Genomic DNA, 72089 nt, shown 5'->3' with positions numbered 1-72089 from the left:
AGTTGATAGAATGTCTTTCAAAACTATAAATGTGATTGTGAAGCTTCTTCACTAATTTCTTTTTGAATAATGTATTATTATCTAGAGGTCTAAAATTCAGAGCTCTCAATATTTGTTTTGAACCTTTGTGTGAATTTGTCTCGAGGTAATTCTTACTTTTCTCTACAGCCTTCTCTCTCTCTCTCTCTCTCTCTCTCTCTCTCTCTCTTGCATTTAACTGAAATATTTTATTTTATTTGTTTTATTGACAAGGTGATGTACAGATGGGTTACAGTTTCATATGTAAGGCAGTGAGTACATTTCTTGTCAAACTTGTTACTTCCTCCCTCATTTTTCTCCCATCTTCTCTTCTCCCCAATTCCCTGCACCCCGCCCCCAAGTTGTAAGGTTGTCTTACAGCATATTGTCTTGTAATTATTGCTGTTTCATTGGTTCAACTTTTAGCATTTGTCTCACCATTCTGATGTTCCCTTTCCCTTCCCTGACTGTACTCAGGGTACCAAAATCAGATAGAGTGACAACAGGGGTAAAACCATAGGGAAGAAAAACAAAAGAAAATAGTGTAATTTCACATGGTGCATTGAAAATAACAACAACAATGATAAACCACTTTTTCCATAACTTGGAGTTAATTTTGCTTATCTGCTGCCTTCTCGAGCTATCTTAAAACCCTTCGATACCACCCGGTACTATTTTTTTTGGACAGTTATGGGGCTTGAATTCAGGGCCTAGATGTTGTCCCTGAGCCTCGTTATGCTCAAAGGTAGCACTCTACCACTTTGAGCCACAGTGCCAATTCCAGTTTTTGAGTGGTTAATTGGAGATAAAAGTCTCATGGGGACTTCTCTGCCTAGGCTGACTTCAAACCACAGTCATCAGATCTCAGCCTCCTGAGTTGCTAGGATTACAGTGATGAACCACTCAAGCCTGGCTTAATTTTTTTTTAAGTCATCTACCTGCACGGCTCTTTCTATTTTCTGTGTCACCATACTCTTTTGTCCCATATCAATGATATTCTCCTAGCGTGTGTGTGTGTGTGTGTGTGTGTGTGTGTGTGTGTGTGTGATTTCCTCATCATCACTGTGTCCTCTGATAGGGCTGCACATATCCTTGAAACATAGCTCTCTCCATGTTAACCTGGCATGTCATCGAAGCTCAAAAGTACTTAACTGTTCACTGATTTAAGGTTCATTCCTGCTCCATACTTTAGCCTAAAAACTATTAAAATGGGTGTGATTTGGCAAGTGACGAGAAGCATGATTCACTTCAGCATTTGCATCACTGTCAGTCTTACTCAAAGGAGACATGCTAGGTGAAAAGGGAAAACTCCTCACCACTGGGATATCAAGAAGGGACCCTGGTAATGTGCTACATGGTTAAATGCTGTCAAAACTCTCCATTTCTCCTCTACTGCAATGTGGTAACTAGGCAACTTCAATAACATTTGGAGCCCAACCCACACAAATCTCATTCCAAGACGGAATAAAATGCCAAAATGGGTTGGTTTCTCTTGAGAAACACCCTCCTTAATGCCACAGAGATGAGCCAAATGTCTGTGAAAAGATTTTTTTTTCAAATAAGAACCTATGCTGTAAGTAGCTGCAGCTATAATGTGCTATTGCCTCAATTATGTGATGCAAGAGTATCAGATCTAGCAGGTCAAAGGCTTGAATTTTCCTACTGTGTGATAAAGATGTAAAAAAAAAAATTATCTTGGCAATGTGGCATTTATTTGAAAAGCTGCCTGCGTAGCGCAACACCATAAATTAAGCAAAACAAGCAGGCATTTCAAGAGGACTTTTCAAAGCATGAAATTCTTGGTATAAATAAATCTAAAATGAAGTGATAAGTCAAGTGTCTTCTGCATACATTCCTTGACTGAACAAAAAGGCCTAAGCAAATAACTTTATAGGCAATGGTTTAAAATTGGAAGCAACAATTGCAGTAAGATTATTCAAACTATGTTTTCACAGATTCAGATTAGCTGGAGGTAGAATATAGCTACTGAAGGATTCTCTTAAGCATCACCAAAATTATTCTGATTGAGTTTTCATGGATTTTAGAGATAAATTGTTTCTGAATGTTCTACCTCTTCAAAATTCTCTAGTGTGTAGTGCCTGAGTGGGCACTATTATTTGCTTATACATATGTATATTTAAAACTATACTGATAAAAGTGTTAACTTTAATAATATTCCTTTACAGATACAAACTGTTCTAATACATATTTAATTTCTCAACTGGGGAAGAAAAGTGACATAATGAAATTGACTAGAGAAAATTCTTTCATTCTAGTTATTAAGCCATCTGGCTAATCAACTATTTTCTACTTCCTAACTTTCTCTACTATTTTGCAACAACTCAGAATTTTTGTTCTGTCTTGTTTTTTTATACAGGGCTTTTATACAGGGCTCCTCTACATCTGCCTCCTGAGTCAAAATTTTAATTTCTGACAAGGTTGAACGTATTTTGTCTTTCCCGAGTCTATCAATATGGGAAACAAAATAATCTCATTATGCAATGTGATTACCCTTAGTTCTAGTGGATATTTAGTTGGAATTTGCTCAATAAAGCAAGCATACCAGTATAAAAATAATAACTCTATATTTCTAAGACATATATAACATATACAATATATAAATATAAAAATATATCTATAATACATATAAAATATATATATTCATGATCATGCCCTCTAAAAATATCTTTAAAATTGCCCAAACACTTAAATATATAGTCTAAATCTTTAAAATTTCTGACTTTACCATGCATATTAAAACCCCAAGGTTCTACTATAGCATATACTCCAGATAGCTGCAGAATGACTGTATTTTACTAAAGCAGTTTAACACAGACAAACAGCAGTAGTTCATTTACCAGGTAGGACTTGGAGCATATCTGTCCGTTATCTGCCAGCAGGATCAGATCCAAGAAGGGACTGGTGCCAAGGATTGGATTTTGATTTTGGATTTTGATTTCTGAACAATTTTCAAGAAACTTAATCCTTGGCCAATCATGACCAGTATCATGTTTGGAAACCAAGACACTGCCTTAAGAGGAATATGTTACTGCCTATTTGTAAAATAGCTCTTTGAAGGACATATAAGCTGTTTTTCTATGAAACAACTGTACTGTAGGGGGAAGCAAGTTATTCCCTAAAACAGAATGTAGATCATGGATCCATCAATAAATGATGTTGGGCAAGTCATTTAATGACGCTTTCCCCCTTTCCCAATTTGATCCTCCTTAAAAGACTCTAAGAGCACTTGCTCCAAAGGATTGCAATAAGACTCATGTAAAAAAGTAAAAGAAAAATTCTTGTCTGTTCTAAATTATGACTCTACTTTTCTGAGAGGAAGTGGTTCTTATTCTCCATACAACAGTCCTTGCTACAGCATTAGTGGATTTATGACCTTAGACATTGAATGCTAAAAACCAATGCAAGAAAGCCTACAACTTTATTCTAAATATAAATAAACATAGAGAAAAATATTTTTAAAATGATGAAATTCTCTCTCTATAGCTAGCTAGCTAGCTAGATACACACACACACACACACACACACACACACACACACACACACACACACACACCACAATTTTTTGATTTCTTTTTTTTTTTTTGGCCAGTCCTGGGCCTTGGACTCAGGGCCTGAGCACTGTCCCTGGCTTCTTTTTGCTCAAGGCTAGCACTCTGCCACTTGAGCCACAGCGCCGCTTCTGGCCGTTTTTCTGTATATGTGGTGCTGGGGAATTGAACCTAGGGCCTCGTGTATCTGAGGCAGGCACTCTTGCCACTAGGCTATATCCCCAGCCCAATTTTTTTATTTCTTGATCCATTCATGTACCGAGGGACATTTGGATTGGCTCCCCATTTGTAAGGAGATGGAAAGCATTGGGAAAAATCATGCTAAGAGAAGTGAGCCAGACCCAAAGAAACATAGACTCTATGTTTTCCCTCATTGGTAATAATTAGTATATGTCTTGGATAGTCCTAGCAGATGATCACAATAGCTCAATAGCTATGTATATATGATCACATAAGATGATGCTAAGCTAAATAAACTCCAAATTATGAAATAAGTGTTTTATCATTGTTTTTATTATTTTCAATGTACAATGTGAAATTATGCCTTTTTCTTTTGTTTTTCTTCCCTATGGTTTTACCCTTGTTGTCATAGTATTTTATTGTGGTACTCTGGGTATTGTATATATGTTTGTGTGAACTAAGGAAGAGAAGGGAAACTTCAAAATGGTGAGACAAAGAGTAAAAGGCAAACCAATACAAAAGCAATACTTATAAGACAATATGCTGTAAACCAACTGTACAAGTTGGGGTGGGGGAGGAAATTGGAGAAGAGGGAAGGCAGGAGAAAAATGAGAGAAGAGGTAACAAGTTTGACAAGAAATGTACTCACTGCCTTATGTATTTGACTGTAATCCCTCTCTACATTACCTTGACAATAAACATTTTTAAAAAGAAAATAAAAGGGCTGGGGATATGGTCTAGTGGCAAGAGTGCTTGCCTCGTATACATGAAGCCCTGGGTTCGATTCCCCAGCACCACATATATAGAAAACGGCCAGAAGTGGCGCTGTGGCTCAAGTGGCAGAGTGCTAGCCTTGAGAAAAGAAAAAAAAACAAGCCAGGGACAGTGCTCAGGCCCTGAGTCCAAGGCCCAGGACTGGAAAAAAGAAAAGAAAAGAAAAGAAAAAAGATAAAATAATAAAGTAATACAAAACTAATATAAAGTAATGAGGAATATGATATGGTGAGTTTAGGTACAAGCTGTGAACTTTTATTTATCATTTACAGCAAACTAAACTTTAGGTTAGACTTAGGCAACTTGGTGTTTATCGGTTGCCTTTCTTCATGTAAGAGATCTTTCCAGAACCATTCATACAAACTGACTTGCATTTAACTATAATGTAAGGAGGTTATTAATTGGTTTAAAAGAATGCTGTGGTAAATACATCGCAGAATAAAGGATCCTTCAATATTCTGCACAATCATCTATGAAACTGGAGTTTTGTATACTTAGATTTTTTTTTTTAATGGGGACTTATCATTAGTGAGGTTTTGTTATCGTTGTGGGTGTTTTTAGCACTAAGGTTTGAACCCAGTCTCACATTTGATATTAGGCCAATGCTTTGCCACCTGAATCACAGCTTCATTTATTTTTTTACTTCCATTATTTTTTAGTTAGAACCTTACATATTTGTCTGGGGCTAGTCTTTAACTGTGATCTCTTTTTTAGCTGGAACAGTAGGTGCAGTACCATGCCCAGATTGTTAATAGAGATAGAATTTTCTGCTAACTTGAGCTTCAATTTTTCTAAACTCTATTTGTTGAGACAGTTGAGATTACAGGCATATGCCACCATGCCTCCTTGGCTTTTTCCTTGTTTGTGTAACACACAGAGGCTTATTTAGTATCTACATTGGATCATGAGATGATAGAAATTAGTTATGACAAGTGTTATTCTGTGAGTAAGGGTTTTATGAACTAACTGCCCTGGGTGAGAGAGCATTCTATTCATATCCATGCCACTTATTTAACAGTCTTCCTTTCTTCAAGTGCAGACATGATCATCCGTTCATTGGGGTACTGGCTTCTGAGTATCATCAGTATGTGAAAAACCAACGTTTACGTGAATGATGTTTAAACTACCTTTTCTAGTCTATGTGTTCTCATTAATCATATGCAGTTTGATTATGCAGTTGATGATTCATATTAACCAATTTTGACTCTTTTATTTCTTCTATGATTGACTCATAAGGGTCAACAGCTTCATTTTTTATGTCTTCTTAATGTCCAACTTCTTTGTCCTTGACTCCAACCCTTTCTAATTTAGGTGTGATAATAGCAGACAGGAGTAATGTCCAGCTCCAACTCCAAGATTTCCTATTTAAGCAGTCTCTCTCTCTCTCTCTCTCTCTCTCTCTCTCTCTCTCTCTCTCTCTCTCTCTCTCGATGGTCTATGGAGACTTTACTTTTTAAAATGAGTTCTTATGCCAAGTTGATTTCTAAGTGAAACTGGAAGCAAACAAATAAAAACTAGTCGAGCCAAACCAAACAATAAGAAAGAAGAAGAATGAAATTTTATTGGAAGGGTTATAACCTCAAAAAGAACAAATACAGTCCAAAGTCCAAAGGGGAACAGAAACTACATTGTCCCTAGAATGTACTAACAGATCTTCTCTCCACATTTCTTACCACAGACAGCACTGAATCTCCAGTCACTGAGTTTCATCCCCAGAAAGTGAGTGAGCATTTCTGTCTTCTTCCTTGAATTAAAAAAAAATTCAATGAGATCCAACTTGGACAACCAAGATCTGACTGTTAAATTCTGTCATTTTGGATTTCTTTGCTGAAAAGTAGACCATTAGGTGTAGGACAAAGACCATTTCCTAAAAAGAGGGAAAATGGGGAATCTATTTCCAAAACAAGAAAATTGGAATTGCTAAGTAGACAAAAAACCAATTTCTGTTTATTGGTACAATTATTCTTTTGGTCTTTTCATTTTTTTCCATTTACCCTCATTAGCTCCCTGCCTTTTGTTTATATCAAAGGTGTCTGAAGATCAATGAAGAAGGGGGGGAGTGAAGAACCTGTGAAAAGCTATGTAGAAAAATTAACATTTTCAGAGGGCTTGTAAACAAGCCCAAAGTGAGAAATCTCTGCTTCAGATAAACAAATTAGTACTTAGAGATTAAAAAAAAAACTGCATCAAGATGGTACAGCTAGCAAGGACTGTGATGGAAATGAAAATCAGTACATAGTCACTTGGAATGGGGATATTTCCATGTGGCTGAGATAGGCAAGAATCATAGGAAAAATTATGAGAAAATAGTATGTGTACTAGGGCTCATCATCTCCCTTCAACTGCACAGAAGAAATGTATTACTTTGCAGGGATCAAACCCAAGAATAATTCAGACAATATTACTGAGTTTTTAGTACAAGGCATATAAATAAATAAATGCTCTCCCTTCTTTTCCTTGGGATCAATTTAACTTGTTGTCCCAGTATTAAGAAGGAAAGTTGAGATTAGGGTGTGGAGATGGAGAAATGGAGACAAGGAGACCAGCTGTCCTGCTGAGTGTAAACCCCAAGATAAAGACTTTCTCACAGCATGATATCATATAACAATTCTACTGAGATTTGGTGGGAAGCCTTTTGGAAATAAAGAGAATGGTGTGTTCAAGATGATTCTTTGGCATCATGCCATTTTGAGTCCACAAAGGTGATAATCAGCTATTGGAGGATTTCTGGATCTTAACTCTTTGTCAAATGCAATTGTATTCTAAGTAAGAACTTGCTAAGAGATGGCCACACATATATAACATGAAGATAATATGGTACTTTGTACTTATCAAATATATTTAATACTCACTGACTACCTGTAGTCTTGTGTCTGGCTTTAGGTGAATAAGTAGTACAATGGGTATAAAGTAGTATACTTTGAGGCATTCTTTAGTCCAAAACTTTACATAAATTCTCAAGATTATTTTGTGAAACAAGTATCAGGTGAGGAGAATTGTTGGCAGAGAACCCAGGCCAACTCTGAAAACAAGTCATAACGTAGCTAACATCAATTTCTGGCTTACTTGAAGGCACTCACCTGAAGGATCCATACAATGAATAAATAACCAGGACAGAGTTTAAATCTACCCTCCCAGGCTTTGGAGCCCATGTCCTTGTCCCATTCCTCCATGCTCCCATTCTAAATCTCTCTTACTATGTGCACTGACACCCAGAAGAGAGGTGGTTCAAGTTTTTTAAAGTTCAAAAAGAACCTGATCTAGAAAACGATTATAAAATTAGAAAGTCTTTCCTTAATTTCTTAGTTCAGAATTTCCACCATAGCTAAAGAGTAGAATTACACTTCTGCAATATTTTCAACATTTTGTGATAACTTGGGTACTCACTTATAATTCAGTGATTATTACTCAAAGACCTATTTTATGAAAGTCACTATAGGAGATGGAAATTGGCTGGACCTAAGCTGTAGCCTTGTGGAGTTTAACTTGTAATCTGTGAATAAATTTCTTTCCATTTCAACACATGAGCATTGGAAACTATAACTATACTGTGAATCTGAGAGTTAATAGCATTAGGCTTTCCCCTAGAAGGTCAAAATAAGCTGAAGGATGAAACTACATTGGGCTGATAAAATAATGAAGGACACATGAAAGGAGCTATAGAAATTGTTCAAGGGGGGCTCTATCAGTATTTGAGACTGCAGCAACCTTCTGGGAGAAAAGTTGAGCTCACTGAATTCTCCTACTTGCCACTATTTTGCTCCACAGGCCAGTGTGCAGCCAGAGAGGAAAAGTGTACATTACATTGCACTTACAGAATAGCCTCATAGGTGTAGAGCAGAGTGGAGGAAAGAGGACAGAGGGATTGAAGAAGAATGTATCCAGCCCTGGAAATCAAGTTGGTCTGAGGCTGTACTGTCTTTTTTTCTGAATAATTATTTATTTATTGTCAAAGTGATGTACAGGGGGGTTACAGCTTCATACGTAAGGCAGTGGGTACATTTCTTGTATAATTTGTTACCTTCTCCCTCATTTCCCTCCCTCCCCTCTCCCCCTTCCTCTCTCCCCCCAGGAGTTGTTCAGTTGGTTTACACCAAATGATTTTTTAAGTATTGCTTTTGGAGTGAAACTGTACTGTCTTTACTTGTTGTTTTCATCTCACCAGTGAAGATTCCTAAGCAAAAAAAGCATTCTTGTCTTCATTGAATCCCCCAGTTCTTCACTGGAGCTCTTTGATTACATGACAAAAGACCCACTGAATTAAGCATTTAGAACCTGTGTTTGGAGATAGGCACAGAATAGTTACATAATAAATATTTTCCAAATTCACTCATTCCAATGAATCTATGTGGATTCCTGTAGGCTTTGAATTCAACTCTAACCTCCATTATTAATGTTCACAGGTAATCCATTGAGGAATGGCAATCAATCTGTAGTTTTCATTATTTTTAGTGACCTGCAATGCATCTTGTATATAGCTTCTTTCCAAAAATACCACTTTTGACCAAATTGAATCCAGCATTACAGTTAGCTTATATAGTGTTACACATTTTAGAAATGTAGATCTTTGAGAATTCCTCATCATCTGTCCCATTTCTGGTGTGATTGGAGAGAAGACTGCAAATGGGCATTGCAATGAGAACCCAGACCGCACTGGATCCTTCAATGATAAGGACATTATTCTGGTGAAAACATGCTGTGTGAAATAAGACGAAGCAGACTTACTTACCTTTGCCATTTTTTTGATTTGCCATGTAAACTTGATCTCTTGATATTTAGAAATTTAGCTAAATACACCAGAACAAATGTCAAGTGCTTATGTTGAGTAATGTATAAGCACCATACACATTGTCTTAGAAGACTAGATCAACAAGCTATATTACTACAGAAACCTTCATTTTCTACTCCTGTATTCAAATTGCAAGGAAGGTAGGAACATATCCACAAGCTTTATTGTTCATATTCACACAAAAAGTTGGATTTTACACAATAATATAGTTCCTGAAATTTTCTGTAGCATAGAAATCTTAAAAACTGTTGACAATGACAAAATGATAGTTTCAATATTCTAGCACCATTTCTAAAATATTAATAGTCCAAGGTACTAATATATGAATATGGTTATATTTTTGAGCAGACCAATTTTTTTCATTTCTTCTTACTTCCTATGAGCTTCATAAACTGCTTCTACTTATAAGTCTTCTACAATATCCATGTTCTGACAATACATTTCAGTTCCTATGCCTGTGAAAAATGAATATAAGAAATTTGCAAAAGAAACAAAAATTATCACCAGTATATCCATGTCTTTATCACAAAAATGTGGAGCTCACTATGTTCAGTTGTGTCAGGAAATCTTTTCATGAATGTAAAGATACTGTGTATCATGCCACACCAGCAGATCAAGCAGACACACATGCTTTCTTTAAGTTACATGTGTATTTCAGGGCTCCTACCAAGATTGCTGTTTCTGAAAGGCAATAGAGGGTGAACTTTGAAGCCACACTGAGCTTCAATCTGGGCATTATCACTAGCAAGAAACATGACCCTCGTCAAGCTAATTCTCTCTTGATTTTTTGATCTGTAAAATATGAATCAAAATGGCATCTACTTGTATAGCTGATTAACCTTACCTTATATGAAATCCATACTCTTATGAAATCCATACTCTTTCTCCCTTGCACTTCTTTTATTAATAACTGGCTTTTCTCACCTTCAGGGTGTGGTTATTACACTCAGGGGAGAAGAAGTTATAGGCAAAATAACTTCTGGGAGAAGCAAGACTCCCTTGTATATCTGAACTATCCTGTTTCCCTGATTCAGGAACTACAGGAGGCAGGAACAGGGCTTAGGACCAGCCCTAAATGTTTTAAATTGTCTTCTACTCGGATGTGTGTAATCAACACACCTATTAAGAGCCTGGTAGACTGAATTGTGTGGAATTATCAAGGCTCTAATGTGGTTGGTTCTACACAACTGAGTAAACATCAGGCCATAGGAAAAGTTAAAGATGTATAAATAAATAAGACAAAGTGAATCATGTCCTTAAAAAGCTGATGATCCAGTTGACAAACTACTTAAGTCAGAGCATTCAACAACAAGCTCAAACTGTAACCTCTCTGTACATCAGTTTTATAATAAAAACTTAAAAAACAAATAAATAAAATCAACCATCAAAAAAAAAACAACAACAACAAGCTCATAGTAAGAGGAATGAAGGGTAATCTGGCATAAAATATCATCCACCCATCCCCTGGTGAACCAAAGCTCAAAATGGGGAAAAGTAGGGGAAAAAGCCATGGAAAATCTCTTCTCATGGAAAACCTGGTAAGTGGCCATAAGTGGTTTAGAGAGTGTATCGGTTTCTTGCGGCTTCTGTAACAAGTCACCACAAACTTACTAATTTATAACTGTGCTTACATTAATTGTCCTATTGTTGAAGTAGTTAGCTGTCCAAAATCAATTTCACTGGGAAAAAATCCCAGGTTAGACAGAGTCCAATTCCCTACAGAGTCTCTAAGGGGAATCTGTTTTCTTGTCTTCTCCAGCATCTAAAGGTACAGTCCTTGCTCTCCTAGCCTTGAATGCAGTTTGATTCACCTTCAAAGCTGACATGTTATTTTTACTTCTGTCACCACATTCTTTTCTTCTGCGTACTGAGTCTCCTCATGTCTCCTCCCATCCGTAAAGATGCTTATGATCAGATTTATGACTTATCTAGATAATCCAAAATAATCTCCCTACTTCAAGACCTTTAATGTCATCACAACTTGTCTGTTGACACACAGGGTAACATTTACAGTTTTCAGGGATTGGTACTTGGCCATCTTTGGAGGATCATCAAAACAAAAGAAATCGTAAGTCATCATGCAATCTTTTATGGAAAAAAAGAGCTTAAGATTGGGCTAAAACAGGTTCCAGAGAAGAGGAAAGGGTGGGTCAAAGGAAGGTGCAGTGAAATATTGAAGGAGGTGACATTGATCAAGATGCACTGTTATTCATAAACTGCTTTATTAAATGGCACCTCCTATGTACAATTACTTAAGTATAATTTTTTAAAGCAGCATTTCTTACACCTATGCTTCTCTCCTGCTTCTCACTTTTATCTAGAGCTGTGTGAACCACAGTCCTTCACTTGATTTCCACAGCCCTCCACTTAGTTTCCATCCTTCCCTTCCTTCCTCCTCACCTGAGAGTAAACACGTACAATGGTGCTGAAAAAGGGGGGTAGGGGAACTCCTCTTTCTGGAGCACCTGTTTCAAGGCACGCTAGGCATTTCCTGGTACCTGCCCTACATTCATTTTTAACTCTACAAAGTCAGGTAGATAATCCCTTTTGTCTGTGTCAGGCACTGTCCCAACACTGGGCTAGAAGAGATGCTATAGAAACCTGCCCTGAATCACAGAGTATGGTGGTGGCAGGATCTGAGGTCGGATTCCTCGGCTCATGCCTTTCTAGCTACATCATAAATGGGGCTCGATTCTTGCCATCAAGATCTTTTGTTACTGGGGCTGGTGTTCAAGCAGCTTGCCAAGTTTCTGGTTCCTTGGCTGTCCCCACCTTTCCCTCCCTGGCATTCACAGTTTATGGCTGCCTGCCCAGTCAGGCTTCGGAATCCTCATATTACTTTGCCCTTGGGTGTCTACAGCCTCCCAATGCCTGACCGCTCACCTGGGTACACTTCCTCTTTGGTCTACAGCCAGCTATGAACTGCTCACCTGGCTTCAATATCTGAACTCCATTCTGTCCCCCCCAAACACTATCGGAATTGCCACCCAGGTAGAACCCATGGGTTCCAAGCACATGGAGTACCCTCCCATCTATGGCTTGCCACTCATCACTATATCCTTAAACAATGTGTTAACTTCTATTTCCTTTAGGCAGAATCATGTCTAAGATTTAAAGAGACAAAGGAGAGATAGAAGAGGGAGGATGAAAAAGATGGGAAAAGAAGAAGAGAAGGAGGAAGAAAAGGGAAGAAAGCAGGCAAGAATCCAATGTATATCCTACAAAATTAAGAAGAGTGAAGAGAAGGGGTGGGAAAGGATGAGTGAGAATGTTGAAAGGGGTGACATTGATCAAGATACATTGTCTTCATAAACTGGTTAAGTGGAAATTCCTTTGTACAGCTACTTAAACGGATAAAAAGAAAAGAGTGTGGGAGAGAACACCACCATTTTTCTGAACACTTTAATCTATTTAGGTTATTCATGCTAGAGATTATCTTATCTAAGAAAGAGTGTTCTAACCTTATAGAAAAGAGTTGGAATAATTTTTGTAAAGGAAAGGAAATTGTCTCATAAGAGTTAATCAAATTTCTAATATTCAGTATGCAATGGTCCAAACTACCGATTATGGTCCTGCTTTGCTCCTTTTTTTAATATGAATAACTTTTTAACTAATCATAATGTATTTCCTGGTCCAAGATAAGATATGAATGTTTAAATCTCATATTTCAGGTTACAAAGTAATTACTGCACAGAACAGCATGCTTTTGCATGTGGAGAGAGACAGACAGACAGAATATACAGGCAAGACAGAGACCAAGAGCGAACAAAGGACAGACACAGAGAGAGAAATATAGAAGAGTACCAGTGGGCAAAAGACATGAGAAGAAAGTAAATCCCGAATTGTTAAGGGATTACCTTCTGTCTTGACATCACCACCATTTAAGGGATAAGAGAAGGAAGAAATAAAGAACAGATGTTTTGCTCTGCCCATACACTTAGTTTTGCTTTCCAGAGTGGCTATTCCCCACAAGATAACACCTAGAAAATCCCAGTTCAAAAATCCTCCGAGAGTTACACCCATACTCCTGGCTGCCCAGGGACTGCGATCCAGAGTAGCAGCCTGGAGAACAATCCAGGCAGAAAAGTTTGTGAGAATCTATTTCAGAAATAACCAGGAAAAAAAAACAAACATGGAGAAATGGTTTAAGTGATAGATTGCCAGCCTTAGAAAGTTCAAGGCCCTCGATTCAAGCCCCAGTGTTAAAGAAAAGAAGAAAAATGAAGTTCTCAGAACAACAGTACACTGAAAAGTTTATCTTTGTCAGGTATTCCAACAGGAACCACAAGATGAAATCTCACAAAATTAATTTGAATTCTAAATGGAATGTGGAGAGGGGTCAAGCCTTTCCCATGTTCTTTCCCTTGCCATCAAGAATGGTCTTTTCCACACTCGCTGCATGGACTGAGATTGCAAAGTTGTGATTCATTATGGGAAACATAAAGTCCTAATTCCACCAGATGTTGTAGGGAAACTTACAGGAATGAGAAAGGAAAAGTAATGGCTGAGTTTGTACATGAAACCATGAAGGGCTTATGCAGGAAAGAGCTGATGGAGAAATAGAAAGCCAGCAAAAACCCAGCCTTTTGTACATTCCCCATATCATATCTACTATGCTTACCTTGCCCTGGGGAAGAGGTCAAGGTGCCAGTCCTTCTATGAGGCTATAAGAGGCTCCCCTAATGCAAGTAAACAGGTGCATACCAAAGAACTAGCAGAAAAACTTGTGAGAGATGAATTCTCTGGTGGTTATGGGGTATTTTTTTTTCAAATTTTCGTGTGTGTGTGTGTGTGTGTGTGTGTGTGTGTACACATGAGCACTGTTACAGAGCTTCTTTTCTCAAGGTTAGCACTGTGACACTTGAGCCACAACTCTACTTCTGGAACTTTTGGTAGTTAATCAGAGGTACAAGTCTCAAAGGGCTTTCCTGCCTGAGCTGACTTTGAACTGTGATCCACAGACCTCAGCCTCCTGAGGAGTTAGCATTACAAGCATGAACCATCTGGACCAAGCTTGGTTTTGTCCTTTTTATGTTCCATTCTCCATCTAGTAGTGACTACTGGCCCTGATGCCCAAAACTCATCACAGTCTCTGACTACCAGATTTAGCAAGTAAAAATATGGGTGCACTCAGCTAAATTTGAATTTCAGATAAGCAGTGTTGTTTTTACAGTATCAGTTTCATGAAGTATTTGGAATGCATGCACCAAAAGGATTATATGTTATCTAAAACTCACACTTAAGCAGGAAACCTAGGGTCGAACTATTAATCTACCACCGGCACACATTGAGATGTTTTACTAAGAACTCACAGAGGCAGTACCTACCAAGAGCCAATCACCTTCCAGAGATTTCTACAGCAGCTAGATCTACCCAGCTTCTGGAAATTGCCTACTCATTCACCCATGCCAGGGCTGGTTAACAACTTTTCCAGATCTTTTCCAGAGCTTTCCTTCCCTATATTCCTCCCATAGTTGTATAAATTTGATTGCTTAAAATACATTTTTTATTTCATAACCGTCATGAATTTTCTACTTGCCTCATTAAATGCTTAACTAATACCAACTATGACTTTTAGAGGAAAGTACTATTATGATTCCTATTTTACAGAGAAAGACACTGCTGTGGCAAGCACCTGGCCACACATCTGATAATTAGTCACACTAGGTTTCAAACTCAGTGTAATTTAATAGTTGGCTTAACTACTACAGACTATTGCCATGGCAGCATCTATATAGACAGAGGGAAAGGTGGTAGAAAATTCCATTTATACCTTGCATATATTCTGTATAGCTAATATATATGATATACACTACTTAACCTCTTTCCTAAGTAGAACATTTATGTATGAACTATATAGCTTATTATAGATAACAGATGTAAATGTTGAACCTATAGGTAAAAATTAGCTCCTGGGTCTCATAGAAATTTATTTTTCAACTGTTTTATCAGTGAATATCAAAATAGTAACTTTGAGAATATCAACACATACATATGCTCAACTTGGCATTTTAACATCCACTAGTAATAACAGTTGAAAAGCCAGTTCCTATACAGTTCTAGAGCTAAACTGTCAGATGAATAAAAACTATAGGTGCAGTTGCTTCTCTTGATAGTGTTACTTTGGAGGGAAAGCGACAGCTCATTAATGCTCAAATGAGGATGCGTTTGGAGAGAGAAGGTTAATGAGTACCCAGTGTGGGAAGAGCCCTGAGACAGTTTAAGGCCTGGAAACAAATGCAATGTTGAGGAGAAAATGATAGATAATTCCACTTAATGAGTACATCGCAGACTAATTATTGTCATGAAATATGGTTAATTAAAAACAAGTCTGTTTTCTAATGATTATACGGACTGTAAACCAGTTTGTAAAACCTCAAAGATACTTAAAGACAATGCATACAAAGGCTTCAGGGGACATTTACCGGAGGACAGATGAATTTGTTTATTATTATGGTTTACATTTATCACCCTAGCAATCCCAGGATTGCTTACATTTTAGCATAAGATCCCCTGACTTCTTAAAGGAGCGTTTTATTAAACAGGAGAGACGAAGAGGCAGCGGAGAAACATTCTAATGTACTTTAATTTGAATTTGGAAGAGATAAGCTTCAATACAAATTTGTTAAAACACCAAATGTGGAACTATAGCAAATTTCATTCAGGTAAGCAATGCCAAAATCTTCTCACAAAATGACTGTATCATCCAAGGCTGTGCACCTGCAATTTGTGGTAGGACCTAAGAAGGTAAATAAAGCATGGTTTCACTCTAGTCACCAATGGTGTCCCAATAAACAGGGACAAGACAGCACCACCAAGAACAGAAGAATAGAGAATTGCAGTACAGAGATGCCAAAATGTGCTTCCTTCTGCCTCTGATTCCTGTGTGTAAAATGGTCTGCGTATATATGCATTGTGTGAAGTAGTGTATTGTGTAACAGTACATATGCAGAGTGGCATGTGTGTCTAATAGTGGGTATATATGTGAATTGTAGTATATATTTTCCTTTTTTGTTTCTGACAACTCTCATACATATCTTCAAGTAAAGTTCAATCTGGGAGAAAACCACAGTAATACATTTTATGGACCTTGAATCCTATGCTCCCAACTTGTAAGAATTCACTGTCAAATTTTTAAGTAAGTTTTAGAGTACTTATTATGCAGAACCATTACTAGAATTTAAATTATATAGACATAAAGTAGAAACATTATATTAAAAACAAACAGCAATTGCTAATTACTTCACAGCGATCATTATGTATGCTCTAAGAGGTATCCAGAGCTACCATATCTGTGGAACAGATCATACTATGCACTACAACTTGTAGTGAGTTCACACTGTTAGCTTGAACTTGACCATGATGAAAATATTTGCATCGCAGAAAGCAGCATGTGCTACAAAGGAGAGTTTCCTTCTACTCTAGGTAGTTGTTGACCAGCCACTAGGACATCACTAAATAGAGGTCAGCCTGGGAAACTGAACCATGCTGCAGATCCCATGATTGGAGAATGACACCCAGTCTTTGACTGCTGTTGGATGGAATGAGAAGAGGTGAGCTACATAACAAACCCATCAGAGGCAATCTCCATGAGTTGTCCCACTGAGAAAGTGAAACAGAGAGATACCAAGATTCTGGCTAGGCATTTGAGAGGAGAGTGTTAAAAGCCATCAAAAGCAGGAAAACATGGAGTAGTAGACATGTAGTGAAACAGAAAAGTATTCATCTAAGTACTTAACAGATATAATAGGGTAGATAGCAGGTATGAAGAAGGAAGGAACACAAAAATGGAGAAGCACTGGTTTCTACACAACAAAACATCAAGATTTATGGTTGGAATGGACTCTATGGTCTCCCTCATAGGGAATAATTAGCACAGGTTTAGGCTAGTCACAGCAGAGGATCACAAGAACACAATAGCTATGCCCTTATGAATGCATAAGATGATGCTAAATAAAATGAACTCCATGTTATGGAAACAATTGTTATATCACTGTTGCAATTACTTTCAACATGCCACATGAAACCATAGCTTCTATTGTTGATGATCCTTTTGTATCCCCTTCCTGTAGTTGTACCTGCACTATCAGTGTATCTTATCTGAGTACATTGGAAACTGTATATATGGCATTAGAACTAGGGAAGTGAAAGGGAATACCAAAATCAAGAGACAAAGGATAAAAAGACAAACGACTCCAAAAGCAATACTTGCAAAACCATTTGGTGTAAACCAACTGAACAACTCATGGGGGAAAGGGAAAGGGAAGGGGGGAGGGGGGAATGAGGGAGGAGGTAACAAACAGTACAAGAAATGTACCCAAGGCCTAATACATGAAACTGTAACCTCTCTGTACATCACTTTGACAATAAATAGAAGAAATAAAAAACAACACAACAACAACAACAAGATTTATGGTTGGAGACACACCAGTTCTTCCTTCGGTGCAATCGTGGGCTGGCGCCCAAGGCTTGCATTTGACTGGGATGGATTTGGCCTAAGAAATGGAGACACAGCCAAGCAGCTACTGTGGAGTGTGCATAGGGCAGCTTCATGAGGTCAGTCTTAGACAAGTTTATCTTCATTTCTCATTGGTACACAACCAAGATTCTCTAAGAATCTCTTGGAGATTCCCAGTCAGGAGATGGCTTAATCAACCCAGATTAATTAGTCTCCATGAAATGCAATACTTCGAAGATTTCTTTCTTAATCAAGTAGGCCTTCTGTTGCTTTTCCCTCTGCCTTGTAGAATATCTCATTCCTCTGTCAGAACTTCAGCTCTTCATCCTGTAAACCCCCTGTATGAACACCCGAGACCCAAGTGCCATCTGTTCCAAGGAAGAGTGCTGTGATTAATTCCTGATGTCTGCTATAGGCATGAGAGTAAAGGTATAACATATGCCATCTGCCATCTCATATAACTTTCCAGTAAATTATTCTCTGTACTTCAAAAACTGTATTTTAGTCATCTGTTCTACTCTTGAAAAATCTCAAGTTCAACTATGACATACACAAGTTTTCTATGAAAGAAGAAGGATTAAATTTATGTCATTGACTGCATCTAAATGGTCAGTTTTGATCAAAAGTCTTAAGAGTTGCTATAAGTGGCTATAATTAATGTGCCAGGTAATCCAGGGATTCATGTAGGTGAGACAAATTCTTAAACTATGGCTGCTCATTTAATTCCACCTACCCTGTAAGGAGGTAGGTTATTCTCTATTGATCAAATATCAGAGGCTTTGCTAGTCAGTAACCTATCAGACAACCTATCAGACCTATCAGAATTTTTAGATCTATGCAAACCTTTGGCAGCTGCCAAAGGTGACGAAACCTAAGCAAAGTCAGAGTCCCTGTCCCAGACTGGTGACTGAAGGAAGCTGAATGACTAAATGTGATATGATAATGTGGATGGGGTTCCTGGAAGAGAAAGAAGACAGCAACAGAAAAGCCAGTGGAACGCAAGTGGAGCCTGGAGTTTTACACCACAGTAAATGCTATGACATAATTGTAAAAGTAGGACTGAGGATTGGGGAAAACTTTAGAAAGGGGGAAGAGAGTAGGGTAACATCACCATCCTCATCATGATCATTATCCTCCTCATCATCATAAGAGTCTAGATCCACATATGAGTAAAAGTAGGAGATATTTTATTTTTCTGAGCTGGACTTACCTTGTTTACATGATAATCCCATTTCATCCATTTTACTGCAAGCAATATAATCCCATTCAATTTTAGAATTGAATAATACTGCGCATAGGTAATACTATTGTGAACATGATCATCTGAATAACAAAATATACATTTACCACATTTTTCTCTATCCAATCATTGGTTGTTGGGTAGCTGGGCTGATTCTGTAGCTTAGCAGGCATGTATACAACTATAAATATGTGTGTGGGTATCTCTTTTAGATATTGTTTCAACATTGCTTCAGATACATGCTCAAGAACGACACATCAGGCTCATACTGAAGATCCATTTGTAGTTTCTTGAGGACTTTTCCAACGTATTTCCATATTGGCTGGACTAATGTATATTACCAATCATGTGAATTCCCATCTCCCACACCTCACATTCTTGCCCACTTCTACTGCTGTTTTCTTGATCATTACCATTCTGATTTGAGTGAGATGGGATCTCAGTATTTCTCTAGGATAAAGGATGGTCGACATTTCTTCATGTGTTTGTTAGGGGTTTGTACATCTTCTCTTGAAAACTATTCAGTTGCCCATTTATTAATTGTATTGTCTGTACTTTTGGTTTTCCTGTTTTGAACTATTTATATATTGTGGCTATTAATCCTTTGCCTAATGAATAGCCAGTGAGGATTTTTTTCTCCCATGTTGTGTATTGTCTCTTGATTTTGATAGTTGATTCCTACAATATGAGGGTTTTTAATTGGCTGCAATTCCATTTGCCAATCCTTGCTCTCATTTCCTGGGCAACTGGAGTCTTATTCTGAAAGTAATTACTTATGCCAATGACCATGTTCTCCTGTAGGAGTTTCAATATTTCAGGCTTACATTAAGATATTTGATACAATTGCAATTGACTTTTGCACAGGTTGATCAATAGGGTCTAGTTTCAGAACTCTTCTGTGGGTGGAAATTCAGTTTTATCAAAAGCATTTGTTGCAGACTTTCCTTTTTACACTACATATATTTCCCTATTTCTTTTGTTCAGTAGCTTACTGATATTATTCTACTTTATTCTTAAATTTCTTCTGTTCAGAAATTCATTACTATTTTCTTTTATCTTTGATGTTCTGTGGGCAACGTGGCCTTTTGCTTGATTGGATATGTTATTAGTTCTGTTTTGATTTCTCTTGAGATAGGGTCTTGCTATGTATCTTTGTCTGTCCTTGAATTTAGGATTCTGCCTCACCCTATAAATGCTGCTATTACAGTCAGGCATCATTACATCTGGCTTTTTAACGTATTTTTTCTAATTCCTTTAAGGATTTTCTATTTCTTACAGCTTTTAAGTAATTTATGACATGCCTTAGTTTAGTTTTCTTCATGTTCCCACTTTTAGGTTGCATTAAGTTTATTCTATATATGAATATAACTGACAAAAAATAACACGCTTCAGCCATTGCTTTTCCAAATATTTTTTCATCCATGCTCCTCACTTGTCGCCCTCTGACAGTCTAATCGAAAGCATATTAAAACACTTGAAGTTATCTTACCTTTCAGCGATGTTTGGCTCACTCTGTAGAGTCCCCTCCCCGGTGAATTTCATATTATTTTCTGTTTTATCTGACTTCAAGTTAACTAATAGTATATTGTATAGCATCTAAAAGCTGTTGTTAATCTTCTACAGAGTACTATTCATCTTTCAGTATGGATAGCTATTAGTTTAATTTGGGTCTGCTTTATTCCTTATATCTTCTGTGTAATGTGTCCAGTCTTTATTCTGAACATGTAATATACATAATTGTCTTAATGGTCTTCTTACTGAAAGACCATTTGGCTTATTCCTGCATCTGTTTATAGTGGCTGCCCACATTGTCATTGTTCCCCACTTTTTATTTTGTATGACTGGATTCAAGACACTGTGAAATTCACCTCAAATGCTGGACATTTTTGTATTCCTATAATATTTGTGGGTGTAGCTCTGCACTCTATTTGAGTCATTTGAGCCCTGTTGCTGATTATTGTAGTGCTTTGCAGAACAGACTTACAGCAGCCTCGGTCTAACATTGACTTTGCCCCAGAAAGCAAAACGTTTCTGAATACTCTATTCAGTACTCCATTAATAAGGAAATTTTTGACTTGATGATGGAGAGATGAACTATTCTTGGCCCCGTGTGAACTAGGTTGTAGCTCTGCTCAGTTGGTTGTTCTTCCCAAGCCTTGGGTGAGCTAGTTACCATTGTGTACTGGTCAGTATCCACCTGAAGATTTATGGGGCCCTTACTCACTGCCCACATTGTATCTGGGTGCAGCTCTTACCTGTCTCATACTCTGTGAATTTCAGTTCCTTTGACCCACTTGAATTTATATCTTCCCTACTTCAACTTATTGTGCCTGCTGGCTTCTACTAAAAACTCCTTTGAAACTGGGAAAAGTCTTTGCTACTTTCCCATCTCTAACGGATCATAATTCTTGTATTTCTTGAGATGGCATACTGGAAAACTATTATTTCACCAATAGTTGTTTCAGAATTTGTTAGTTGTTTTGTGCAAGAACGGTAAATACAGAATAACAAATTTTGGTTATTATATTTGGAACAGAATTTAGGTGTTCCTGGTTTTGTGATAAAGAAAATGTGTACCTGTCCATAAAGGGACGAAGATTGAATTTAAAGTGGAAATGGAAAATTGAAGAGCGAGATAAATAAGAAAATCTGTAAATTTGTTTACTAAAGGAGTTGATGAGGAGCTCAAGACTGTAATTCTAGATACTTGGGAGATCAAGGAACTTCAGTTCAAGGTCAGCCCAGTATGAAAAAAAAGTTCAAGAGACTCTTTTAACCAGTGGCCAGGTATGCTGCCAGATGTCTGTTATCCTGGTGACTGGGTAAGCATAATGCCTGGGCAAAATGGCAAGCAACTGTCAACTCTAGCCACATCAGGAAGCATATGAAAGAGAATTATAGCCCAGGCATAAAGTGAATTCCTACCTCAAAAACAATGTTAAATGGGGTATAGCACTTGCCTAAGAGGCCCTTAGTTTAATCCCCAGTACCTCCCAAGAAAATTCAAAATGAGAAATAATGAAAAAAAATGAAATAGTGCTGAACTTTGCATGTGGAAAGAGACATTTAATGAAGGGGAAGGAAGGAAGGAAGGAAGGAAGGAAGGAAGGAAGGAAGGAAGGAAGGAAGGAAGGAAGGAAGGAAGGAAGGGAGGGAGGGAGGGAGGGAGGGAGGGAGGGAGGGAGGGAGGGAGGGAGGGAGGGAGGGGGGGGGGAGAAGAGAGAGTATAGAAGCAGAGAAATCAGAGTTCACTTATTACTTGGATTTGGTATTATGTAATATGAATAAAGTTCAGCTACATCATGCAATGAGAGGGAGTGGTGAAGGGGAAAGTGAAGTGTGAGTCCTTCGCCACTCCCTCCAATTCCCTTTTCCAATCCTCTCATTCCCAAGATTTTTATATTTTGACAGAACTTTAGGAGTTGTAGACTGCCTAACAATTTTTTAATCATCCCACTTTAAAACTTCACATTCATATTCAATGTCTGCCCTCTCTTACTACCTCTACCGATCTTTGGGATGTAATGCCCTGCTACACAACACTAAGAGACAAGAGATAAGTAAAAATACTACTTCCATTTGGTAAGATATGAATCTGTGTGAACAAGGCACATTATGGAAACACACAGGATGGAAGGAGACCTATGCAGTCTTGAATGGACAGAAATAGGCTGTCAAAAGCAGCACTGTCCCTTTGCCCTTAAGGAACTGGGCAGGAAATAGGTTATGGGGTATGGAAGTCATAAAAAGAATGAATCACTCACTAAAGGGAGGAGAAAGTGTAAAGGTTAGAAGCTGAATAGGGTTGTTGAAACTATAAGTGGATCAATGAGTCTGGGTGTGGAAAATCTGACCAGAAGTCACACCCCAGAAATACCTTGAATGCTTCCCATGTTTTTTGGAGTTGAACCCAAGAAAGGTAAGGAAGGGCTAGGAATGTGGCTGAGTGGTAGAGTGCTTGCCTAGCAGGCATGAAGCCTTGGATTCAATTCTTTAATACCACATAAACAGAAAAGGCCAGTGGTGCTATGGCTCAAGTGGCAGAGTGCCCAGGCCAGGCCCTGAGTTCAAGCCCAAGATTGGGAAGAAAGAAAGAAAGGAAGAAAGAAAGAAAGAAAGAAAGGAAGGAAGGAAGAAAGAAAGAAAGAAAGAAAGAAAGAAAGAAAGAAAGAAAGAAAGAAAGAAAGAAAGAAAGAGGAAGGGAGGGAGGGAGGGAGGGAGAAAGGAAGGAAGGAAGGAAGGAAGGAAGGAAGGAAGGAAGGAAGGAAGGAAGGAAGGAAGGAAGGAAGGAAGGGAGGGAGGGAGGAAGAAAAGGAAGGAAGGAAGGAAGGAAGGAAGGAAGGAAGGAAGGAAGGAAGGAAGGAAGGAAGGAAAAGAAAAGGATCGTAGATGGGTTCTGAGCAGAAGAATAACCACAGTTGATTTAGGTCTAGAAACCATTTTCATGTCAAAAAAACAGAACTCAAGGAAAGGAAATGGGTATATCTGTTGTAAGCATTGAAAGTCTCTTGTGAGGCTGAGTGGAGACATGGGTGTATTCCAGAACGGAAATGGGAGAACTGTAAGACCTGATTAAGTATGTGACATAAGAAGGTGGTACCAAGGGAAACACCAAGGTGTTTGTCTTGGAAAAGTAGTGGCAACATTACAAGTATGACTGGTGAGATGTCTGAATGCCCTTTGTAAAAGAAGAGGAAGGAGAGAAGGCGGGAATGGTCCGGCTTTGTTTTCATTCATTCAAGATATTGTCTACTGTGTTAGGTGCAAAGACTAGGCAATGAAAGACAATATGAAAATAAGGGAAAGAAATAAGGGAGGGGAAATTGAGGAAAATGACACCTAGGAATCCCTAAGGCCCAACCAATGCTAACATGATTAGTAGTGGAGTTAAGTGTTGATTCTCACATATTTACAGCAACTCTGGACAATGACAAGTAGGATCAGTTAGAAGTGATGTCCATGGTGGGTTGAACTCAAGCTGAAGATTATAGAGCCACAAAGGCGAGATTACAGTTATATACATGATGGAAAGCAGCCTTTGGGACTAATTCAAGCATCATCAAAGTGTTCTCTTCAAAGAATCAGCTAAATAGGGCAGCCAGAAAAAATCTAGAATGGGGCCAAGGAGAGAACAGGAAGAGGATAAACAGCTCATGACCAAAGAACTGGTAATGAAAGAGAAATAGATGAATAAAGTCACCAAAGAGGAAAACAGTAGCAAAATCCCCAGAATCCAGTTGTGATTTCATTGCATTAAAGGTGGCAAGTAGCAAGATGGTTGAAAGTGTCAAACTAACACTCCAAGAAAAGAAGTTAAAGAATACCTTCCATGCTGGAGCTCAGTGGGCCATAGTCATGGATGAAAAAATAGTAGCAAGGTTAAGGTGTTAAGGGGTCAGGCTCAGTTCAGTCTTTTTCATTGTACTGTTCATTGAGAAAGCAGGTAGGAGAGGTAGGGCAGGTACACACAGGGACATCTGTGAGCAAAGGGCTAAAAGGGCACTGGTGACACATGTTCTCTTTGATGGCAATTTTTAAAATAAGCTCATTTAAAGCTGAATCATTAGCACTTCTAAAACCCCCAAGGTCATTTCAAGTTCATATAGTACAATGTTTTGGATACATCCTGGGAATCGAACACCTTCATAATGAATTCTTTGAAGTTACCTCTCCTTGGAGATTTTTTTAAAGTGATTGTTGAGAACTTTTAGACTTAAAATTAGACAGAAAGACAATTCTCGACCAAGCAGGGTCTGATGAAAGACTAGTCAAACACATCAATGTAGAAAAGTTAAAATTTCCCCATCAACCAGCACACATTAAACACCAGAAAGTGATGAGCAACCGCTGTAGATGACAGGAGGTATGACACAGAAAGTTTCATCCACACCTTGTATTGTGGTTTTTACACTGAAGCCACCACCACACCTAGGAGTTTCACTTATTAAAATAATAAAGAGACAGGGAAAACACTGCTGACAGGTCAGGTTTTACTACATAGAGCAAATATTGCACACAGGGTTCTTCAAAGGCGAAACTGGAAGGACAGGAACAGGATTCGATTTGGGGAATGTCTGATATTAGCTAATATTTTTGTCCAACTTACTGTACCTGTGCGTGCTGATGTGTGTAGTTTTTCTTATTTTCAGCTGATCTTTGAGCAAAGGAATATCATTTTTTAAAATTTCACTTACTAAGCATTGACACTGAAACCAAAAATAACATGAGGACACACAGAGACAGATGAAAATAGGGACCTAAATTATATGTAAAATCATTTTAAAAAATCTTTTGAATGTTTAAATGCCAACAGAAAAAAGCAAACTTCTGAAGGGTGAAATCAACAATTAAAGTTCTTAGCTGGGCACTGTACTACTTACTACTCAAGAGACTGAGATCTGAAGGGTCACGTTCAGAAGCCCATCTAGGCAGAAAAGTCCACTCGACTTTTTAACTAGCAGAAAGCTAGGCAGGAGGCACGACTCAGGGCAAGAGCACCAACCCACCAGGCACAACAAGGCCCCGAGTTCAAGTCCCAGACCCCCACCCCCTCACACACACACATGAATCACATTTCTCTGTGGGATGCATCGTCCAAGTTACGATGTGTGTCCACAGGGCAGTGATCCCTGTGTGAGAATTAGAGAAACACCTTCATCATTTCCACTACCACTTGAAGAGCGCTTCCTCCGTGCTGAGCGCGTTTGCTACTTGCATGTGGTCCATTACACCAGGGAAGGGTGACCCCGATTTGTGACATTGCCTGAGTGGCATTTTTAGAGTCGAATGCACCCCACTTGGCCAGGTGACACTTGATCTCGAGTTTAGCCTGGGACTCGCAGCATCAAGGTCTCCCTATCCAACTGTGGGAAGTGGGAGAGGAAGAGACCAGCGAGTGGAGGGTGTGGAGTCGGGGAGGGGGGGGAGGAGGACAGGTGGAGGGGACAAGTGGGCTGGGCTAGTATGGGGCGGGGGAGGTTCCAGGGAGCAGCAGGGGGACGGCCAGGAGCACAGGGCGGCGGGGAAGCCAGCACCGGGGGCCCCGCCACACCTGTGCACGTCACCCGCGCGGGCGGGCGGGCCGGCGCCGGGGCGGAGGCGCGCTCACCTGGGCCCACGTGACGTGACGGGGCGGGGCCGGGCGGACGGGCGGGCTGGAGGGCCACGCGGCCACGCCCCCTCCGCGCGCCTCGCCCGGACCCCGGCGCACCCGATCGGCGCGGCGCCGGGCGGCCCGAACCCGAACCCGAACCCGAGCCCGAGCCCGGGAGGCGGAGGCGGGAGGAAGAGGCGGCGGCGGCGCGCGGAGACGTTAGCGACGGCCTCGGCAGCATGTCAGCCGGTGGAGCGCCGGTTCCGCCGCCCCCGAACCCGGCCGTGTCGTTCCCGTCGCCCCGGGTCACCCTCCCCGCGGGCCCCGACATCCTGCGGACCTACTCGGGCGCCTTCGTCTGCCTGGAGATTGTAAGTGGGGCTCCCGGCCAGGGTGAGGGGTGAAGGGTGAGGGGGGCAAGGGCAGGCAGGGGCATCTCTGTGCGCCCCCGTGGCGCCCGTCCCTCGCCTCTTTCCCTTCGAAGTGTTTTTTTCCTGCCCCCCCCCCCTTTCGGGGTCCTGGGTCTCTCCATGCCGGGGCGCAGCCGCCTGGGCCTCTAGCCTGGCACCTGTTACGCCGGCACCTGCTGGGCCTCGGGCCACGGAAAGCGAGTGATCCCGGGGAGAGAGGGGGACCGAGGGGACCGAGAATCGGGGACTTGTGGCGGGGGGGGGGGGACACACAGGGCGTTTGGACTTGGGAGCATCTTCGGGGACTTCGGGGCTTCGCCGGGCAGCGCGTGGGCCCGCAGGAAGCACCAGCGCCCCTGGCCTTCCCTGTTGCTAACCTGCCATTTTTGCTGGGGTTGTGCAAAAGGTGTGTGTCCATGCCTGGGGTGACCCGGACGTTGGGGTTGGGGGGGGGGGGGAGGGAGGCGACGGGGGCGGAGGCTCCATGAGGAGGAGGAGGCTGGAGAACCTGGGCATGGTTTGTTTCCCCCCTCCCCACACCCCTACACCCCCCACAGACCCTCCCTCCAACGCACCCCTGCCATCATGAATGCCCTTTGGATTAGGGAGCCGAACGGCAAGGCAGAGAGAAGGGTGGAGAGGGTGAGGTGTGTGCTCCGGGCGCTTGGCACAGCTTCTGATCGAATGGCTTGGACGGGGGGGGGGGGGGGGGGCGGGTTGGGAGAAAGGTGGCAGCGAGGCTGTCGCCTGCCTCTCTCCCTGCCTCTACACCTGCCTTCCTATCTCAGTCTACCCAATTCCAAACCTCCTCAGCCACCCTGATTAGACCCAGGAAACAGGTGAGCTCACCCCGCCGGCCCTGCTCCCTTCTGTGAGCCAGACAGACACTTGAGCTTTGTAAAAGGAATTTTCTGGAGTTGGTGGCTTTTGAAGCTCCTTATGGACAAGGGGAAGTGTGTGTGTGTGTGTGTGTGTGTGTGTGTGTAAATATGAATTGGGTAATCAGGGGTTGCATCATGCCCTGAGAATGACAAGTAGAGTGAAATATTAGCGAGGCAGTGAGTTTGCTGCTGGCAGGCCCATTTTGTTTGCTAGGTTTAGAGTTGTCATCCCTTTCCTGTCTCCTCTCCAGTGAGTTTGCGTAAGCTGCATTTGGGTCACTCCGGTTTCTCTTTTGTACCTGTGGGGCTGGAACGCCTTGCGGGCATTGATTTTCGGCCCTATTATGCCAATGGAGCCAAGCCACCCCAAGTTAAGTTTAGCCCAGATTTGAATCTGTAAAAAGAGATAGGAGCAAGTTGGCTGGCTATGTAACTAGAGAACGACTTCAGGGCTGCAAGAGGCTGTTTTGGGTTTGAGCCTGGGTCAGAAGGGTCCAAGAGCTCAGGATGAGGGGTCCGTGTCCATAGGAGAAGAACAAGGAAAGGATGGTGTTGGATGAGCTGCACTGCTGTGGGAGGGACAGGCCTGTAAAACAGGAAGATCTGCAAAGAAAGACTTCATACTTCCTGGGGCTCCTTTTCCGTCTCTGTTCCTCAGACTAGAGGTGCTTGCCTGCCCCTTTTAGAAATTTATCTCATGTTCACATCTACGTTGTTAGCTGTGCTGGAATTTCCAAAACATTCATGCAAAATAGACTCTCTTTTTAAACTTTAAAGTTAGCAATAGTGAAATCCCAAAGTTGATAATAGCTGGTGACATGTTTCTAGTGTTTATTCAAATATATTGGTAAATGTACATATATGTGTGTGTGCATATTTATCTGTATGTATGTGAATGAATAAATGGAGGCTGAGCCATGTGCTAATTGAGTACCATTTTTAGAACAACCTGTGGCCATGCCAGTTTTGGAAACACTGTGTAGTTCTAAGAGAGAGAGAAGTAGAAAGTGACTTATTCACTATTCCCTAGCCCCACCTCCACCTCCTCTCCCACAGTCATTCATTCTTACATCTTGCTGAATTTAATAAGTTGGCAGCTTAAAAAAAATACTGTTGCCATCCCATACTAATTAAATGAGAACCCCTTGGGACCACCGCAGAGTCAGCTCCTCCCTTGGAGATTGTAATGCACAGCCATGGCTGGCAAGGGCTTTAGTCCAGGCTCTGTAGGGAAGACAGTTGTGCAAATGCAAATTCTCCCTGTGCTGGGACAGATGGGATGGGTGGATCCTAGACTCCAGTCCATCCCTGTCCACTTTCCATTTCCTCTGGCCCCTTACCGGCCCCTAAAACAGGTCTCAGACCTAGATCACTTCCCAGGGTCATGTTACTTTGCCCCCTTTACCTCTTTCACACATCAGTCTCCTTGGTTGTTTACAGTAGAAGGTCTCACTGTGAAGCCCAGGCTGCCCTCTACTCATGATCGTCCTGCCTCCGTCTCCTGAGTGCTAGGATTACAGGCATTCACCAGCACACCTAGTAACTACTTGTGAGGCACTTTTGCCCCAGCTATGTCAATTCCCCTTCAAGAATCCTTTCTGATTCTCGAATCATAGTCTTCTGTGGCTCTTTAGAAACTCTTTTCCCTGTTGGCTAAAATGTGAGACTTCTCGTGCATAGTCCCAAATGCTAAGTGAGCATTTTGAAGACCAATTCTTTTAGCCTCTGACAGTATCTTGATGTCTTCAAACTTGTTCGTTTTGACCTTCCATTCAGATTCATATGTCTCCATGATTACCCAGTTTGCCAAGTGAATAGGTTGGAGTATCAATGGAAGACTAAGCCAATGAGTCTTGGAGTTTAGTTCTCAAACTAACTAGTTAATTGTGCTCAAAGAATGCAATTCTAATCTCCTCAATTATACCACACTCACAATCTCACAGATATAAGCCTTTTGTTGGAGGGATAATACAAGAAATGCAAATAGTGACAGCCTAGCAGAACTAGGTAAAAATAACCCTGGCTTCATAAGTGGAGAATATTGCTATGGGCCAGATCTTTGTATTTGGGCCTCAGCTGAACTTACCAGCTCATCCATGCCTTGGAGTAAATGTGAAGTTAGTATTGCAAAGCCAAGCCTCTGGTTTAAGATGGAAAACATAATCAGTTTCTAAATCTCTCAGTGTTTCCTGAATGGATGTTTCAAAATCATTCATCATACTATGCGCAAGGCACTCTGCTGGGAGCAAAGGTTCTTGGACTCTCTCCTCATCTAAAAACCTTATAACCTATGTAAAAAGTGGTTGCTATTTGAGGAAAGGTTTCCTATAAGAAGTGAATGACAGCTAAAATGTTTTCTAGACAAGTCTATTTATAAGAATGTGACACTAGAACATCTTTACTTTGGCTCTCAGCAAGAAAGGCTGAATTTAGTAGTATTAAACACAAAAAGAATAAAATTCTTTATTCAGTATATCTCACAGTTTCATGTGTAAGAATCTATCTACATTGCCTTCCCATCCCACAAGCTACTTATTCATAACTTTATGAGCGTTAGAAGATTGACACACTTCTAATTTCAGTGCTTGGGTACTAAAATGGTTTTCATTTCTTTAACATATTATCATAATTAAGAACATACTATGCATCAGATGTGTGTGTGTATGCATGTGTGCATGTGCACATGCATGCCAGGCGTGAGGCTTGACCTCAGTGCCTAGGCAATGTCCCAGAGGTGTTTTTTGTTTTGTTTTGTTTTGTTTTGTTTTTTGGGTTGTTTTGTTTTGTTTTTGCTCAGGGTAGCACTTTAACACATGAGCCACAGCTCCACTTCTGGCTTTTTTTGGTGTTTAACTGGAAATAAGAGTCTTACAGACTTTGCTGACTGAGCTAGCTTACAATGGAGATCCTCAGATCTCAGCTTCCTGGGTAGCTAGGACTACAGGCATGAACCACTGGTGCCTAGCTAGGTTTTCTTTTATACCCTAGAAATAGGGTAATTCATGTAGTTCCTGTCCTTTGAAGAATTTGTGCAATGGAATAGAAAGTCAAAAAAGAAAAGCAACGTCATATATGAAGTGCTAAAATAAGTCCATGTAAATGTTAGGGGAAGTCTGGATAGACAATATCTGGAGACCCAGGACATGCAGCTATAAAGGAAGTAGCCTTTGAGTGCAGCTGTAAAGGACGAACAAGCGTTCCTCAAACAAAAAATAGGGGACAATTCCAGCCTGTACAAATCTCAGAGACATGAGAGAATATGTCTAGCGGCTTCTATTGACTGTTGACCTTGACATGACTGGCAGGGGTGACAGAAAAGTTGGGAAACTTTACAAGACAGAGTTGAGGTTGTGGTTTGCTGAGGGCCCCAGCTTTGGGGGACCTTTGATGTCCTCTATGGAGGACAGGGATAAACCTAGTTAGTATTATGCCTCAGGAAGCCTTAGTGAGGTGTGTATGTAGAACACAGCTAAAGGCAGGGAAATCAGTTAAGGGGCTTGTTATTATAGTGTAGATGAGGGATGCTGAGAACTGAAATAAGACCCCAAAAAAGAAAGACGGAGAAGAGAGAAAAATCTGAGGTTTAGAAGGTTAACTAAATATATAAAGTTTAACCCACTCCTAGTGGTAAACTATATTAGACTTAAATGTTAGATAGAAGTAAGAAGAATCATGCATCCTCTATCTACCCCCACCCCCAGAAAGAATGTTCAAGGATAATGGTGAGGTGTTGGGGTGGTACAGGAGGCAGGTAAGCATCATGCAGCTAACTCTATGGGAGGGAAGGTATTTCAAGTCATTTGCAACCAAAATCTTAGTCTACACTCACATAAATGTTCTGATATATACAGGGTTTTTTTCTTTGCCAGAAAATTAGATCTTGATTGCAAAGGGACCTGGTATGCTTGCAGTGGGCAAAAGGGAGTTTTCCATGAGTATATTTTTCTCTCCAAGTAGATCTTAATCCTGTCAGTAAGATTTTTCCTTTGCCTGTTTATTAAAGATCTCCATCCACATGAAAACAGCCCCCTCCAGTTTTCATGAGAGAAAAGACATTAATGCCCTAGCCTGAGCTTCTTCTTACCAACCATTTGTCTCAACACACATAGGAAATAGGAAGAAACAAAATTCAGAAAAGCATCAACCAAATTGCTAAGAACATCGACCTTGAGCTACAATAGAAAAGGTCAAAGGAGTGCTATTTCTATTTGGTTTATATAGTCCAATAGAAACATACCTGATAGTAAGGGAGTACATGTGGCATTCCTATAGATAAATAGCTAAGTAAGGACCTACAGTGACTTGTATTTTGTATAATGACTTTCAGAAGGAAAGAGGTAAAAGAAAGAACAGAGGCAGGAATTTGTACAGCTCATAGACAAATCAGGCAAGGATATTTTTAACTTACATGACAATTAGTTACAAGCATGAAAAGCGAATTTCAAAAATCAAGGGAAAATATAAATAAGAATATAAAGGAGCCTGCACACATTTCTCCTTTATGATGTGTGCCTTCCGTTTTTGGGTGAGCATCACCTATTTAAAGAACCGAAATGAAGGTGGGTGCAAGTGGCTCACGCCTGTCACAAAAGGCTGAGTTCTGAGGGTTACATTCAAAGACAGCCCAGGAAAGGAGAGTCTATGAGATGTGTATCTCCACTAAAGCCAGAAGTGGAGTGGTTGAGTTGTAACTTTGCACAAAAGAGGCTCAAGGACAGTGCCAAGGATCTGAGTTCAAGTCCCAGGACTGGCAAAAAAAAAAAAAAAGTGAAAGTTTGGGTCTGATAGTGAGGAAGTAGGTATAATCTTATATGTGAAACATATTTCAAATATAAGCGTATTACGCAAGTCTTCTTATACAATTAGTACATTTTTTTTGCTCATAGGCATCTTTGCTCACAGGAGCAGGAGATCATGGGGTAGGACAAAATAAGACATCTTGTTTAGAAGTTCTAATGGCCTTAAGAAGATATTAACAATGCTGTTAATGAAGGAAGCATGCAAGAGATGCCAACTTTCCCCTGATTCTCCATTCCAGCCTCCTAAGATCTTTATGGAAGGTAGTGGTTGTCAATGACTACCTGAAAATTGAGAGGGTCTTCTTCTTACTTCTCATGTGTGTTCCTAGTATCCCAAGCTGCACTTCCGGAGCCATTTGTTATGGAACCATTCATTACCCATGCCAATTGACTTCTATTCATTTCAAGGAGGACATATGCGAAAACCTCCCTGTCTTTAGTTCTGAGGTATCCGAGACATTTAAGACAAGGTCATCAATGCTGACCTCTCCACCTGTAGGGTAAAAGGCAGGCAAATCTATCATTTCAGTATAGAGTGTGTAAATGCTAAGGATACATACATGAGTAAGCATAGAAGCATTGGGCAATGCCATCCAAGCCAGCGGAGTCTTTCTGGAAGAGTCTTCCTGGATACTAAAGTCCAGTTAGACAGTAAAAAAGAGAAAAAAAGGATGGATGGGGGCCTGCTCCTCAGAAGCCTAAATGAATGTGACTGGTTCTTTGTGTGTGGATAGAGGATGATGGGCAGGAGCTAGAGTGCAGAAGAGCATGGAAGGGCAATGAGAATTGCCTGGCTGGGGAAGGCACCACGGGGCCGCATGACACTGGGAATGAACGCCTACTCCTGTGGCTTGCCTGAAAAACGTATCTACCAGTTGCTACAACATAGTATCTGCTGCCCGAAGTATGCTTCTCATTCTAAAAAAATAAAACTAGTCCTTTAGAATAAAAATTAGATCCCCTTTTTTCTAAGTAAGACATTTCTGGGCATATTGAACACTTCCATACCACAATATTTTATGAGCAGGTACCCAGTAAGTACGCATCCATTAAAATAGGAATGCTTAACAGATAAGGTATTCTGGAAATTTGAGAGACCAGAATAAGCACATGAAAGTTGTGGACTACCTCCTAGAAAAATGCATATGCACTTATCTACTCATTTATACTTCATGGTTCCAGGTTCAACACTAAACCTTAGAGAGGTTGAAAAACATGATGTTAAAAGCATAAATGCTGTAAGTCTATTAATAGGCTCAAATCCCAGGTCTCACATTTGTTAAGTGTGTACCTTAGAAAAAGCCATTAATAGCTCTGTACATCAATTAATTTATCTGTAAAGTAGAAATAACATTAATTATCAGAACTTGTGGTTTTAAATTGGCACATCTTTGGAAGAGTTCTTCGAATATAAGAAATGTACGCTAATGTTTCTCTTATCCTTATTATTCAGCCTACTGCTCAAAATAGCTCTTCAAGTCACACTGGGAGACAGGTTTTTGTTTTGTTGGTTGTTTTTCCCCCTCTAGACTTTCTGGTGTTTATTCTCCCTGCAATAATGATGAAATGTCCAATGTGTAAATGACGAGAGAATTAGGGGGTTAATGTTATACATAAGTGTACAAAAGACAAGAGGTGTTAGGTTGGTTGCAAAGTATTAGCTATGATGTCAGAGTGCACATTTAATAGCAGGCATTTAGGAAATAGGTGGCATTTGAAAAACAAAGGAGAATTGGTGAAACAAACACCTGGAAATCCAAAGCAGGCCATTCACGTAGGGGACAAACTGAGAGATCTATAGCAGAATACAATCAGAATATCAAGTGTTACTCGCTTCCTAGTGCTGTGTTTTCCAGGAGGTAGGGAGAAGGGGTGGGTGTCTCTTTACCACCATTTCTAGTGAAAGCATGCTTCCACTCCAACCGTGAGAGCACAGCTGCGTGAGATTTGCGGAAGAATACTTTCCCTGGTCTTCTCATGGGAGTAATTCGGCCAAGTCATTCCCTTCTGATCTACAAAGGCCAAACTAAAGTGACAAGTATTAATTAAACTGGACTTAAAAAAAGGACTCATTTTAGGAATGGGTAATGGCAGCTCAGAGCATGCATATCTAAGTACCGGTGACGTGTGAGCCACGTATTTCTAACGTTAGGCCAAGAAGAGCAGGGAAAAACAATCCCAGGGGAAGTGTGTACCTACTTCTAGGAGGTTTTCCCTTTGCCTTCCTTGGAAGGAAGGCAGCGTCACCAGGTGTGGAGTCATGGTCCCTGGCTTAGGTCCTCTGAGACATTCCAAAGTGAGGTACAGTTGGCTGTTTGGTACATAATTACCAGACTCTTCAGAACACTGGGGAGCAATGGCGGGGGTTGGGGGTGGATAGACAGCAGTCAGAGGGTAGACTTGGATCCAAAAGACACAATGTGAGTCTTTCTTTGCAGTGTGGCCTTTCTTTGTAGTGTGGTCACTCTGCTGCTGCTACAATACTTTATCAACTATTCTCCCTTTGGTTTTAATCATTTTGATTCTCTGTTTTCACCCCTAAAATAGGACTCCCTCCAGAGTGACTTATAGAAAACAGGTGTCTCCAAATTATGGTTACTAAATATCTAAAGCTTGGAGAGAAGCAAATATTTGCTGATTGTGTATGTATGTGTAATCAATATCCATATATATATGATACTATATATGTATATGCATATATAATCAATGTTCTCTATATTGGCTTCCCTCCTAAACTCAATTTCTCGTCTTGAGCCAGGTTAGGAAAATTGGGAGGAAAAGTAGCTTTTGTCAAAAGGAAACTGCAATAGGAAATAAATGCTTGTGTTCCAGATCTAGGGATGTTCTTGATAGAGGAAGATGGCTTTCTGACACGGGTTTCATTATATTCTTTGCCCATCATCTGTCATCCTAAGCTAGCCTGCAACAGGACTTGACCCAGGTTTCCCAGAGAGGGAAAGCCGGTTCACACACCTTCTCTGCCTTCCCTCATCATGCTGCACACACATCACAAATGAGGCAAATTTTATTGTTTTTCATGTCAGCGCTGAGTTCCTTTCCAAGCGTCTGAGGTGTGAGGAGGGCTATAATTATGAGTATGGCTAAACACTTCATAGTACATTGTAACCTCCTCTGACCAAGCCTGGGTCTGTATTGAACTGTAATGAAAGCTCACGTTCACATCAGCCTTTCTGCTTCCCTTTCCAAACACACACACACACACACACACACACACACACACACACACACACACACACACCATTTCTCCTCTTCTCTCCCAGACCTGTTGAGCACAGTGTGCTGAATGCTTTTCATAGCACCTACCACACTCTGCTCCTGGAGTGAGTTTCATGGTGTCTCTCTCTCCCCCTTAGTTGGAGCTCCTGGAGACCTAGCATTGCCTTCTTGTCTTTTTCCTAAAAGTTCTTCTTCGGTCCCTTCAGGTAGACTTGAGGTTTGTCTGTTTTAGTTCTAGTCTAGGCTGTTTCATTCCCAAGAATTATTTAGAGATGTGAAATGATCACAATGCCTTAGTCATATGACTGTGCTTATCTGTTTAATTGTCCTGTCCATGATAAGCCAAGCCTAGTTATTCTTTATTAACCGTTGGACTGGCACATAGGGTCCCAGGAAATGGTTCTTGATAGTAAATAATGATGAACATTTCCTAAACTATATTTAATACCTCCAGTCCTGACCAATCCATTAATGTCGTTCTAATTACCATAAAATATTCATCAAATGGCATAAGAGATTAGGCAATCTTTCACCAGGAGCAAGTTTATTTCTTTAATAATAGTTGATAGCGATAATTTAAAAACTTAATATGCATTAATATTCATTACTTCAGAGTTACTTTCTAAAACTTTCTGGGTTGATTGTTAATTTTTCATTTGAACGTTGAAATTGAGGCATTTCCACAACTATAAATGTGTTAACCTGGTGTTTTAATTATCATTTCATTACCACCACTCAAGTAATGATTTGGTATGTCTTCAAAAATATTTCTGTGACGTAGTAGCAAGTTATATGACTGAGCCTTTTTTAAAAAAATCTTTAATTAAAACTTGTTTTGTTTTTTTTTGTTTTGTTTTGCCAGTCCTGGGCCTTGGACTCAGGGCCTGAGCACTGTCCCTGGCTTCTTTTTGCTCAAGGCTAGCACTCTGCCACTTGAGCCACAGCGCCACTTCTGGCCATTTTCTGTATATGTGGTGCTGGGGAATCGAACCCAGGGCCTCGTGTATATGAGGCAGGCACTCTTGCCACTAGGCCATATCCCCAGCCCCTAAAACTTGTTTTTTTAAACTTCCTATGATTTTTATGTTTTGGATACTATACATACATAATAAGAAAGATTCAAATGATTACTGACTTTTAATATTTGAAGCTCAAACTGCTAAGTGGACACTAAGCATATATTTGATAGTGTTGTATGTGTAGGAGAGAGAGAAAGAGAGTAAGGAAGAGAGAGAAAAGAAAGGAAGGGGGGAGAGAGAGAGAGAGATTCCTGCCTATCTGAAGCATCTTCAGGGCAAGTATAGAGCTGAGGTTTTGGTGTTAGCAAATCTACCATAGTACTTCCTGCCGAGCCAGCCGGCAGTGAACGGGAATCCTGACTGAGGGCAGTGAGGATTAAGGAAAAGGAAAAATAAGGCAAGAGAAAAAAGACAAGAGACAAAGATGGGGTACGGGACTCAAGACTGCAGCCATGTTTATTCTTAACTTCCAGCTTATATGCAGTTTGAAAACCAGGAAACAGCATAGGCTTAAAATTCCAGAACACAGAAAGGCTTGGAGTTAGCAATACCCGATGATAGCTAAGACAGAATGAGGTTGGTTAACATAAGAATGGACTCATGGCAGACATAGTAAAGCATTTCCGATTTTCCATTAAGCCATGTCCTTGCACGTCCTTGAAAACACAGCCAGAGGTCAGGAAGAATTTAGTTGCTAGCTCGGCTCCCAACAGTACTTGACAATTAATAAATGGTTTGGGGTGCTCTCAAGAAGGTCTATTAGTGCAGATTGAGTGGAAGCCAGGGGGCATTTGATTACTGTATGCCTTATCAATCGAAGTGAGCAAGGGATGGGTACTTGAGCATGAGGTAGAATGCAGGAAGGATGTTTTTAGATGATGGGCTCAAGATTAATTACTAGTAGGAGCTTCTCAAATACACACGGGAAGAATGACATTTTGGATCAGCAAGTGGCAGGCCACATAGTTGTGAAACAGCTTTGTGTTTGAGCTGTAGATTTTTTTCCTTTATAATACAAAATGTGTCTGACTTAATAACTAAGATAAGATAACGTACAATAACTGAAGGCCTTTAAGGCCCCGCAATGGATATGCATTTTTTATTGCTTTTAGGGTAGCCTTTAGGAAACCAATGGCATTTGATTCATAAAGCCCATTTCCTTTTTGTTTTATTGTAAAGGTGATATATATAGGAATTACAGTTATATAAGTAGGGTAATGAGTACATTTCTTTTTGAACAGTGTGAAACTCTATTTCTTTACCCCATATTTCTCTCTCTGTATTCTCCCACTCATAACTAGTTGCCCAATTGCTGGCTGCTGGTGACTCCCACCTATGAATCCTAGCTCCTCATTAATCTGAGATATAGAAGATCATGGTTTGAAGCTAGCCCAGGAAGAACAGTCTGCTAGACTCCAACACCAAAAATAACTAGCAAAACACAGAGCTAGAAGCATGACTCAAGAGGCAGAGTGCCAGCCAAGCAAGCTCAAGGCCTTCAGTTCAAACTGAGTGCTGAAGAAGTTACCCAGGCCAGAAAGCCATCCACTTTTCTCTGTTCTCAGCAACCTAGTGCTAATAAATACACACTGCTGGAATCAGGCTCTGGTATTGTTTCCAGCTCTGTACACTTTCTTCTCCAGTCCATTCTCACAGTCTTGCCCAAAACACTTGGAATGCAAGCTTGAGCACCTACTTCCTGCTGAAGTCGATCATAACCTCCGTGTCTCTGCAGAAATTCATCTCTATGGCCCCTTCAGCTAAGTCTCTAGCCCACGTCTCTCTCATGACTGGCACTTGGCACAAGTTGTTCACATCTGCTGGTCCTCACCCGGGTTGGACTCTCTGAGCTCTGGAACACTTTCACCTTGTCTGCTTCACCCTGGACTGTCCTTGGTATTATTGTTTCTAGAATGTGTTTCCTGGCTTTAAATCTGGATGCTAAACATATATCAGTGTGGAATTGCAGTGCATGGTAGTTGTGACATTTATGAAATACCATTTAAAAAAATCACTTTGTCAGTTGTCCCTTTCATGTAATTAACTGAGTTCTGGGATGGCAGAGGTCAAGTGCAGCTTGCTGGATTTCCATTTCATCGCCAGCACCTAGAACAGGGCCCAACTCATAGTTATATGTATTAACTATCTAATCCATCTATCAGATGTCTGGCACAGAGTGGATTATAACAATAGCTTTTATTGCTGTCATGAACAACAAGTGCAACTTGTTCTGTAAGAAGTGGTACCAAATGTACAAGTAGGCCATGTTAGAGCCTGAAAATGACCATCAGCTATGGGAAATGAAAATGTGATTGCTTCAAGATGCATTGTGCTCAGAAACTGACATGTTGAATTGAATCCCCTTCATACAACTACTTAATGACAATAAAAAATAAATAAAAGTTCACTTTAAAGAAAATGATTGCCATTCTTTTACCAAACTTTTAACAAGTGGTGATGCCAAGAGCTGTTTTACAGTAGTTTGAAGTGTACCTGGCAAGATGGGAAGGGAATACCAAGTAATTTGCAAAACTGGAGACTAGAGACATTTCCAGGGGAGTGGTTAGGTTGCCGGAGGATACTCTCACATGGTGAGAGAGTGCTGGGTGTCCTCCAGGAGAAGAGGAGCCCCTCCCACATGAAGGTCCAGGTCCAGGGTCAGATCTGGTCCCTGGGGAGAAGGAGAAATGGTGTCTAACAGGGTGGTAAGAATGTGGGCCAGAGTCTTATAGAAAAAGGGAAATCCTGAAATTTATACAGGCACCAAAAGCAGTTTTATTTTTCTTTACACAAGCCTATTACCCCCTCTGTGTTTTGTTTTTTCTTTTCAGCTATTTGGAGGTCTTGTCTGGATCTTGGTTGCTTCCTCCAACGTTCCTCTACCATTGCTACAAGGATGGGTCATGTTTGTCTCGGTGACAGCCTTTTTCTTCTCCCTCCTCTTCCTGGTCGTGTTCCTCTCTGGTATGGTGACTCAGATCAATGCCAACTGGAACTTCCTGGTAAGGGACTGGTATGAGTTTTATGTCTGTCATAAGAAAAATACTAGAAATTCATAAATACCTCTGTTCTGTGCCAAAATGTCTGTGTCATGGTTTTGTTTGTTGTTCCACATGGGAGAAATAAGTGAGACCACAGAAGCCACTGTGCTTTCTAGTGGCTGCCGGTCTGGACAGCAGAGCCTTGGGCTGATAGAAGTGAGAAGTCACTCTGTTACTCTTTTATGATTTAGATCACTTTTAGGCACCAACTTGCACTTCATGCAAAACAAATGAATTTCCTTATATTGATTGAATATGCAAACAGATGCCTTTGAGAGCTGCTTCTTCTCATATGTCTTCAAATTTTCCATTGATTTCTGCTCCAAACAGTTGCATATGTCTAGTTGTTCTTCCAGGCTTTCGCAGGAATGGTTCTCGCTCCCATTCCCACCCTTAAGGATACTGAACTCCACTGATGCTCAAGTTCCTCAGAGAAATCAATTTAGTATTTGTGTGCAACCTATAGACATTGGCTGTGAGTAGATTACTTAACAGCAACCTAATATAAGTGCCTTGCACATAGTTATTTTACTCTACTGCTTAGGAAATGGAAGGAAAAAATAATCTGAACATGGCCTATACAGGCATTTCTTTTTAACATTTTTCATATGTGGTTGATTGATTCCTTAGAAGCAGGATCCAGACTCTCAGAAAACTATATTCTCTTCTATATTCTGTTCTCCAGATACCTCGAAAGGAGCATATTTTATTATTAGTTCCTGTCCTAAATCAGTAAGAACTGATTTTTTTAAAGAACTGAGTATTGAAACAGGAAATTTGCAATCAAAGCAATATTTTACATTATGGCACCATTAAATTGGATGAACTTACTTTCTGTTTCCGGTGTGGCTGTTCATTCTCTGGGGCCTATTGCAGACAGGCCCAGAAGAGCATGATGCCAAGGCCATGGTGAGGAGTCCTTTAGTAAAGTTCATTTAGACTTCTCCCATTAGGAGTTGATCACACTTTGGTATTTAGAAACTTGTATCTAACACTGATAAGGCCTTATATATGTTCTCCCAAGTATACTGGCATTTTATTCAGCCACATTAGGAATATCTATTTCTATGGCATGAGAACTGTAATCTTAAATGTTGTCTGCAGTGAACTGTATCAAGTGTGATTGTACCTGAAGCCAGCCTCTCAGCAAATGGCACAGCTTAATGAAATGCTAAGAAGGAAGTAGAGTTCAGTGGTTACAATTATTCACAGGCTTTGAGTTTATGTTTGTTTTCTTAACACTCGTTGGCCTTGGGCAAAATAGGTAGGACCTCTGAATTTTAATTTCTTCCTTTTTAGAATGAAAATAATACTTGCTTTATTTGATGTCATTAAAAAGTAAAGGATATAATTAATGATACAGTGATTTTGGAACTGGGTTATATATAGTAAGTAATGAATAATCATCCCAATTCCTTAAACACAGTGAGATCTATAGTTTGGAATATCGACAGCCCTGTTTTTGGTATTACTTTGCTAATAGTATGTTCCTACATTTTTCTCCTATTTTCTCATTAGTGATGAGGAAATATTTCTGTAAGGAATACTGAGGAGCAAAGGACATTACACACACACACACACACACACACACACACACACACATACACACACACACACACACAAGAAAGCACAGTGAAACCTACCAAATGCTACTTGAAAAAGGGGGAAGAATGAAGGGAGGGTTGAGGGGAGGAATTTGAAGATGGGGAGGAGGTAGATTTGTTCAAAGTACACTGTGTGCATATGTGGAAATACCACATGGAGCCCTCGTGCATTACCAATGTATGCATGCCAATTCAGAAATAAAATCTAAACATGCTTTTTAAAAAAAAATTTATTACTTGGTCACGTGATAAAGATCAAAGATCTGTACTTAGGTTACAGATGGATCCCAAATCTCCTCTTTCAAAATGCTTGGCTTTCCCATAAGTTACAGGAATGAAGCAGTGCTATTGTTGAGGGAAACCAGACACTTTTGGTATCAATCTCAAAATGAAAATGCTTTTAGACCAATTTGAGCCTCTATACCCCTACTGACACGGCACTACTCAATAATCACTTCCCCCAATTTACTTCTCCCAGAATGCTGTACCACCCACTGTCCTGGCCTTTCTCCTATGACCTTCTCTGGATCTCCTAGTAGCTTGGCTACCAAGGTGTTAATCCCTGGAAGCAGTGTCTCCAACGTCCTACAGTACCCAGCATTTTTCTCAATTGGTCAATGCATATCTGTACTAACACATGTATTTTTGAAAATCATTCATGGTCTGATTAGACATATGCCCTTACCCTCTCCCCCCCACTTTAACTTATATTAAGTATTTGTTATCTTCAGAATTGAATATAATATTAATATCCCTCTTAATTTATTGGTTTTCTCAAATTAGTATTTCCCACCAATTTAAACCATCCTATCTACATTCTATCTGCTCAATGAAGCATAACTGATTTTTGTTATCTTAGCTACACAGTCATAGGTAAGGGACAATTGAAATTGGAAGACTTATATCAGTCTGTCTCATAAGTTATCTGCAAAGATGATCTCATATATATGGAAAGATTATCATATATAATACACGTAAATATGTGATAAATATCCTATATCATATATACAAATATGTTACATGTATTCAGTTTACAATAGGTGAGGCAAAAAGTGGTTCAGGTTGAGTATGCCACATCCAAAGTTCATGGCACCAGAAGTTTTTCAGATTTTAGAGGTTGTTTGTTTTCACTTTGGAATATTTGACAGGATTTTATGACTCAAAAATACTCTGATTGTAGAGCACTGCAGAGTTTGGCTTTTGAGCTTAGGTATGTTCAAGAGTAGCAGCCACGCACCAGGTGCTATAGTGATCATCACATAGAGGGCTCATAATGCAGTAAGCGTCTTTTCAAGGAGCCAGTTCCTGTCTTCAGGGGTTTTATTAAACACTTCCTTACTTAGCAATATTTGAGCAGTTGCTCAAAAAAATAGTTTTTCCCTGTGACAATTAATACTTCAATGTATAGCATTGAAGTATTTCTTGAGGAAAGCAAGAATGCACTTTGATAACTGATTCACTTTCTACAAGGATTTGTTAAAGAATACCTACTACAATATTTTTTGTCTCATGGATCATGCAACTAAATTCATATTCACAGCACTAGATATATTCTGTATTAAGCTCAAAACTCACCCATTCTAATCAGAAGAAGAAAAGGGGTTTTATCTGGGGGTTGGTTGGTTTTGTGTGTGTGTGTGTGTGTGTGTTTTTGCCAGTCCTAGGGCTTGAACTCAGGATCTAGGCACCGTTCAGAGCATCTCTGTACTCAAGGCTACCACTTCAGCCACTGCTTTTTCTGTTTATGTGGTACTAAGGAATTGAACCCAGGGATTCTTGCATGCTAGGCAAGCACTAAGCCACATTCCCAGCCCAGAGAAGATTTTTTTTTTTTTTTTTGGCCAGTTCTGGGGCTTGAACTCAGGGCCTGAGCACTGTCCCTGCTTCCTTCTGCTCAAGGCTAGCACTCTACCACTTGAGCCACAGCGCCACTTCTGGCCACTTTCTGTATATGTGATGCTGGGGAATTGAACCTAGGGCCTCATGCATACGAGGCAAGCACTCTTGCCACTAGGCCATATCTCCAGCCCCAGAGAAGATTTTTGATGTTGCAATTGTCAGGTTCTTTTACTGTTTGTTTTGTAAAGAAAAAATAATATTTTGCCTAATTTTGAAGAACAGACTCCATATTTTATATCTTCTCCCTTCTCAGGAGGAGGTATACTAAGGAAACAGGTCTTATAGAAAATTAAGAGCTGCTTTAAAATCCCATATAATTGGACATGGGTTTTTTTTTTATTCCTCAAAGGCATAGCTGACCCACATTTGATTATTTTCCTATTATAGGCATCGTTTGGCACTGTAAACATCCTGATCTGTGCTTGCCACCCTCACATCTACTTCCTTACTGACCCTTAAGACAATATTTTGCAATAGATGACAAGTGTTACTGTCATCCTTGATAGAGTGAGAAAAACTATCAATGTGGCTGTCAACCCTTTCTCCATGCTGCTGTCACCTAACCAGAATTCCCCCAGGGAAGCTGTCTTTTCTTTTTCTGACTGATTACCAAAAGTCTGAACCTGAAAAGAATCTTCAACATGGACTGCAGATTCAAATATGGAAACTGTTACTTGTTACTGACCAAAAAAAAAAAAAAAACCAAAAACTAAACCCCCCAAACATCCAAGCAATGTTTAAGGACAAAATTGTTTCAAGACTAGAGGGTAGCACACTGTGGTGTGGAAGTTTGGAGATTAGTAGAGGAGAAGGGCATGAGAGGGAGACTCAGAAAAAAAGACCAGGTTCATCGAGTAAACATGTGCCAAATGTTTAGACTTGGCCTCTGACTGGAACATCAGTAGCAACTGGAATCTTGTCAGAAATACACACTCTCGGGTTTAACCCAAAAATTCCAGGGTTACAGTCTGGTCATCTGTGTGCACAAGCTCGCCAGGTAGTTCTTATGCATAGATGATCTGCCAACCTTCAGCTTAGCATAAAGGGCCAGGCCTATCCCAAACTGTGTGTCAGGCAGGTGATCGTTTTGTGTGTGCCTACTTCATGCACGGTAGGAATTGGAATAAAATACCCAGGATAGCCAGAGGACAATGTGCTCTAGCTCTCCACCAGTCAGGTGGAGAACCCTGCCTAGAAATACATTAGTATAACAGATCTAGAAATAAATATGACAGTAAAGGAATGGTTTTACAACGAATGCACTGATTAAAAATTGGTAATGATCAAGAAGGAAAGAGATACCAGAGAACCGCTGTGTAATCTCAAGCCCACTACAAAGGATATGACCTTATAAGAGACCTTTAGAAAGGTAAGAGGGTCTTCTTTTTTTGTTCTTCTGCCTGTATTATGGTGGAGGGAGAAGATAGCCTCAAAAACGATCATGCAGAAGTAAGAGAAGGCAGATATGGAGGCAGTGCTGGCCAACACATCAGTGAACAGCTCCAGAGCATAGCCTGCTCTTTAAGACCTTGTGTTGGCCACAAGAAAGCAACCATTTATATCCCCACTGTGCTGATTCGTTTGGGGGATGCCTAGGAAGAATGTGGCCTTAGCTCAGAGGCTGTGGCTCATCTCCTGTCCACTGAAGCTTAAGGCATACGTCAAGACTGTGTCCTAGAACCCAGAATGAGGCCAGAAGGTTGATATTCAAGGAGATACCAGCGAGAGAAAATGGTTTGAGCCAGATCATGCAACGGTGGGAGACCATGTCACCAGAATTTGTCTTTCTCTTAAGATGGAAGGATATGTATCAGGTTAGAGGCTCCTTAGTGTGGTAAGTGCTTCATGTTTATGCTTAACGGGCCCAAGTATACTTTCTCAATTATTTCAACTAATGACAAACCTACTGTATTCCAGTTACTCTCCAAAAGCAATGACATTAGATTTGGAGTTTACCTGAACATATGAACATTCGTTAAATGACCACATATATTTGTATCTCCTGTGACTTAGACATGTGGCCAGTGTTCTCCAATCTTTTGAGGACAAAAGTGAATCAGTTCGTAAATGAAATGTTCAGTAGAAAGCATTGGTAACATTGTGCCTTTGTCATTTTCACCTGTGATAAGTGAGCTTTGTTCACTCATGATTCTAGAAATAATAAGAACAGTTCTGTGGACAACATTGTTTTCTTCATGGATATTTACAAAGGAAGTGCAATATTCCTTCTTATAATTTTGTCCTACCACTAAGATAGACAGTCTCTAATGGTGAGTGGCATTCAAAGTAGACTTTGAATAGAATCTTTGGATGCTATTGGTGAGGTGGGAAATTAGTACAGATGTTTCAGAGATCAGTATGAAGGTTTCTCCGAAACTGAAAAATAGATGTCCTGTCTAATCCAGCCATTTTACAACAGTGTGTGTCCAAAGGAAACAAAATCAACATGTGCAAGAGACTGCTTGCAATAGCCAAGATATGAAATCAACCCAAGATCTATTAACTAATGAATCGATAAATAAAATGTGCTACATAGGACTGGAGTGTGGCTCAACGGGTACAGCACCTGCCTAGCAAACATGAGGCCGTGAATGCAAAGCACAGTATTGTACTGCACACACACACACACACACACACACACACACACACACACGTGTACATGTACACAATGGGATTTTATTCAGCCTTGAAAAAGAAGCCCGGTTATGGGCAGTAGCATAGAAGAACATGGAGGACATGTTGAAGATGCTAACTCCCAGTGATAAACACCACATATCCTGACTAATACAATGAATCACAAGAGGTGAACTTGTAGAAATAAGTTTTTACAGGTGAGGATGGAAGAGGTTAGTCAAAGATGTTAGTCTAAATGCCATTTAGACAGGGCTATAAATTCAAGGGATAGTCATTACAGCAAAGGACAATGAAAGTTCCTGATAATTTCAAGATCTTTGTGGCAAAACAAACATTTTTTTAACCTCAAAGAAATGGTTGTGAGGAGCTGACAGCAAAGAGCAGTAAGTTGATTTTAAACTCTGATAAAATGAAGTGAACTATAATGCAGTTATGCTTCACGTTAATTCCAGCAACATTTAAAATAACCTAGTAAATATTGTAATACTTTTTTGCAGAAGTATATGACTTGTTTTTAAATAGAATATATGACATGGCATTCTATGATTAAAGATAAGAGTCAAGAATAGCCTGCTCAATTATGAGATATGTAACTATAATAAAAATGTAATTTACATGATATATTACTTGACTTTAAAGACGGCATGTGATTCCTTGTTTATCCTATATTAATTGATATTATCTGTTCATCTCAGTCCAAATTGCAATCATATATTTTACTATAAAATTTATTACATCAGGTTTGCCACTATACCAAATAAAAATGGGCTCATTGATTTCCATTCAGAATTCAATGCACTGATATTATGGAAATAACTGAAACAAACAATGTATACTGTTAAGATTGCTTGATGACATCTGTTCTCCCTAAACCTAAACATCAAGTGAAGTAAAGCACAGAAAGCAAAACAAAACAAACTGCTCTCTCTCCTCTCCCAGGATTTTGCCTACCATTTTATAGTGTTTGTCTTCTACTTCGGAGCCTTTTTATTGGAAGCAGCAGCCACCTCCCTTCATGACCTACAGTGCAACGCAACCATGACTGTGCAGCCCCTCCTGAGTGACAACCAGTACAACATCAACGTCGCGGCCACGGTAGGTGTCCCACGGTACAGCTCACCAGCTCACCAGGGCTGCCGCTCCACTCTCTAGCTCTCCAAACGCTCCTCAGGCATCAGGGAGCTCTTTGAAGATTAGCCATTAGCACTGAGTCTCGTGACACACACACACACACACACACACACACACACACACACCTGTAATCCCAACTATGCAGAAGACCAAGGTGGGAAAATTATCATCTCGAAGCCAGCCTGGGCAAAACTGCGAGATGCTATCTTAAAAATAATAAAAACAAAAAAGCTGGGGTGCCTGCCTGGCCAGAGTGAGGCCTGGACTTCAAATCCAGTAGTGCAAAAAAAATATTATGTATACATAAACATACATATGTATAAGTACATATGCATGTATGTGAATCTATATATGTACATATATATGTTATGTATGTATGTTATATGTTATATATATATATATCTACGTTATGTATATATGTTATAAAGGGAACTCATTCCCAAAGGTTGTAAGGGAACTCAGCCACAAGAAACAGACAAGCCACTACTTAAGAGGCTGAATTGGGAATCTTTATTGGAGAGCCGGTGGGCTACTGGTGGACTCTTGTCTCAAAGACCAGCACGTATCTGTATATATGTGTATAGACACATGCACACACACACACACACACACACACACGCACACATATATTTTATTATATCCATTAACCTTAAGCAAGTGATGGGATGTCATCACCCCTGTACTGGGAACTGAAGCACAAAACAGTTAACATCCATGTGATGAGATGATAGCAAGTCAGTGTTTGCTGACCTTGTACGGCAGAGTCTTCTTTGTGAAAAAAAAAAGGGGGGGGATGGGGCTAATTGTACTGGTCACTTCTTTTACTTTTTGGACATGTTATAGAAAATTTGGTCTTACATTTGCTTTTGTAGTATTCTGCACCATTTTTTTATTTCACCAAAATTGAATTAATATTTACCATGGCATCCATGTGAAGGTAGTTTGAGGATGCGGTGAACAAGGTGCAAGTCCTAACACTGAGGAGACTGCAAGGGAGCAGGGGAGACAGATGTGCCAGCCATTGCAACAGACACGTGAGGACATCCTGTGGAAAGCTTCCAAACTGTGTTAACCTCCTTGATTCATATATTAGAGTGAACTTGTCAGTTTGTATCAGCATAGGTAATACAAAGAAATGATGTAGTGTTTTATTTCTTACAGATAATGTGTGTGTGTGTGTGTGTGTGTGTGTGTGTGTGTGTGTGTGTGTGTGTGCAGGTACTAGGGTTTGAACTCAAGGCCTGAGTGCTGTCCCTCAGCCTTTTCACTCAAAGGTAGCACCCTACCTCTTGAGCCACAGCTCCACTTCTGCTTTTCTGGCACTTGATTGGAGATGGTAGTCTCAGTGATTTTCCTGCCTAGTCTGGCTTTGAACCACAATCCTCAGATCTTAGCCTCCACAGTAGCTAGGATTGCAGGTATGAGTCACCAGCACTCAGCTTTCTTACAAATGATTTTTTTTTTAACTATCACAAGTTTAAATTACTGTTTGAAATGCTTTAGTAGCATGTCAGTAGCTCTGGTGTTTTGCTGTTTTATCAAGGTTGCCTATAGATAGCCTATATTCCCCATGTAATCATCAAAGTCTGTTTAGAACAATATAATCCAGTAGTCCTTGTACAGTAATAGTAAACTCCACATACATGATCCAAGGTGGTGCTCAGTAGCCACTTGCAGCTACTTTGAAATTAGCTAGTATGACTAAGAAATTGAGTTTTCAGTATTACTTAATTTTAATAAATTTAGGTTGAAATAGCCATCTGTGGTTGGTGACTATTATATTGGACAACACGAGTCTCTGTTTCAAAGGCAAATGACAGATAATTTGAAGATGTAAAATAAGTTTCTAAATATGTTAGGCTTGCCAGAATTCATTGACTGCCTACAATAAGTTATACCAAAGGTAGAATTATGATAAAGGTAGAAAGTCAGTGGTGTTCTGCCTTTGAAAGCTTTATGCTTCCAACTGTTGATTTTTAACATTTTCCTGTAAGAAAGGAGATGGTTTTATTTAATAAAATATTTTTTCATACCCAGTTATTTTGCAGATAAAAGTATAGCTGCCCTCCCTGAGAGTTGGGGAAGTGAGGCTTACCTATCACCTCTCTCTGACTTTCATAAAACAAAAAAATGCTTGTTTTAGCAATTACATAAAACAGGACTGGACTTGACAGTTTCCCATCAAATTTCCTATTGAATTTTCCTTCTGGGGTTTCTTAAGGTCTAACCCATCCTTTCCCACAGTGTTAGCTAGATTCTCCCTCCCTTAGATCAGCGAAACTAGCCCCAAATTTGTCTATTGATAAATCACCCTAACTTCTTGCTTTTATAAGAATAGTAGCTGCTCTGTTCGATGTTTGATGGGTGTGCTTACAACACACTTTTGCCCCAACAACTCAATTTTCAGAGCTGTTCATAGAGAAACTCAGTTCAGGTTGTGCCTCTTCTGACTTTGTCCCTATTGTACTTCCTTTGTAGTTGCCTTAAAAAAAGGAAAAAAAAATAACTTCCACATGCTTCAATATTAAAACCCATTTCATCCACATACTTCAGTCTAGGCAGGTCTCTAAAACCTGAGTTTTCAGGGTACTAAAATAGATCACCCATTCATTTTTGACATTGCATTAAAAATCCTTCACTTTTCTTTCTCTTTCAGTAAATCTAAGAAAAAAAGGAAAATTCCTTTTCATTAGTAATAGATCTCAAAAGCAATTATTCTCACTCGGAGGAAAATGTCTAGATTAGAAGTGTATAATGTAAGAATTCTGCATGTTGAAATCCAGTTTTGCCAGCACCATTTGTTAAAAGGGCTGTCATTCTTCCAGCTTATTTTTTTGGCTCCTTTATCAAATATTAGGTGCCTATAGGTCTGTGAATTCATTTCTGAGTCTTCTATGCTGTTCCATTGGTCCTCAGGCCTTTTTCTTGTGGCACTACCAAGCTGTTTTAATTACTATGGGTTTGTAATAGAGTTTGAAGTTTGGTATTGTTATTCCTCCGACACTGTTCTGCCTGCTAAGGATTGCTTTTATTATTGAAGGTCTTTTGTTCCTGCATATGAATTTTTGGATTACTTTCCCTACTTCACTGGAGAATGTTGTGATTTTGATGGGTATTAATTGAATTTGTAAATTGCTTTGGGAAGTGTTTCCCACCTAGGAAAGATCAGGCCTATAATTCATCTCTGAGTTTTCTTTGTTGACTTCGAAAGTCATAGAAGTGATTTGCTACATCCTTAGGTTTTGATAGTTATTGTCTTCCTTAGCTATAAAAACACAATATGAATAGATAACTCATATTCAATTTTTAATACAGTGCTTGAGACTTATAAATAGTTAATAACTTAATCTAGTATATGAACAAATGTTCAACGGAAGACTGTCTTCAGAGAGAAAATCATTACAAGCCAGTATGTTCAAAAGAAGGGGCAATAAATGATGTAAGGGAATAAAATAAGTACAAGTTATCAAAAAAATCAGCTAGACACCAATGGCTCATCCCTATCATTCTACCAAATCAAGAGGCTGAGATCTAAGAACTATGGTTTAAAGCTAACCCACGCAAGAAAGTCCTTGAAACTCTATCTCCAGTTAACCATCATAAATGCTGGATGTGGAACGGTGGCTCAAGTCATAGAGTTCTACCCTTGAGCACAGAAGTTCGGGGAAAGCATCCAGGCCCTGAGTTCAAGCCCTAGAACCCAGACCAAGGGTTCACTATAGCCAAGATATGGAATTAGTCCTGATGCCACCCAATAAACAAATGGATCCAAAAATATGGCATATGTACACAGTGGCATTTTACACATCCATTAGAAAGAATGATATTGTTCCATTTGTAAAGACTTGGGGAAAAATTATGCTGAATGAAGTAAGTCAGGCCCAGAGAGATAACGGGTCCCTGCTTTCCCTTTTTATGTAGAAGCCAAATTTAGCTTACAAACCCAGAAGTAAATATGTTGGGTGGTATGCAAGTGTATACAAATGTACTAATTGAAATATTGTAGATTTGAGGGAGATTGCTTACAAAGGCAAAATCAAAGTTGACAAAACCAAACACCAGAAAGTAGGTACCCAAAAGGGGTAGGGTAGGGTGAAGGGGAAGAAGGATAGATGAATGAAGAGAAGAGAGGGAAAAGAGAGATAAGAATCCAGTGTATATCCTACAAATTTAAGAAGAGAGAGAGAAGGAGTGGGTAGAGAAGGGAAGACACACTATTGATAAACTGCTTTGTTAAATGGAAACTCCTTTGTACAACTGCTTAAAGAAAATTAAAATATTCAAAAAAGAAAATAAAACATAAAACACACTAAAATAAAAGACCAATAAAAATATTTTTGTAAAGATTAAAATATATTCCACTAAGCTGGTCAGTCTACGTAGTTTCTCCCCAAAGGAGTGTTTTCTTAAAGTCAGTGTAATGAATCTGATGCCTGTTTTTCTTCCTTTTTCTTAGATTTTTGCCTTCATGACGACAGCTTGCTATGGTTGCAGTTTGGGTCTGGCTTTACGGAGATGGCGGCCATAACACTCCTTGGAAACTAACAATTATGTGTCAGTTTCCCGCATCAACTCTGTATGTGTGATCCATTTGGATAGCATTTTGTCCAAATGAACAACATTCTATAAGTAATTTGCTTGGTTGGGAGGAATCTAAGTGAAGTTTTGTGTTTATTTCATGGATGGGATTTTAACTTTATTATATATTAGAGAAGTAGTCTTTTATTTTACACCTATCTCTTTATTCCTAAAAAAGAAAGTTCTCCACTATGTTCATAAAATACACAGATACTTTTCGTGAAAAAAATAGTATCCCTTTTGTTTTGTTGCTAAATCACCTGGCCCTTAATATTAGTATCATAATAAGTATCTTAACATATTTCAAACAGACTTCCCATTGAATGTCTGATTTCAACAGGAATGGGTGCACTTTTACAACAAAGTGGGCATATGGTACTTATTTAAGCTTCACAGACCATCTAGTCTTTGTCACAGCCATTCACTTCTTCTGTGGCAACATGGGAAAAGCTATAGACAGTATGTAAACTAGTAAGTGTTGATGTGTCCTAATAAAGCTTTACTTACAAAGATAGTGGGAAGACAGAATTTGGCCTACAGTCTAGTTTGTCAACTTCCGGTGTAAAATTTTAGATGACCTGTTTTGTTTTTGTTTTTTATGATGTAACTGATCATGAAAAAGTGTATAAACCTCATTAGACAAGCCACATTGTAGGTAGTATCATTCTGCAATAACACATTTTTGTTAATGATCAAATAATTACCCTTTGAAGGGCATATACTTACTTTCTCAAGCTAATTCCAGCATGCAATGGGTATAGGAAAAGACAATTTATGAAGTGAACCCTAGTTGTTTAATTAAACTAATGATATCTTAACAGCTGTACAGGACTCTCCTTGGAGAGTTCTTAACACAGGATCCTCCGAGACTGTTAATCACTACTGGAACTGGAATCTAGCTATTTATGTCTTACTTTGGTTTATTTATGCTTCGGAACAGTTGTTTGCCCTGTGCATGAATAGATGAATATTTATATATATGAAGCTTTTCCAAATAGAGCTCTCTAAAGAGGTAATTTCTAATTAACTTTCTGAGTTAAATTTGAATACACTATTAAATATAACATTATTAAATATAAATATAATATAGAGATTCTTCTATGTTTTGATAATAGTCGAAATGTGTACGAGGTTTGTTGTTGTTGTTGTGATCTGATGACAGATAAACAAAATAAGTTGAAAAGAGGAGCTAGCACAAAAACTTGTTTCTTGCCAAATAGTACAGAGAACAATTTTAACCCACTTGTAGAGGCCCTGGTAGTGGAAACGTACCAGATGGCTTGAATGGAAGAATAAGTTGGGGTTAGGCTACAGTCTTCACACAAAACTGTCTACACAAGGTACTTCCTATTGCCATAACAGGGCTATTTCTGGAAGACGAGGGTTGTTTTATGCTTGCAGCCTTTGATTTCTGGGTGACTAGTCACCTAAGAATGCCATATACAATTGAACTGTTAGATTTCATGGAACATAGAAAACCTATGAATGAGTAGCATGCTTAACCCCCAGGAATCAAATGCTGGTTATCTAATACTTCCCTATGAAAAAGAATCTTGCTAGAGCCTGCCTTGTGGCAACATTATAAAGACAAGAGACATGTTTAAATATGTGGCTTGAAGAAATCAGTCTTATGACTTTATACCCTTGTCATTTCTTTTCTATCATGTCTGACTCCTTTGGATTTTTCTAACTCCATACTATATACACCTAATCCTATGTTATGAATTATATATTATAAAGTTGTAAATGTGCCATAAAGAGATATTGTGCATTCTACTTGGAATCATGTAAAGGTATTCTACTAGAATTTAGTGGTGAGATTTTATTTTATTTTTTTCCCAAGGAGTAAACAGGCCATGCTTGGTGGCATTAAATGATTTCATTAAAATGTGCTAGTGACTTTTTTGTAAATGGATTGCTTCTAGATCATTAAGAACCAAACCTAAAGCTCACCTAACTGTGAATACTTAGATTTATAGATTAATTGCATTCTAGATTTGTGAGCTGAGTGACAAAGCACTTGAACAAGAATTATGACATTTAAGAATTTCTTTACATATCTTCACTGTAAAAATGAGAAAGTATTGGTTGCTTTTAAAAATCTGGTAGCTCCATGATGAAAAGAAATTTATTTTGTAAGTGTTATGACTCTAATAAACTATTCATTTGATAATCTTTTTGTCATTAATTTTTACACTATTCACTTTGAAATCCACTTAAAGATTGATATAAACTTGATAGATGTTCCAGACTCATATAAAATAACTCTTTAAAATAGTTCTTTGTAAAAGACCTCTCAAAAATGTCAGTTCAATCTTTTTTACTTTGGTGAATATAAGAGGTTCTTTGCGGGGGGATGGGAGAGTAATAATATAAAGGAGCTTAAATGAGAATTATATTGCATTTCATTTTCAAGGTATATACACAATTTTACACATACCAGGCTGTGTTCTAAGTATTTTGTAAGTATTAGCTTATTCCTTATCAGAGCAGCTTGAAGGAGTAAATAGTATTATTTTGCTTTAACTCTTACACCTTTAAAAACACTCAGGCCACCTGTCTACCAAGTAAGGAAACTGGACATTACAGAAGTAGCCTCTAAATTTCAGGCTCATAATTTCTGTGTGTGCCTCAGTTCCCCCAGATTGGATGCATGCATTCAGATATGACCTTCACATCCCCCAATGAGTTGTTAGCAGACTGTTTCATAGCATAATTGTTCATGGTAGATATCTTCTCTTAGAATATTATTTTGTCATAACCAAGAAGAGTTATAAGAATTTAGGCCAAACCTGCATGAAGAGGAAGATTTTAGAGAGCAAATGTCCCTGGAGTGTTTGGGTGCTTCTTTCTCCCATCTGTTAGTTCTGGCGTGGACTCTGGGGCTTTAGTCTGCTTCATTATCTTACTTTGAGACAGCCTTTGTCAGATTATCAAGGCTTCCTGGTCCTCCTTTCTTTCAGAAGGGCTCTTTTGTACGAGATTTGTAGGGATTTTACACATGGCTTACAAATTTCCCCCTTTGCATCGTGCAGAGTCTGAGGTTCTAAGTCATTGTCACAAAAGTTTTAATCTTTAATGTCATACTTCCAGTGAGCTAGTGGCTCCAATGGCACCATAATATATTCATGGCAGGGGGTACCAGACTCTGAGGAGAGATACCCATCTCTAGAATAGAGGTATTTTTAAATATTTAGAATGAACCACTTTGTAAAAAGAGCAGGTTTCTTGGAGACATTCATTAAGCAATTTACCTAATTCCTATCTCTAGTGGACACCTCTCAATTCCCTCCCACCCTCCTTGGGTTATCTTTTAGCTGACACCTTTGGAGTGAGGCCCTACCTGAGAATCAAGTTAAACCTGGAATCTCAAACGAGCACTATTGCTTCTCCTGAATTTTCCTCTTAGGTATTATGACACACAATTTATATATACAATGAATTTATTTTAATTTGTCTGTACACAATTTATACATTTAGTTTGTTCCCTTCTGCACTAGAATGTGAAGTCTGTACAGAGGAAGTGCCTGCTTGGTGAACTGCCATACTCCCAGTACCTGAAACATAGCATTGCAAACAGCAGGCACTCAGCCAATGGGTATTGAGTTAGTGAATGTTAATGGCAATACTTTCTTCTAGAGTTCCAATCAATATATCGTATCAAAATTGATCTTATTGGGACTGAAAATTTCCAGGATGAAATGGCTAGCTATGTGTAAACTAGGTCGGGATATATTTAGCCCTACAGAATCTCTGGTATTTAAATGTGTGTGTGGTAAAAATATTATTTGATCAGTTCTCTATATTGTGAAAGTTGAACCTATAAAACTTAGGCATCCCATCTGAACTCATTAAGTCATCATTCCTATTCTTTCTGTGGGTAAAGATGTCACTGTAGACTCAATTATTAGATCATTATTATCAGAAATGAGAACTAAAGCTGTCACATTCCTATAACTCTACTAGATAGGACTATGGGAAATCATTTGGGGACATAAATAGTGGTGGGCATTGTTCTACAATGTACATGTATATTTCATGTTTCACCTTATTTTTTATGTCTACCAACTTTGAGCTTCATTTTTGTTTATCCATGATGGGTAGCCTATATGAAGCATGTTGATCAATTTCCTGTCGCTCTAGAGTGATGGAGTCACTAAAGCCCCAAAAGTAGCTCATTGCCAAATATGTATGTGAAGAACAAATAAACTTTCAACAAATAGGATACTACACTCTTACTCAATGAGACATGGCATAGTTGCCCAGTTTTGTTTTGTCTTTATTGCTTACTTTTTTCCACCAGTTCTATTTTCAGTGTGAAAGGATAAATTGTACAGTATAGTTACTTAGATATTCAGTATGATGCTAAATATTTGCATTAAAATAATGTTTCTCTTAAGAGCCATATGATCTGTGGCAAGCTCACTTCATTTATGTCACCTATATCCCACCAATCACTGAAGGTAGGTCGTTTAGGAAGAAGAACCAAGATGGAGTTGGTAGAAATGTAAGATGACTTTGGGGGATAATGACTGTTGGGGTTTTTTGCCCCTCCCGGCTCGTACTCTTACTTCTTCCTTTCCACTCTCCCTTTCACGCCCTCTCCCCTAGTCATTCGACCTGCAAATAAGCTAGAGTGGAACGGAGGAGATAGCTCCGACCTGGCGCGCACGTGTTCTGCCGCAGATATGTGATCTCCTCCTTACACTAGAAGTCTGGCGCACATATGCAACGGGGCCGGCTTCTTAGAGCGAACTGACTTTATTAAGAGAAGGACAAGGGGAGATGATTCCGAGGGAGGGGTTTGGCCAGGATGTTGATAGGCTGAAAGGTATCACCTGACCCCCAAGGGCTAACGTCACTCGAGCACGCCGAACCAGGAAGGGGTTGGTAGGCGCCGGGCTGGCTAGAAGGTTGGGGGCTGTTTGCCCAACCAGTTTCTCTGGATTCCAATCCAGAGGGGGTAGCAGGGCTGCATCATTCCCCAGGGTTGGGGGAGGTTCATCAAGCCCCTTCCATCAAGGGGGAAGATGGATCCCAACAAATGACTATGAGAAATAAAGAGGAGAGAAAACACGAGTAGGAAAGGAAGGTTTTCTGATGTGGGGCTAGCTCTCATATAGTAAAGTTAAATAGGAGCAACCTCAAGGAATGCAGTTTCCTGAGAAAGCCTTATCTAGCTAGCAGAGAGCTCCACAACAAGATGGCTCCCCAAGAAATTCCATTTCAGCTAGAAATGATGAGCCCTGTGTCAACATCATGGCCAATCATTGATGGTAGATCTCCCAGAAAGGATGTAGCTTTAGCTCATTGGCTCCAAAGCTTGAAGGAAGACACTGAAAGCTGCAACTGAAGGTGATCAGCCAAGTATTTCCTAGGTTTTTTTGTTGGAAATCTGGACAGCACACTTCATAACTGTAGCTTTTTGCCCCAGATGGCAAATGGATCCACTTGTCTGTGTGTGCCCTAGGAGCCACTCCTCTGTAAGCCTCTCATAAGAAGAAGACTTAGAACAATGAGAAGAGTTGAAAAACTGCTACCCACATCACGACTATTGGTTGTAGGACCAGAACTGGTGTTCATCATCTCTCTGCCCCAGTAATCCATTCTGAATTCCCCAGCATCTCTGCAGATCTTAATAGATCACCTGGGCTGTGACCCAAGCCCTCATTCTTGAGGATTCTGAAGGTCTGATACTTTTCTCACATGAAGGCCACTGTGTTTGTCCATTCATAACCATAACTGGGTAAAGAAGAACCAAACTGAAGCCTAAGTTGGTCCCCTGATATAAATGCATTTCCCTACCTCCCTGTCCTCCCCTTTTCTCATCAGGATAAACCACCCCTGCATAGAGAGTGACTTTTGCCCCTGGTCTCTAAATCCAGAATGCTTCAGCATCAACCAAAGCATGCAGTTCAAGGAAACTTTTTCTCTGTCCCTTGGTAAGAAGGAACTAACTTGGACAGGAAGTGCTGAGTCTTCAGTGAGTCACTGGAAATCATGGTAGAGCGGGTCTTTACTGTTTCCATCATGTTTTCTACAGCTGCATGACTTCTTCCTTTGTGGCCTATAGAAGTCCCAGGTTCAGTGGGTATATGGTATATCCATAAATAGTACTGTAGTCTCACTGAGACTTGCCTGAATGCTGCTGCCTCAGCTGTGCTTCAGCATCCCATTCCAACAGCCATGCAGCTGCTTGCAGCGCTGTACCATGTGATATGATCAATCCCCAGCCAAGGGAACAGCTCAGTGGTTGGACATTGAGTTGACTATGATGTCAGGCTTGCAAGTCAAGTATTCCTTAAGTCCACTGTGCATGAACCTGTGTGTATATTCTTCCCTCCAGGTGTTTTTCTGCCACCAACAGTGCATGAGATGAACTCAGAAGCAAATAAACAAGGCTTTGGACTTAGCCATGTAGTCTTATATGCAGTACTAAAAGTACAACAAAAGAAATAGGCAAATGAGTCTTTAAAACTACTCTTCATCAAAGAATATAAGGCAAGTGGGAAAAGAGAAAATAAGGTACAGAATGGAAAAAAGTCACAAATTTCATAAAGGTTTACTATTTAAAGCATATATAGAAATATTGCAACTCTCTGCACGGCAAAGGACATAGCTCTCAAGATAAACAGAAAGCCCACAGACTGGGAGAAAATCTTTACCGGACATTCAACAGACAAAGGCCTCATCTCCAAAATATATGCAGAACTAAAAAAATTACCTTCTTCCAAAACAAAACTGCAAAGAACCAATAGCCCCCTCATCAAGTGGGCTAAAGACTTACAAAGAAACTTCTCTGATGAGGAAATGAGAATGGCCAATAGACATATGAAAAAATGCTCTACATCACTGGCCATAAAGGAAATGCAAATCAAAACAACATTGAGATTCCATCTCACCCCAGCAAGAATGTCATATATCAAGAAAACTAATAATAACAATTGTTGGAGGGGATGTGGCCAAAAGGGAACCCTACTTCATTGTTGGTGGGAATGTAAACTGGTTCAGCCACTCTGGCAAGCAGTATGGAGATTCCTCAGAAGGCTCAATATAGAACTCCCCTATGACCCAGCAGCCCCACTGTTGGGTATCTATCCAAAAGCCCACAAACAAAATCACAGTAATGCCACCAGCACAACAATGTTCATCGCAGCACAATTTGTCATAGCGAGAAGCTGGAACCAACCCAGATGCCCCTCCATAGATGAATGGATCAGGAAAATGTGGTACATTTACACAATGGAATTTTATGCCTCTATCAGAAAGAATGACATTGTTCCATTTGTAAGGAAATGGAAGGACTTGGAAAAAGTTATACTAAGTGAAGTGAGCCAGACCCAAAGAAACATGGACTCTGGCCTCCCTTATTGGGAATAATTAGTACAGGTTTAGGCAAGCCATAGCAGAGCATCACAAGGCCCAATAGCTATACCCTTAGAAACACATAAGATGATGCTAAATGAAATGAACTCCATGATATGGAAACAAGTGATATATCACAGTTATAACTACTTTCAACGTCCTATGTGTATGTGTAGTTTCTATTATTGATGATGTTTTGTATCACCTTCCTATGTTTGTACCTACACTATCTCTGTAATCTTATATGAGTATATTGGAAACCGTGTTTACTGGTATTGGAAGTAGGAAATTCAAAGGGAATACCAAATTCGAGAGACACAGGGTACAAAAAGAGAAATAACTACAAAAGCAATACTTGCAAAACTGTTTGGTGTAAGTGAACTGAACAAAAGGGGGGGAGGGAAAGGGGGGGAGGGAGGGGGGCATGAGGGACAAGGCAACAAACAGTACAAGAAATGTATCCAATGCCCAACGTATGATACTGTAACCTCTGTGTACGTCAGTTTGATAATAAAAATTTGAGGAAAAAAAAAATAAAGGGGGACAGAACAAACTGTTAAAAAAAAAAAAGAAATATTGCAACTCAAAAACAAGACAACTCAGTTTAAAAGTGAACAAAGGACTTCTAGAGACACTTCTCCAGAGAAGACATACAGACCACTAGCAAGTGCAGGAATAAAACATTAAGTGTCACTAACCATCAGGGGAATGCAAATCAAAACCACAGTGGTCTGCCACTTTATGCCTACGTGGATGGCTATCTTGCTTAAAGGAGAATAATTAAGTTGGCTATCTTATACATTGCTGGTGAGAATGTAAAATGGTGTAGCTACAATAGAATTTTTTTCTGAATGTTTATTTATTGTCAAAATTATGTACAGAGGGGTTACAGTTTCATACATAAGGCAGTGGATACATTTCTTGTACAATTTGTTACCTCCTCCCAATCATTTTCCCCCCTCCCCCTTTCCCTCTCTCCCTGTGAGTTAGTTGTTCAATGTTTTCACATGTCTCTGAAACATTTATGGAGGGTAAAGAGAATTGTGCATTCCTGATTCAAAGGAAGCATTCAAGTGTCCCCATCCTGTTATACCAGCCTCCACTCTGTCCACCAGGATACAGCGTTTACTATTATGTATTTGCTTTGGCTGAACATTCTATCTTAGAAGTCCAGTAAACCTGTCAAATCTTGAGTGTGTTCTTTTATCTGCATTTCCCTTTCATTGCAAAAGATAAAGGCCTCCTTACAAATGAGCATAGAAGCTGGTACATTTAGTTTTCTTTGTTAGCAACCCTGAGTTTCACATTATCTTTCTGGTGGATATCAGTGAAATGAGCCTACAGTGTTTGCTGTTGAGTTGATAGTGTGGTCTTGGTTCAGTACTCTTTTTTTTTAACCATACTTTTATAATTCTTTTTATTGTTACTTTTATAATACTTTTTATTGTATAGCTACGTAAGTCAGGTAATGAGTACATTTCTTTCTAAGGCCTGTGTCCTCACACTTCTCAGAGCAATCCCCCTCAATGTTGATGTTCCCATGTTATTTATACCTGGTAAGATCTTTATGCCTTTTTAAAATTTCATCTATCTCAATGAATAGAGGAAATCTGTAAGGGTGCAGTCATAGTATTCAATATATATGTGAAAATAGAACTAGGAACATTGGGGGGCGGGTGTAGAGGGGTTGGGAGAGAATAATGAAAGTAGTGACTTTGATCAAGATGCATAGCACTCACAAACTGATAGGCTGAATTGATAAGTCTGGAGTTTAGATAAAAGATCGGAGTTTAACTATTTAGTGTTAATCCACTCTAAATATTTATTTACTGGGAAAACCACAAAGAAATCATCATTTCCTCCTCTATAAGACTGGCGAATACAATGCCTGCCCAGAAATCAGAGCTGTGAGAGCCTAATGGGACAATTGATGCGGAGTCACTGTAGGAAATCTGAACAATGTGAACCAAAGCTCATCTTACTGTCTACAGCACCCAGTTCAGCTATCATATATTTGTCACAAATGTTTGTAGAATATGCTTGTAGAATATCACGGGGCTGTATTTAAGCTAATGTGAGCTCACATTGAGACAGTAGATACATGTTAAGAAGGATACCTTATAGATTGGTAGAGCTTCTTTAGAAGAAAGACTGTTAGGTTGGTGGCTGACTTGAAAACTTTGTGTTGATGTTTTCTTGAGGTAATGTCCAAAGAGTCACCTCAAGTTGTGCATGATTCCTAGCAAAATTAAAGAAGTCTTTCCACTGCTTTAAATGTTTTGAAACCCTATTTTAGACCAGAGGTGGGAATATGATGGTGAATTAACCCCAGCCACTGTTCCTAAAGAGAATGGTCTACAAGTGAACATACAATTAAGACACATCAGTTGATTTTTTTAGAGCAAAGCATAGAATGTTATGAAGGCTCACAAGTCTGGTACCAAAGTGAGTAATAGCAGAATGATTCTGATTTGGCTAGAATGTGAGATCTGCAACATTCATTAATCCTTTAAGAAAGAAGAATGTTGTTCCAAGCAGAAGGATCCAGTGGCAAAAGCTCAAAAGGAAGAGCGGTATTCAGATGAGATCTATTCAGGAAGCAAAGTGGGTTTATGCAGCTGTCACACAGAAGGTAAGAAGGTGGCGGAGGGCTGGTGCTTCAGGTATTTGCAGAGACTTATTACAGAGACACTTCTCGCTGTTCTAAGGAGCAGCCTGCTCCAAAAGTAGATTGCACCTGCCCAGCCATCTTCTCATAATTGCTGTTTGTTTACCTGTGGGCATCTTTTCTGGTTCAAGGGCTGTGATCCTGGAGTTTTCTCAGCTGTCCTGTAAGTCTGTCCACCAGTCTTGGCTATGTCATTTGCACCATACAAGTCTAATGATTCATTTTGCATACACAGCAATTCATTCACAGCCACTCAGAGAGAGCAGACTCTTTTTTAACACCACTGCTCCTCTTTTACCAGCTCACCCTAATCAACGTTCAAGGTGTTCTAACACTAGTTCTAACACTAGTGCACAATGATCTCTTCTCTTTTTTTAATTTCTAAAATGAAAACTGCTCAGAAGTCCATCTTCCTTTTCAATTTTTTTTTTTTTGCTCATCTTCTGTATGGTATAGTCATGTACACAGTCTACACTAGAGTTACTGCATTGATGCTAGGTGAGAGGCAAACAAATATGGAAACTTGAGATCATTATCGTTGGCCATTTTCAATGTGTGTTTTTTCTTCAGTCTGAATGGCAATTTCCTACTCATCACAGGTTCTAAAGTATAACTATCTAATGCCTTTCATAAAAAATTCTCATTAACCTATAAAATTCAAATCACATCTGACATTTCAAGCTACCTATTGAATACTTAACCTGAAGACATTTTAAGGAAGAATTTATTCAAATAATAGAATGCTGATTACTAGAGGCTGTGGAGACCAGAATGGGGGAGTTTAAAAAAGGTTGGCCAGTGATATTGAGTAAGCTAGATACGGTTGATAAGTTCTGGTAGACTAGTTCACAGTAAGCACATAGCAATAATTAATATTAATGTATTATACACTTTCAGGTAGCTAAACGGGTGTTTTGAATATTTCATTACAAGGAAATGTTAAAAGTGATAAATCTGGTAATTACCTTGTTCCTCATGAACCATGTACATATTTTGAAATATCACACAATGCTCCATATATCTGTACAAGTTATGTGGCAAAAATAAAATCAGAAAATAATTTATTCTATTTCAGAATTTTAAAAAATTATGTACCTATTATGTTAGTCTCAGCCGGGAAACAAACTGGAATGCAGATCAAGAAGAGTGGCCAAGATCTGCAGGATGTTTTGTAATCATTGAGATTCTACTGTCTGAATATGTGTTGATGGCAAAAAAATAAAAAGGACTTGGTGGATCTTTTAGGAAATAGAGCATTTAACCACTCCTTTTTTGACTAGAGAATACCATTAACAGCTAACATTCATGAGCATTTATTATGTGCTCATCACCCATCTAAGAAATTGGTGTGCATCAAATTTACTCTTCATAATCACATACTGCCATAATCACACTCTTGTGCTCCTTCTTTCAATTGAGGTTTGCGGAGGTTAAGGGTCTTGTGTAATGGAATGTAGCAAGGAGCACAGCCATACATCAAACCCACACTGACTTGCCCAAGTTGTCAGGAGGTACTACTATCCAACACATTTTTAAAGTCACAATTCTGAACCAGAGGCAAGATGCTAGGTACACACACTTTCTAGGTTTTAATCACAGTCCTGACTTCGGCTTATGAATGCCAAAGAGTTTTATATTTAAAAAAAAAAAGAGGATCTCTCCATGAAGCTCCAGCCACTTCTTTCCTGACATCTGAATCTGATTAATACCAGGCTTTTCATCTTCCTATCCCCTATGAGCACCAGGTGTGAAGTATATAAATGAATGAACACAAAAGCAACATTCATGTTTCCATTTTCACTAGTTTCTATTTTAATTCTATGGGGCTAAAGTCAACCCCACCCAGAATGCAGATGAGTGCAGTCATTCCTAATAGATAACCATGGACTATTGACCAAGCCTACATTACAGTGTGGGTTTTTTTATTTCAATCATTTAATTAGAGCTTATATTTGCATTAAGTCACATAAAAGAACTTTTGTCAGTCTTGTTCTTTCTCTGTCATTTTGTCCATGTGATAATTCCACCCATGATAATTCTTTTTTTTTTTTAATTCATAAGAGAACATGCAATACTGTAGCTATTCTCTTTTAGCGATTCTTACATCCTACCAAAAGAGGGCACTCAAAGTACGTTTCTGGGGTCTTTCGAGGCAGCTGCTGAAGGGTGGGAAAGTTCAGAAATATTTTCCATTAGAATATGATGTATTCTTGAGTCTCTTTCCTCCGGGTAACATGAAAATGCAAGTTTAAAGGCCATATGTAACATGCTGTTTTAAGTATGAGCTGATTGCTTTGGCCCCTTTTAAAGCCCTACCCAAAGTTTAATCATTAAACTCAGTGAAGAGCAATGAATAAAATCAGAATTTCCATAGGTCAGGCTGGGGAGGATTTGAAGACTGAAAACCTAAGTGTCTTTCATGACCTCAAGATATTATGTTATAAATAAGAGTTACCTTTTCAACACCTTTTGATATCATTTACTTTTACTCCAAATGCAATTTATAAACTGGCCTCCCTTTGCAATCTTAGGTCTCCCTTCTGCTGAGATTGGGCACTATCTTTGCCCTTCACTAAGAACATTCACAAGTCATTGAGTTATTAATAACACGCTCTTCAGGCTGTTGTGCATTCCACATGAGACAAAAAAGGAAAGGAATGCTGTATTTTATGGTAAAGCTGTTTGTCTCTTTGCTATCTTTGTCTGTGGGCTGAAGTCACAATGATGCTTGCAACTAGCTCCTTCAGGTGACTCCAGGAAAAGAAATGTGGTACACGTGGGAAGAAGGTAGAAGTTGTTTTATATTTTAGTTCAGGGATAGAATTTGGGCTAAGTCTCTTAATTTCTGGGTCAACTTATTTTTTTTCTTGTGCTGAGTTGACTGATAATCAGAAATTGAAGTAGGAGCTAAAACTGCAGCTGTTGTTTGTGTTGTCATTAATTTTAAAACACTTCAGCCAGACTTCCCCTTCAAAGGTAGCTGGGCCTTTTGCTGTGCTCTGCTATTACAGGTATTACTTCAAATCATTATCGTTTTTATATCCATTTTGAAGCAAATGCAAGACATTGCATTCAAGCCCCAGTAAAGCCATACAAGACATACAAAAGGAAAAAGTCTTTTGTCAAAAGTAGGATGAAGTTTGAACCCACAGAACTACGCCTACTTAATCTTTGATAAAGGAGCTAAAACAATAGCTTGGAAGAAAGATAGCCTTTTTAACAAATGGTGCTGGCAAAGCTGGTTCAACACATGCAACAAACTAAAACTAGATCCTTATATATCACCTTGCACCAAAATCAATTCCAAATGGATTAAAGACCTCAAAATCAAAACAGACACCCTGAAAACACTAAAGGAAGGAGTAGGAGAAACACTTGGGCTCCTTGGCGCAGGACAGAACTTCCTTAACAAAGACCCAGAAAGGATACAAATCGAAGAAAGGTTGGACAAATGGGACTGCATCAAACTGCAGAGCTTCTGCACGGCAAAGGACATAGCTCGCAAGATAAACAGAAAGCCCACAGATTGGGAAAAGATCTTTACCGGCCATTCAACGGACAAAGGCCTCATATCTAAAATATATGCAGAACTAAAAAAATTACCCTCTTCCAAAACAAAACCGCAAAGAACCAATAGCCCCCTCATCAAGTGGGCTAAAGACAAAGAGACTTCTCTGATGAGGAAATGAGAATGGCCAAAAGACATATGAAAAAGTGCTCTACATCACCGGCCATAAAAGAAATGCAAATCAAAACAACATTGAGATTCCATCTTACCCCGTAAGAATGTCATATATCAAGAAAACTAACAATAACAATTGTTGGAGGGGATGTGGCCAAAAGGGAACCCTACTTCATTGTTGGTGGGAATGTAAACTGGTTCAGCCACTCTGGCAAGCAGTATGGAGATTCCTCAGAAGGCTAAATATAGAACTCCCCTATGACCCAGCAGCCCCACTTTTGGGTATCTATCCAAAAGACCACAAACAAATTCACAATAAAGCCACCAGCACAACAATGTTCATCGCAGCGCAATTTGTCATAGCTAGAATCTGGAACCAACCTAGATGCCCCACAGTAGCCAAATGGATCAGGAAAATGTGGTACATATACACAATGGAATTTTATGCCTCTATCAGAAAGAATGACATTGTCCCATTTGTAAGGAAATGGAAGGACTTGGAAAAAAATTATACTAAGTGAAGTGAGCCAGACCCAAAGAAACATGGACTCTATGGTCTCCCTTATTGGGAGTAATTAGTACAGGTTTAGGCAAGTCATAGCAGAGGATCACAGAGCCCATTAGCTATACCCTTATGAACACCTAAGATGATGCTAAGTGAAATGAACTCCATGTTATGGAAACGATTGTTATATCACAGTTGTAATTATTTTCAACGTATCATGTGTATCTGTAGCATCTATTATAGATGATGTTCTTGTATCACCTTCCTGTGGTTGTACCTACACTATCTCTGTAACATTATCTGAGTATATTGGAAACCATGTATACTGGTATTAGAACTAGGAAATTGAAAGGGAATTCCAAAATTGAGAGACTCAGGGTAAAAAAAGAAAAACTACAAAAGCAATACTTGCAAAACTGTTTGGTCTAAGTGAATGGAACACCTCATGGGAAGAAAGGGAAAGGGGGTGGGGGAGAGGGGTATGAGGGACAAGGTAACAAACAGTACAAGTAATGTATCCAATGTCTAATGTATGAAACTGTAACCTCTCTGTACATCAGTTTGATAATAAAAATTTGAAAAAAAATAGGATGAAGTTAGTCTATGAAGGGATCCAAAAACAGATTGTTCCATTTTCAAGTGAGTGCTGCTTAATTGTTGGAAGTCACAGTGAAATTTAGCAAAACTAAAGACCATCAGAGCATATCATGACTTGGATGTTAAGAACTACAGTTTTCATTGCAAAGAACTGAATTCTAGTTATTTATCTAGTTTTTCACTGTGAATTACAGGCATTTGTGCTTGTGTTGCTGAACTGTTTATTCTCATCAATAAGGAATTACTAACAAGAGTCTCAGATGGGTATAATGTATATTTTTAACAGTATGCCACATTAATATGAGGGCCAGACTGTGTGTCATATCTATGTCACTGAGTCTTTTCATACATTGTTTCAGCCATCAAAACAACCCTAGGTGTTAGGGACCATCACAATTACACAAGGACAGATAAGGAAGAGCAGGCCCATGGAGGGTGCCTTTTCCTAAGCCAAAGATTTTCCTGAGGGGATAAGAAGAAATGAAGATGTCAGTGAATCAGGAAGCAAATTCTCCAAGTCCTTAGATGATACACTAGAGGCTCAATCTTTCATCCTGTAAACTCCAGAGAAACACTGGAACGCAAAGGATTGCTTTTGTAAGTTGCCCTAGCTGTAGTGTGTCTGGTGAAGGAAGGGGAAATGGCAGCCCCCTAATGCTACCATCCAGACATGAGAAGAGGGTGGCCGAGGGAAGAGGAGGAGGGAGAGAAGGGAAAGTTTTCCATCAAGGTGGACTACATGGCAGTGGGGGGTTGTGGAGATTAGGAAGCTCAGAGGCAGAGGTGAGGGGAAGGGAAGCTGGCCAAAGGGTACCAAAACACAGATGGATGGAATACATTCTACTGTTTGATTAACCTATGTATTTTGAGTAGACTAGAGAAGGATAAGGAAATGCAAATGTTAATTACCCTCATTTGATCAGTACACCTTGTCAGCATGCCTTGAAATATCACATTGTATCCCATCTGTATATATACAATTACTATGTATTAATCAACAATTCAAAAATGTTGGCGATGAATATACTAACTGAACTGACTTGACATTTTCACATTATATGCTTATATCAGGTCATCACCATGCACATAACAAATGCATATTATTAAATAATAATGTTTTAAAGATGTTGAGGCTCAGAGAATAAGGGCTTCAGATGATGCTGTGGGAAAAAAATGATGTAAATTCAACTTGATCTAGAAGATAATTTTTACAAAACAATCTATGGTTGCAAACCATGTACATTTTCTCATGTATGTGGTAAAGCAAAGTAGATGTCTCCAAATCGAAAAGCCTGCTGGTTGCTGAATATTATAAATGTGCCGTGGCTATAGGCACTGATTGGCTTTTCCTGCCAGGTGCCTGTAGAATAAACTGAGACCACATGAGCCCTGAGATTATATTAACCAGAACTTTAAGAAATTAGGATGACAATAAATGCTTTGTTAGAGCCTTAATAAGGGAGGTGTATGGGTGTGTGTGGGTGTGTGTGCACTTGTGCGCTTGAGTGTTTGTACATTCTTTCGCGCAATACGAGTTTACTGAGGCTATTAGGAGTCAGATGTTGTTCTAGATAATGAAGATATGAACTTCCTATCACCTGCTCCTAGCTTGAATAGATGTCACCAACTGTTCTACAGATGTGCAGAGGGGGTACTTTTCCTAACTGAGCATGAGTAGAAAACTTCCTGGAGGAGAAGATACCTAAAGTAAATTTCAGCCATAAATATAAATAAATTGGGTACTTGAGAGACCGAGTAGTTTTCAAAAATGGCAAGGCCAGTGTAGAAGAAGAAGTAAAACATGATTTAGCATGCTAGGGGAACTATAAATGGCTTCCTATGATTGGAGGACAGAATGATAGCCTAGAAATGTGGGTCTGTAACTTGGAGTATCATGTTGATGTAAGAAGTTTTGACTTGATCATAAGAATGAAGGAAGACATCAGTTGGAACAGGGTCATGACTTGATCAAATTTTTGTTGGCAAAATTATTCTTTTACCAGCTATGGAGAGAATGGATTGCAGAGAACAGGGAAGGAGTTAAGAGGCCTATGAGTAATCTAGCAATTTAGAATGACGAGCTTTCAAATATTAGCAGCAAAGTAAATGGTGGATAAGATAAATATAAAGTGAAGATTAAAAGGGAGATATAATTAATAGAACTTAAATGAGACATGATATGAGATATACTTAATAGAGATATACTTAAATGAGGTATACTTAATAGAACTTAATACCTTGTCTCTTTTAATTATCTGGATGGATAGTGCTTTCCTCAGTAAGATAAGGGGTGTGTGTTATGTATTGGTGTGTGTGTGTGTGTGTGTGTTTGTGTGTGTGTGTGTGTGTGTGTGTGTGTGTGTGTGTGGCAAGAAGCAGGAAGAAGGAAGTTATATGTTGGTTTGTCTGTTGGTTTGTCAGTTGTGGGGCTTGAACTCAGGGTCTGGTAGCCATCCCTAAGCTCTTTTGCTCAGGACTAATGGCTCTACCACTTTGAGCCACAGATCCACTTTGGTTTTCTGGTAGCTAATTGGAGATAAAAATCTCACAGACTTTCCTGCCTAGGCTGGCTTTAAACCAAGATCCTTAGATCTTAGCCTCTTGGGAACCTAAGATTATAGGCATGAACCACCAGTGCCTGGCCAGAAAGGGTGGTTTTGAAACTCATTAACAGTTGATTTTGATAAACATCTTACCAAGCATAAGAACATCAGCTAGAGATAGTGGTTGGATGAAATCTGAGCTAGAGGTAGAGGTTAGATGAAAATGTAAGCAGGAGACACATAGGAAAGTGCTGATGGTTTGGATGGTTAGTGTTGAAGGCTTGGCCCCAGGGTGTGGCAAGATTAGAAGATGGTAAGAGGTAGAACCTACTGAAAGAAAGTTAGGTCATTGGGGACACACCTTTGAAAATGTTACGGTGACTCTATCCCTTTCTTTCACAGTTTTTGTCCTAGATGTCATGGGGTGAGGAAGTTCCTCTACTAAGCACTCACACCATGATGGGATGCTTTACAGACCTAAGAACACTGGTCAACCAACCACAGGATGAGAGCTTGCAAACCACCAACAAAAATCAACCTTTCTTCTTTTTCAGATGATCATCTCAGAGATGATGTCAAACACTGTCAGAGATCTAGTTGCTCTTCAGCAGAAAATATGCAGAGGTGTCAGAGAAGAGGTACCCCAATACAAGAGGAAGAAGAGGAAGAATAGCTAGAGCAGATCAAGAAGGGCCATCCAGAGATGAAAAGTCAATGTGGATTGATGGGCATCAAAAGAGAGACCCAGGGAAAGTGCTCAAGGAAGCAGGGGTTGTCATTCCTTGAACTGCTATGGACCATTCAGAGAAGTGGAGGGTTGGAGTGAGAATACAGATGTAACCACATAGCAAAAATAGATGGAACAGATCCTTTCCACAAATAGTGATTCAATGTCTATCATAGTTGCACAGAGGGGGAGGTAAACAGTAAACTACATGTAGCTTGATATTAAGAAAAAGGTTTAACTATTCAATGATGTTTCAGATATTTTCTCTCTTCCTCTTCCTTCCTTCTCCCTCCTTCACACCCCTATTCTCCTCCTGTTACCCAAAATGATCCCAAAACCTAGTACCTAGTTCATAGTTTCTTATTCACCTTTGCAAAATTCAAAAGCTCTGAAAAGAATAATTTTTAAAACTTCAATCTGAACTGAACTAAAGGGAGACTAATTGTTGGTCTTTCTCTCAATAAAACAATCATATTCATACACTTCATTGCAGAAATATATATAAATATATGTGTATACACATATTTGTGTGTAGATATGGATATGTATACATATATAATTATAGGGTGCTCTGCTTTACCATATGTTTATTACTATAATATATAGTACATGATATCCAAAACTTTAAATCCCAAAGTACTTAGGATTTCAAGGAGTCTGCATGAGAAAATAGAAGCATGTAGAATCATTACAACATTTATAACACCTCAGAAATACACTCTATATGTTTTTCTTGCCCTATTAGGCAGTGATGATGGGAGCCATATATAATATTTATTTTGAGTGTAAAACTTTCTGGCAGAAGCCAAGTTCTTGCACCAAACAACCGCCTATTTGTCCCTCTCTATGGCAACTATCACCGCTGCTCCAGTGTGTGCAGACTGCAGAGCCGCGGGCCTGGAGGGGCTCCTCAGCCTGCAGAGCTGTCCTGTCCTAGGGCTGACCTCCTTCCCCTGAGCATTGCCTGTGCTTCCTTCTCTCTATGGCCCAGGGTCGGCTGGCTCCCTTTCTCGCCCTGCACCTGGGGCCGCTTCCGTTTTGTTTTCCATGAAGTTCTAGGCCAGGAGAATCTTCCCATTCTCATTTGGCAAGCTTGGGATCGTTACCATTTCAGAGCTGGAAAAAAAAAAAAAAAAACACCAACAACTTGGAAAGAAGGTTGAGTTCAATTCCCTCCTTTTAGGTTACTGAGGTGCAGGCCACATCCTCTGAGTAATTTATGACCAAGCGAGCACCGCTTCGTCCAGGCTGCTATTGCAAGTGCCCCCATCAAGAGATTCAAACACCAGATGAATGAGGAGCAGTATGGACATTTAGTTGTCTATTTGTCTGTGAAGTCAAGCATGGCTATAACTTCCATTTGCCTTTGTTTGGTGGATTGTTTATTTCACTATACAATGTTTATTGCCTCTTCTTTTAGAAGCAAGGCCTCAAGTTTCCTGTGAAACATCACTTCTCCATTTCTATCCTGGTAGAGCAAGCCAAACTCATTCATAAGTTCCTAGTTCCATTGAAGCAAGTAGCAGATGACGGGCCAATCAGAGCATTACGACCTTTTAAGCACAGTGATTGGCTCAGAGGTGATCTGATGAGCCAATCAGAGATCTGGAGGGGGTCTCACTAGATTGACTGGAAGAGAAACATGCAAACATCCCTCCTTAGATTTCCACTGTACCTAGCCTCCAGTTACATAAAACCACTTTGTCATCACGTGAAAGCAGGAGAGGAAGCCAAAGCTTCGAGAAACAGAATTCTGATGACTCAGCTTGAATCCCTAACTTTGACCATCTCATTGAGTCTCTAAATTCTCTGTCTCCAAAGGCTGCTCTAACCTTTGGCATTTTTAGCCACATCAACCAATCAACCTCTTTGGCAGTCAAAAGTGCTTTAACAAAAAAAAAAAAAAAAAGACTTTTCGTAAAGACTGTTCAGATGGCGTCAGTTTATGATTAGATGATCCCCACCTCCACCCCAAAGGTCTGGAACCTTGGCAAAGCAATAACTTACTGCACTGAAATGAAGTGAGGAAATAAAGGAATGTGAAATGCTTGCTTCCCAGTTCTCTGCTATAGTTTTCCGCTCTTCATAAACCGCACCCTGGGTTGTGGTACCGGAGTTGATTTTCCTTTGTCATGGATGTGTGAATCTAATTGGCTCATTTGAAACTTACACAAGCATCATAAATTTTTATCTTCAAACTAAACTCTAGAATTGGACGTTTTCGTTTATTTGTGTTTATGAAATCATAGTTTCCTGTTCTTGAGAAGAAAAAGTTAAAAGGGCCTTTTAATGTTAATTAGATGTGGTTTTTTTCCTAAGTCAATCTCAAGAGGTTTCTTAAACTTCAAACCACTGTGAAAGAATGACATGGTAATGAGTTAAATGTAAATGAGCCAGAAACCTCCAAATTGTTTGTCTTCAAACCCACATGAGTTTATAAACCAAAGAGAAAATTTTGATTTTTTAAAATCCCAGGAGAAAGGAGATAATATTTAACATGTTTTTTTTCCTACACTAAAGTAGGCCACAAAGTTCAATAATTATCTAATTAGCATAGGCAAAATGCCTTTCATGGGCCTCCAAATGAAGAAGCTTGTCTGAGGTTTATACAAAGGCGAACCACAGGTTATCAAATAGCTTGAGGTTTA

General features: G+C 39.5%; 1 protein-coding gene across 1 annotated transcript; it reads left to right on the top strand.

The window, feature by feature from the left end:
* The first annotated feature begins 26229 nt into the window (after positions 1-26229).
* Mal2 (mal, T cell differentiation protein 2) lies at positions 26230-52726 on the top strand. The gene is made up of 4 exons (XM_048358749.1): positions 26230-26492; positions 39299-39469; positions 46585-46740; positions 51233-52726. Exons 1-4 carry the CDS (start codon positions 26361-26363, stop codon positions 51302-51304), a joined length of 531 nt encoding a protein of 176 aa, XP_048214706.1. The 5' UTR covers positions 26230-26360; the 3' UTR covers positions 51305-52726.
* The last annotated feature ends 19363 nt before the right edge of the window (positions 52727-72089 follow it).

Source organism: Perognathus longimembris, chromosome 12, assembly GCF_023159225.1.
Source record: "Perognathus longimembris pacificus isolate PPM17 chromosome 12, ASM2315922v1, whole genome shotgun sequence".
In the NCBI taxonomy this organism is placed as follows: domain Eukaryota; kingdom Metazoa; phylum Chordata; class Mammalia; order Rodentia; family Heteromyidae; genus Perognathus; species Perognathus longimembris.
The sequence above is the reverse complement of the archived record's forward strand: the minus strand, read 5'-3'. Positions and strand labels throughout refer to the sequence as shown.

Excerpts from the sequence above, each read along its gene's own strand:
- Mal2 (XM_048358749.1), top strand. The coding sequence starts at position 26,361 with ATGTCAGCCGGTGGAGCGCCGGTTCCGCCGCCCCCGAACCCGGCCGTG. Across the intron at positions 39,470-46,584 it reads ATGCCAACTGGAACTTCCTG|GATTTTGCCTACCATTTTAT; the intron begins GTAAGGGACTGG and ends CTCCTCTCCCAG. Across the intron at positions 46,741-51,232 it reads ACATCAACGTCGCGGCCACG|ATTTTTGCCTTCATGACGAC; the intron begins GTAGGTGTCCCA and ends CCTTTTTCTTAG.